We start from the raw sequence: 60,948 nt of genomic DNA, 5'->3' as shown, positions 1-60,948 counted from the left end.
TTTGTTGTATCTTGATTTTAGAATTTTTAAATATTTGTACTGGAAAACTAGATAAAATGCTGAGTAAGAAAATATTTTTTTTTTAGTGAATAATTAATATATATAATATATAAATAAAAATAATCACATTTTCTGTTGTGTGAAAATGTGTCCAAATCTACAAACAACCTTTTCAACAGACTCTCTTTTTTCCCAAATTGATTTTGAATTTTAATAATAAGGTCCTACATCTTTATCATTTGCCAGTATATTATATGCACATTGACCTCCCAGCTCTTTACACATCAGTAAAAACGCTCAAAGACAGTAAAGAGGCAATTGACGTTCAACTTCTAGATGATCATGTATTTTGCACCATATTGGCTGTATATTACAGCATTGTTCTTTTTGTTTTGTTTTAAGAGTGTTTATCTCCCTCCATTAGTATTAAGCACCACAGACGTCTTCCCTTTTCCTACCTCTGCCCCTGAGACAACAAATTATCATTACACATAGCAAAAAAAAAAAAAAAAAACTCTTTAGCACCACAGTGGGAAAACACAACAAACAAGACATCTCAACACTTATACACACAGCACACAATACTCTTGAGGTTGACCATCATAAATCCAGATATGAATGAGTTTACATCAAAAAAAGAAGCATCATTTAGTCAGTCTTCAGTGTAATGCTCATATGACGCCTCTCTCTCAACCCAACACAGTAATTCTCATTCATTACCACACACATATATGAAGCACTTGAGCAGTGTGGAGCAAAGGTTGATACGCTACCACCATGGAAACATGGATCACTGACAGGGAAACATACAAGGCTGCCCGCTAACAAGACAAGCAGCTTAAGTGAGCGGACTACTTTACATATTAATAAGCAGCTGGGCTCCATTTGAGTCATGCACATAAACTGCTTTGCGTTTTGAAAAGCTCGGGCCTTATTCAACATTGTTTATGTATGAGCGTACACTGATTAAAGATGAGTAACACTGCAAGTTTGATGTGACAGGGAATATTCGAGCGAGGAATTACAAACAGATCGGGGTGGTATTTTCTTGTCAAAACTAGTAAAGAGGTATAACTTCGCCTCAGTTGGCATCGCATTGCAGTCAAGGCAGGGAAATGGGTCTCAGAAATATTTACTCTTCAATGTCGAGGCAGATCCCTCAAGTGGCAAATTAATTTCGAATCATCGCTATCAAATGAGACAAACAAAAATGAGATCCGTGTCACAGGCTGTAAATTCAACATATATGCTTTGGGCTAAAACGCTCTGTGGCGCAGATGACAGACAAATGATGTATTGGGTTTTTTTTCAGCCGGAGCAGTTCTCGGAACTCTAGTGGGTCACGCCTCATAATTTAATCCACAGGTGAGTAGAGTGTAAAGATAGGCAGGAAACGAGATTTAAAAAAAAGACTTCCCTTTGATAAATGTGCTTAGTTCATCCTGGTTGGGGTCCTTGCGTTGCGTCCTTGGAACTGAGGGCTTTTGAAACCCATCAGATGCTCAAAAGTCATTTGAAAAACATGCCACAAAGCCACCGTTTGCATATTACGCAATAAATATCACTCCATTCTTTAGCTGGCAAGTCCTCCGCGTTAGCCGTTAAAACACACTGGTCCGACTTGGAATCCAAACTTCTGGTTGTTATTCCCAAAGTCTGATACTGCTACATCTATGAGCGGAAGGAGCTCTGATCGTGGAGAGTCAATCTGCAGCACGGTCCTCTCTTGACCCTTACGTGTCTGTGGGAAGAAAACGAAACGTTAGCTGAAAGAAGGCTCCTGGTTTTAAGCACATTCTCAAGTGTAGTTTTGCTCTGCAATGATTTGCTGAGTGTATCCCTGTGAGCTTCTGGATAATGCATTGGACTCCTGCTGAAAAGGCTTATTTGGGTGCTATTTTAGAATTAGCGTGTTCTGATTGTTTTTAGCTCCTCATTTTCTGCAGACGGAAGGCTAATTTGGTGATTCATTAAAACTCCAAAAAACTAAGTGTGGGTGTTTTTTTCTAAGGAAATGTTAGCCTAATACCTCCCATACAGACGAAATTACGGTTTACAAAACAAACACATGGTGACGGCATAACCCGGTTCATCAGAAAAGAGCTGTTTTAGATCAGTGCTTCATTTAAAATAACTGAAAATAACCACGGACACAGGTGTTTTGGCCCTTTTTCGATTTTTTTATCTTGATCAGTCGATTAGGACTGTGAATTTGAGCACAGATGCTTTTCATAAACTGTAGCTCATCAGCTGGGAAATATTTTAGCGTTTACTTTCACATGCCTCATTTCTCTTTAGAAATTGCACTATATTATACGTTCGAGGGGATTTATTCACCCAACTGTGGACAAACAGGTTGTCTGACAAACTAAAATACAGTTTATAACTAACCTACATATATTTCTACACTACAAACCACAAAATTAACAAACATTAGACCCGGCTGAATCGAACCAATGAGGGCAGTCGATCAGCGGGGAAGGTCTTTGCGCGTTACTGTCTTTCCTTTTACGCAACACAACAAGATTAAATGGAGCACTTTTTCCTCATATATATTCTATGCATCATTAAAAAATGAACGAATGTTTGATTATTCTTTTCAGCTCTTTAAGAATACTTTACCCGCTCAGATTTAGGAGACAATATCACTTAGAGGCCCTGCTCTCTCGCAGGTCTCCCGACGCAATCTCGCCAGGTCCGGTCATCAATCAGACGTAATATTGGTTATGCATCTAAGATTTGGCGTTATTCACATGTACACGATCAGAGACACTTTTGTATAACCCCCTTGGATGCCCCCTCAGAAGCTTAGTTCAATCGTTTACTTTAGTAAAGGTTTTTGGCCACCATTAAAAATGTCAGCAGATCAATTTACCACACTTATAATAGCTTTGGATTGGCCAAGCCCGTATACTTGTTTAAAGTAACATTAAATCAAAGATTAGAGGTGTTTAGACGTACCCAAATTTAGATTGATCAAACAGCATTCGCTATTACTAAACGGACTCTGTCTCTGCAACCAATTACACTTGAAATGATGCCAGATATTTTAGGCTTGCGGAAATAAATCCGACTTATTTCTCATATTTTAGAACTTCTTTTAGCTTTTCATTATGACTGGGAGAATAAGACCATCTTAGCAGGCGAACTGAGACACTTTAAATGAGACCAAACATATATAGTTACTAATTTTACACACATAACATTGCATATGTTTTCAGTGTATTTCTGGTGAGGAGGTGGGGGATGAAGGGAGAGATGGCGTGTGTGTGTGTGTGTGTGTGTGTCCGTGCGCGTGTGTGTGTGGGCTTGGTTTATTATGCATTGTGGGAACCGAATGTCCCCACAAGGATAGTAAAACCTGAGATCACCTCCATTGTGGGGACCAGCCAGCGGTCCCCATGAGGGGAATGGGTTAATAAACATACTAAATTATATATTTTTGAAAATGTAAAAATGCAGAATGTCTCCTGTGATGGTTGGGTTTAGGGATAGGGGCAGTGTAAGGGGATAGAATATACAGTTTGTACAGTATAAAAACCATTATGCCTATGGAATGTCCCCACAAGGATAGAAATGAAAGCTTGTGTGTGTGTGTGTGTGTGTGTGTGTGTGTGTGTGTTGCATATGCGAGATTCAGTTCAAGTGTTAATTCCCAAGAGAGCCTTTTGCTTCATCGAGGGGGCGCTCAGACGAACTGGCACCAGCCTTACATTATTATAATTGCATTATACACTAATAATCAACAGTTTGGGCTTGTGATAAATATAGTGCCTGCAAACTAATTAATCGCACATTTTTCTTTAATTAATAGCGATTAACTACACATAACATTACAGTTTTTAATATATATTTATATTGTAATCATTTTAAAGCCAGTATTATTTTAAATATTTGTTTAATGGCATCTTTTTTTAATAAAAGAAGGCCAGTATCATAGATACATATACTGCCCCCCCCCCCCCCCCCCCTTAATTTTAGCCATTAATTATAGCCATTCAGCATTTCAGTGTAATTGAAAGCTATACATTTTAATATTTATTAGGCTTTAGAAAATACAACAACTTTTAATTTAAGTGACCATAAAACAACCTTCACATAAACCCATTATAATAAATACCACATTGTGACCTTCAATATATCAGGGCTCAATTTGTTCTATTGGCCCAGTCAGACCGCTTCAGATTTGCCCTTACAAAATACACAATAGGTTATTGTTTTCGTTGTTTTTTACTTATGTAACCTTGTAAACAGTGCTTTAAGACTTCCAGGTAGGTCTAATAGGTAGGATATATACAGAAATGTAATACAATTATCAAACACTTCACAGTCTTCACTGCATGAAATATAAATTAAATATAGATTAATCCTTATTAAAGCGACAAAAGTTATTCGGTCTAGAGCAGTGAGGGATTTTCTATTTTTCTTTTGTTCTTTGATTATCGTTAATGACAACCAGCCGCTGTCACATTTGTAGGGTTGAAACTAATCAATGAAGTTGTAATTTTCTGATTGGTCAGTTTGAATGTCTCACTTTGGGTATAAGTCACATGGTCAAGGAAGGGATTAAAGGAGATTTAACTGTTGCTCTGGTCTCTTTTCTTCTCTCTAGTTTTAATTCGGTATTAACTTTGAAGTACTACCTATTGCATTACAACATCGTCATACTATAGCAACACTCTCCCAAATATTTAGCTTTGTGAGTGTATAATTAGCAGTAGGTGGTAATATAGAAGAAATGTGCAGTTTTCTACCATCTTGCTGATAACGTTTCTTTAGTCATTCGGCAATCCCCCAGCCTGAACCCTTGCAGGAAAACCACCCTCACACTTTAAGACATAAAGTGTCATGTGACAGGCACATAATGCGGATCGGACACATTTTCTCACAACTCTTTACATTCATTTAAGACTTCATTTAACTCATTTAAGACTGTGCTTGCGAGGATACGCAACATATGTTAACGCGTTAATTTTAAGAAACACAAATAAGAATAAAAAAAATTGTCCGGATTCTTTCATGAATTGAAAGTCCAAAAGAACAGCATTTATTTGGAATAAAAATCTTGTATAAAAGCAAGGATGCATTCATTTATTTTTTCTTTATAAAAATTAAGATAAAACCCTACTGACCCCAAACTTTTGAATGGTATCGTATATGTCCACATCATCAGAACTGCAGTGCTGCTCAATGTCATAAGTAAAAGCTTCTCGTGTGGGATAGTTTCATCAATAGAAATCCCCTCACCTGACAACCATCGTGCAGCGACGTGATAAAGGGCGATTTGGCTTGCGTCATCTCCTCGTCGTTGCTGCCGCGGAACCGCACGGCATGTTGATGGCTGTGACTCGTCGCGTCGTACCAGCCAATGGAGTTCTGGCAGCTGTAGGTGAAGGTCTGCGTAGCTGTGGCACTGAGGAGCTTCAGGAAGGTCAGTTGGACCACTGCCACTGGGTTTCCATCAGTGTCAATGTAAGAGAACTACAGAAGTGGGGAATCATGGGTAAGCAGCACTCAGCTTAATCAAAGGCAATTCTGTAGACACACTTATCGTGTGACATGCATACAAACTTGCACACCCATGATAGATGTTATTTCTAATGAAGGCAAGAGAGACTGACATCTGTCTGCCTAAATCTCTATAACAGGGTCAGATGTCACACCTTATGAATGAGCTGCAAGTGAAACAGGCCTGTTAGCTGTTAGTCTCAAGCATCATTTAATGAGTCGAGACGGATGGAGGTCGCTGGCGCGCACTCAAGAGAGTTTGGCCCGAGGCGTTTCAGATAGAGGCGCGTATAAGTTCCGTTATATCCTTTTTCTAGACCAGACATAACATTTATTTTGTATTTTCATCAAAGACACACATCCATTGAGTGATGTATCTCAGTTGATTGTTTGACAGTTTCGAAATTCTCTTTTAACATTGTTCGCCTTTAATTTGAGAAGCCTCCATAACACCTTGTCTATTTATTGCATTATTAGACAAGATAAACTTTTTGTTTATCGACAATAAAGAATGTGGAGGCAAAATGCTATATAAAAAGGTGTGTAGATCTAAACTTGGTGTGGCATACATGTTGACAGTCAGACAGTTAAAAGATGAGAGGAAAATATTTGATGAGAAAAGCACCTGTTTGCCCTTTCTGTACTGGCTGTACCAACTGCCCGCTTTTTCTTTGTTCCAGGCGGCCAGCTTCACCTGTATTGAGAGATGAGGAGACAGATCAGACGTGTTTTTCTTCAGAAGACTCCAGAAGGCCTGTTGAACTGAGACTGCAGGAAGACGTGTGTAGTGTACGTGAGTATGGTTCGAGAGTCACCGTTTCAAATCGTTTGTCAGGGTGCAGACAGGTCTCCCCATCCCTGGTGAAGTTGCAGAAAACCTTGATGGAGTCTCGATGACAGCCTTGGTTTGGGTCAATCCAATATTCACCTAAGAGGGGGTGGATTACAAGATCTCTTTAAATAGTTTTAAATACTCATTTGCTAGGAAGAAGAAAAGAGGGGTCAATTCAGTATACTGCCATGTTCACTGATTATTTGAAGTATTTGTATTTTTCAATTAAATGAACACACAAAGAGCACAAATCTAACTTTTTTATATGCAATGTAGAATCATTATAGATTTCACAATAATCAGTGCAATTTGCCAAGGTCTTGTGGTAAATTACAATTCCATTCCTGAAGTTGAACTGAAGTTGCATCAAAATGAAAATAAAGACATTCCTGTAGCCCAAACAGTAGAGCATGGTGCTAGCAACACCAAGGTCATTGGTTCGATTTCCGGAAAGTGCATGAACCGGTCACTTTGGATAAAAGCATCTACCAAATGCAACTAATTTTAACAAGAGTAAGGAATGTCATTTTGATATATCCAGATGTATGGTGTAGCATTTTAAAAAGCCGATTCAGGGTCATCAGTGGAGTGGAGTGATACTATGCAGTCCCAGTGAAGTATGTCAGACTGTGGTAGTCTGCTAATCTTCCACAACCCAAGCACTCAAAACTGGCCTGCAAGAATTGCACTGTGAAAATTCCATTCAGCTCAGGTTTTGAAATGTACCTTATTTGCATAATTCCTTTAGTGAACAGACAGCATGTGCAAATAAACCCAGATCAGCAGGCATTCTTAGTGAATTCCCTCCCTATGGATGTAATTAATTAACTACGGAGAAATGTGTAAAAAGTCTTCCTCACCATCTTTGTATTCTGGGTGACACAACATCAGCTCCTTGCATGTGCGGGCAGGACTCTCGAAGCTCCCGAGTGGTTTTCTCATGAGCTCCACCTCTGTTTTCATTGAGTTGAGTGAAGCGAACACCTCCTCCATGCCTTCTGGGTCATCCAGAGACTCGTCTGCCTGTAGGAAATCCTCCATGTTAAGCTGGACTACTTCCTCCTCCTCCTCAGTCTCTGCCCTGGCTCCGACTCCTTGTCGGTTTGAGTGTCTCCTTCGCTTTTTACGTCCCTCTCTGATTGGCAGAGGCTCGATCATGGTGGCTGGTGGGCCCTAGGGAAATAGAGTGATGGGAGACATGAGGAGACAGGATAAAAGACACAGACAGAAAAGTAAGGAGAAATCATGGTGGCTCACAGGTTGTCCAGGTGGGCCAGCATGTCCTGGATCTCCTCTTGCACCGATGGCTCCCTTTAGGGGGAGGGGGGGGAGAATAACAGAAACAGTTTAGTCAGGCATCCCTAAATTTGGCACCTTCCTCAAAGGCCACTGCCAACTTAGAGCTTCATATGGCGATCCGTTCAGAGGGATTATCCAAGTTGGAGCAGCAGGATACAACTGGCACTGCGAATGTATTTCACTCAGGTTTCATGACAGAAGCAAGAGCTCAGATCAGAACAAACAAATACCATATATACAGAGAGAGGGAGAGGCTAAAAAAATAAGATTGCAGTGAGAAAAATATATACTAACCTGGTCTCCTTTAGATCCTTTCTCACCTATTGAACCCTACCAGTGAGAAAGAAAGTGACAGTAATGAAAAAAGCAATATGATTTCACAAATCATCAGGTATCTTCAAAAGCAGTTCCACGCACAAATACATAAATAATAAGGGCTTATGAATACATATAGTGAGAAAAATGAATGCATCTGAAAAAGGCAACTTACAGACAACCCAGGAGGTCCAGGTGGCCCAGTTGGGCCAGTAGGGCCACCAACGCCCTATTATCAAGAGATCAAAATAATGTTTCCACTTAGACCATCATTAATTAATGCTATTCATGCTAACACTTGACAAACAATCTGAACACAAAATAAATATCAGTTCAAAATCCAATGCATCTTAACTTATAAGATACTGGCCATTCAAGTTAAAATTCAAAATCAGTTTTTATCGAACATTTCTCATGAAATAGTGAAATACTACTTTCTCAGGTTTCTTAGCAACTGCAGTTTCTGATTGGCTTGTTTGTGATGGAGAATTTTCGTGCATTATAATTGCCTACTCTACTTTATTTATACATAGACAACTAAGAAAACTGTATATACATACACTGTATAGGTAATACAGTTTATATATACATACACCGTCTCCTTTGGGGCCTTGTACTCCCTGATTTCCCGGCAGGCCTCGATCTCCTTTCTCTCCCATCTCTCCTGGAGGTCCAATCAGGCCAATCAGCCCACCATGACCCTAGACAGCACAAAGGACAGCAGAGCTATAATATACAACTTGTGCGCTGAGCCATTACAATTTCCACATGCCATAATTTTCCAAACACAAAGAATATTTCAGCATGACCACATTGCCGGGAAGTTATGCTTTGAGAGTTTTATGCTTGTCTTATCTGAGAGATGTAATTGTCGTTCAGTTGCATCCACAGCTCTCTTAGGCTGTATAGTTTACATCTTGCATAAAAAAGTGCACATCTAAGATGCAGTCAGGTATCACACCTTTATGATGCTCTCATACCTTATCTCCTTTAATGCCAGGATCTCCTTTCAGTCCTGGTAATCCCGATGGCCCCTATATAAAGTAAAGCCAGTCACAGAGTGCAATTTCATTGCGAGGCAGAGTTTACTGCAAGCCCAAAATCATTTGTCTTCTTTTCTTAGACCAGTATTTGATACAGTTGTAGATCAATATGGGAGAGAAAGAATTGGTGGAAACCCTACCATAGGTCCTGGGGGTCCTGTTTGCCCTGGGGGCCCGTTTAACCCTTGCTCCCCCTGGAGAAGAACCAGGCAGAGCGATACGTTCAAGATAGATTAAGCGGTCAGAGAGGTCAGTGATAAGCGTGGGTGAGTCACATGGTTAGATATCTGCTATCTATCTATCTATCTAAAAAAAAAAAGTGCTTAGACTCACAGCAGAGCCTGGAATCCCACGCAAACCCTCTGGACCAGAGTTTCCAGGGTGTCCCTGTGGTCCGACAGGCCCTGTCTTTCCTGTTGGTCCCTCTGCACCAGCAGAACCCTGACGAAGATAGCAATGTAAAACATGTATATGCTACATATGAGATTTTAAATGAAGGTTTATTATAAAAGACTTACCTTTGCCCCTTTTTTTCCCTGTTTCCCTTCTTTTCCCTCAGGACCTACATGTCCCTGTGTGGAAGGAGACTAGTGATTAGATAACACAGTATGGAAATCATACTGTACACAATTCACAGTGGCCAAACCCACCCTCCGTCCTGGTGGCCCTGGAGGGCCAGGCTCTCCTGAGGCTCCTTGGGGTCCCTGTTAAAAACAAATAATATTTATTTCAATCATTTTCACAAATGTATAATTTCATCAACATCACAAATTGCTTGAATACTCTACTTACAGCTTTACCAGGATCGCCATTATCCCCTTTAGCTCCTGGTCCACCATCAATACCCTATAACCAACAATTATTCAAATCACCATGTGTATTCACCATCAAAATGTGTCAGTCATGAAGCTTGAATTGATCCAGGTGTGTTCCACTTACATTAGCACCTGGCTCTCCAGAAGGTCCAGAGTCTCCAGGAAATCCAAGGGGACCCTATTGAGGGAAATGGATGATGTCAGAGTAAAATCTTCCTGACATTTTTAACTATGGGAGTAGTTACTCACTGGGTTTCCTTTGGGTCCATCTGATCCAGGTGTGCCTCTAAATCCCGGGGGCCCTGCAGCCCCAGAGGGGCCGGTATCACCCTTCTCACCCAGGTCACCTTTTTCTCCCTTGACATATAAGCAACAGGGAAGTTAGTGATACATGGGCGATGAAAGACTAATGAGAAAAAGAGGTAACATGAGGAAATTACTTACAGAGGGGCCAGTTTCACCCACATTTCCTGGATTCCCTGCTTCTCCATCCTCACCCTAGACAGAGCACAAAAGAGACAAACAAAGAGAATAAAGCAAAAAGAAAGTGATCATCCATCATACTTAGGCTTACATGTTTACGTAGTTACAGAGGCAGCACCCTCCAACAAATAAATACAACCTCCCCCATAAATCAGAAAAACACTTGTACATAAACACAGTAAGAGAGGTCTACCTTTTCTCCCACCACTCCTGGCTGGCCCACTCCGCCCGGCATGCCCTGAGGACCCTTGCCACACAGAACAAAACTGAGTCAGTTTCATACATAATGCATGCAAGAATGTCTCCTCTACTTGCAGACTGTTGACATTACAGTGATGAGATTACAGACTACCGAACACAGTCTCTGTGTATATGTAATCACATTTTATTAAGCTAAAACGCCATATTGTTCAGCTTCCTCCTGGCTAAGGCGTTTATGGCTGCAGTGGCTGAGTATGAATGTCTCAGATGAGTCTAAACTAAAGTGGCTGCCCTGGTCTCTGGAGTCTCTCTGCTGAGTGCCTTTAAGTGAGGTGAACACATGAAGCCAAATGGATGACCAGCACATGTATACTGACCACTTTCTTCATCTCTTATCCTGACTACCTGTGCATGTTCATATGATGGGAACAATCAGCCCCGTTGAACATCTCCTCTCATCTCCAGCTCTGAGAGAGTGCTGGCGTATGGGTCACTGCCGCGTCTCTCACTTTTCAATTATTAACACATGGGAGATGTTCAAAGGCGGCCATTAATAGAGGTAAATATAACTCTCTCTCAGGGATGATAGTCTAATATTCCTTAATCATTCATAGAGAAGTAAATATAACTCTTGCAGAAGGATCATATCCCACTTCTTGTTAATAATTTAACACTCAAAATCAGCAGAGGGTGGGCAGAAAGAGATATGGGGAGGATGAAAGGCTGAGGCAAGAGAAATGAGGTGTCGTATGTGACCCCATAACAGCCTAGGGGGTTTCATCTACGGCACGGCAGAGTGTTGATACAGAGGACGGATTCTTTGGAGTCGTGAAGCAAAGCCTCCTCATTATGTCTCAGCAGTACTGAGGTGTTTAACTACAAAACAACCCCTAATCAGTGCTGATATACTGCCCTGCACTTGAACCCTTCAGCACAGCAGGCTGATAGGCAGGAAGGGAAAACACAAAGACACTTACCTCTCCCCCAATGGCTCCCTGGGGGCCACGCGGACCATGTTGTCCTGGAGGGCCCTGATGAAAAGCAGAATGATTAAGCATGTTCTACACATCATTAGCTATGTACTCTCTCTTCTTCTCTTTTTCTCCAATCAGCACCTTTCTCTGTGTCAGATAGGTGTGTTTTTTTGTACATCTATGACATGGTGGTGACAGGCTATTACGGGCGGGCTGATTTCCTCTCTGTGTGCTGTGTCTGGATTTTAATAAGGACCATCTTACTTCTCCATTCTCTGGTTACACTGCATGAATTTTCAACTCCTGAAGCATACCTCTTAGTGCTGCAAAGGGCGGAACACGAGCCATTAATCAAACTGGCCAAAACCCATTGCTAGTGCGCCGCACGCAGTCTCCACCGAGAGACATTAGTGCTTCGCGAGGCATCCAGCTGGATAGGCTGCAGCGAGCATCAACACCAAGGCTGAGTGTGTAGTCTCAAAAATATACAACACCCCACACTCGAGAATCCATCACAGAGGCTTAACACAAACCGGTACAGAGAAAACGGGAAATTCGGTGGCTATGCTTTAGGGCCTGGAAATCCCATGATCCACGGCATTCGCTCATGGATGAGACGGTCCCAGTGAGGTCTTGTGGCTTTGTTTTTGCTCAGTTTTGATGCACTTCATCTAATCGTGCAAGTGTGTGGAACCGTTGAGAATCTTGTTTTGCATTCCTTCATGGTTGACGGAGCTGCGAGAAGACTGTCACAAAGGAGCGCGCTCATTAGACAGCCCAGGCTCACGGTAATCTGATTAGCAGCTGTCATGCTGCCTTCCACTTCAGAACCAGCATCACTCTCTCTCTTCTGTCACTCTCGGCGCATACGGCCCTGACACTTATACACTCACACGCATGAAATATGCCCCAGTCTCACATGGTTTCTTTAACAGTTTCCTCATCTTTCAGTGTTATACAGACTCCCATCTTACACACACACACACAAAATGCTGTACAGGTTTGAAACGATGGACTGACTAGTGTGATACGTGAGTGAATGATTATTTTTTCATGAATAAGTTTGTACCACAAATTATGTTTTTACATTTCATGTTTATGTAAGTAAATGTGTAAATGGAAGTTGTGCTTGCCTGGCATGCTAGGGTGTTATGTGTGGTTACCAAGCCATTTCCAATTGATATACTGTATATCTTTATGCAATATTGCTTCCTAGATTTAAGGGATTTTTTAGGGATGATCCATTTTCTCATCCGCCAGGTGAAAATGTGATTGCTTAGAACAGTGGTTTCCAAACCTGATCTTGGAGCCTCCCCAACAGTGCACATTAAGTCCCCTATTCAAACACCTGATTCAGATCATCAGCAGGATGTGTCAGACAAAGTAGATATTAAAATAGTGCATTGTTGGGGGACCCCTGGAACAGGTTTGGAAACCACTGTCTCAGCATGGTAACAGCACAGTGTCTTTGACAAGCGTTATTTTTTTTTAGGTATCATTCAGGTTTGGGACAACTTGCGTGCAGATAATTGAAAATGAAGGGACTTGTTTCCTTTAGAAAACTCTTTTCAGTTGGAGAATGTTTTCGAAATTATATTTATACATTTCAGTTTCTGAATTTGAACTGCAATTTGAGAAGTAGAATTAAAATTAATTGCAAAAATATATCAAATTAACTGCAGAAGTGTCTTACAAAAAGGCTTACAGTTTGGTTTTAATAGGCCTTACACACAGACCGGCTAACAAATGTTTAGATATATAGAAATGTGTACTTAACTTATATATATACTTCTTTATATTTAACAATTTTATGGACTAGGTTGGAAGAACACATCAACCCAGACTACAACCGGCTCAAATTCCAATTCAACTTCCTGTGGAGTATGCCAAATTATATTCAAATTCCAAATCATTAACCGATAGGTAAGCTATTCTTCAATTTTGCCCAAACCTCCTGCTTGCATTGTGTAGCATTTATTGGTATAAAGAAGACTAAAAAAAAATATTCTAGTGCCAAAGCATTCATATAAGGGTTAATGATATGCAAATCTTACCATAGATCCAACATGGCCACTTTCTCCCTTCTCTCCAGGGGGTCCTGGCATTCCCTAAATGAACAGATTCAGATTTAGAGCTGTACCGTGTCAGAATTAAGGTGGATTAACCCCCTCAATGTACTGTGAAAACTATGTCCCATCTGGATGAAGATGAACTAAGATTTTGCAAACACAGTGCATTCATGCATGCAGTCAATAGATAAGGACATCTGGAACTGACAGAATGCTCAATATGACATGCAACAACTCAGGGATGCAGGTTTAAAATGGCAGTCTCGTTACAAAAGTATCCAGCAAATCACGCAACCCTCTGTTATTGTTTTCTCATAGACCCAACTTTGATTTTGTTTGTTTTGTTTAACTTTTAGAGTCACAGTCTGGAAAAACAAATGTCAGTGGCATATTCTGTACCTGCAACCCTGTTGGTCCAGTCGTCCCTTTAAAACCACGTGGACCTTCATCTCCTTTTGGGCCGTACATTCCTTGCTGTCCCCGGGGCCCTGGCTCTCCATCCAGACCCTTAAAGAGACATCAGTGCTGTACTGTAAACACACACAGAATTCCAAGCAGTCTTTCACACATTGGGTCACACACACCACATTTATTACATACTGGTGAACCTGGCTGTCCAGCAGGTCCTTGGCTCCCGGGCGGCCCTGGGGGACCCTGTGAGATAAGATACAGAGATACAGTGTTACGAACCTCTAATGAAAGTTCATGTAATATTCATTGCTTATGACAAAATAAGGATAGATACTCACCCCTTCTCCTTTGTCTCCTTTGCTGCCTTTCTGCCCTGGTCCTCCTGTCTCCCCCTGAAAAACATACTCATGCCCATTAAATAACAACCAGTATGACATGCATGACATGCGCAACTGCTGAAAAGGTATTCAAAGCTGTACCTTATCTCCATCTTCTCCTGGTGGACCAGGTGACCCTGCAGGACCAGGTAATCCCACAGGCCCTTGTTCTCCATCTCTACCAGCAGGGCCAATTGGACCTTTCTCACCCTGAAGAGGAACAGAGGTAATTGGTAATTACTCTTGAAGCTAGCATTAAATCTTCTCATTTTACAGAATACAACATCCTGCTGACTCTCACCGGCTCGCCCTTCTCTCCCATTGGCCCAGCGGGACCGACACCTCCTGTACGACCAGGCTGACCAATGGCACCTGCAGCTCCAGAAGGTCCTCTCTCTCCTGTGGCACCCTGTGCAGACAGAGAAATGCAACATTTTAGTTAGGTGAACTATAATAAGGAAAATCAAGAGGAGGAGAATGGTGTATGCCAATTGGAAATCACTTACAATTGGTCCTGCGACACCAGGGGGTCCTTCTCCACCCTTCAGACCAGCAGTACCCTAATAAACCATGAATGCAAGAAAGGGAAGCTGAGAATCCACATGTCAAAAAATCATACAGCAACTGCTATCTGCGTATTTGTTCAAAGCCTGCTTTCATACTGGAACAGTTGTCAGTTATGTAAAGGCAGCAGCCATCACAGTGGGGATTCTGAGAAGATATTCGCTCAGATGCGCTGAGGTACGTTACCGGAGTGCCAGGTAAGCCTCTTTCTCCTCTGAATCCATGACGACCAGCAGGACCACTCTTCCCGGGCAGCCCTGCGGGGCCTGGATCTCCCTGGAGAACAGAGAACACAGAAAGATGGATCTGTGTTTCCACAACTCTCTCACTCATTAGGAGTCATCCATCATTCTTTATAGGCACAGAGTCATGCTGGGAGCTCTATTCATATTGAATGAGCAGAAACATATGGAGTGTAATGAGCAATGTAACTTATAACTAGATGAATGTGTTTGGTGTGTTTCATGATGATGATTCTAATGCTGATATCTGACCTTGGTTCCCTCTTTGCCTGCAGCTCCTGGCAGACCTTGCTCTCCAGGGGGTCCTGGGGCACCTGGGTGTCCCCTGTCACCAGTGGGGCCAGTCTCCCCAGTGTTTCCCTGGAATAAGAGATAAGTGAGACAGCTTTATTGGATCAGATCAAACATTCATAAATGTTGAATAGTTTCATGGAACTGAGAAAAAAAAGACCTTGTCATACACTCTGTGCAATGCAGCGCCAGGCAAGAGTTTTTTGCTAGTTTCAGCCCGACGCAGTTATCATTTTCACGTCCTGTGCCGCGTTGTTTAAATAGCAAATGCATTTGCACCCGAGTGAAAACGAGGGGTGTTCAGGCGCATTGTTGGTGCGTTGTTATTTTGAGGCAACTGACATAGACTGCATCATTAAAAAAAAAAAGATTAAATAAGCATGTTAATGTGTGCGTATAGGCGCGTACACTTTTTCTCGCCAATGGTCTGCTCGCACGCTTTAACCTCACGCATGAGCAGATATGTTTCCTCGCTAGAGAAGCATTACGTTTTTTTGCTTGCATATTTCGCCATGTAAATAGCGAATCCGCCATGGCGCGAGCGCAACTGGCTTTTAAAGGAAATGGGAGATGAGACTCTGATTAGTTCATTGCACATTACGCCTAAAACACACCCATTACTTATTAAGAGAATAGTGTCAATTGTTTTAGACCATGCACCGGGCGCGCCGACCATTTTTCCCGTCGTTAAACTAACAAAAGTGGATTTGGACACGCCCTAAGTGCACTTGCGCCGTACGCTTTAGACCTTGTGCTTAGATCGTTAAAATAGGGCCCCAAGCCAATATGATCAACTCACCTGTGGTCCAACCACTCCAGCAGGCCCGGAAGGACCCGTCTTTCCTTGAAATCCCTGTATGAAAAAAATATTATGTGAACATTCAAAAAAACTATTTCAGAAGCAAAACCGGCTGATCTTAGCCTGCAAAATTGCTTTTCCTATTGTTTATTTTTTTTAAAGTAATTACTAATCAGTGTATCTAGTTATGGGAATTCATATAGAAATGTAAGGTTAATCAGGCCCTACACTTGCACTGTGATGCCGCATAGACTGTAGTAGTTTGCAGTAGAGTCTGCACTAGCTCGGCATTAAGAGCACATAGTGGCTCTTACGAGCACTTGAGTCATTAAATAACAAAGGGGACACACTGTGGTCTCAGGGACTTTGCTAAAGTCCACAAGACCCATAAAGTGTCTTATTTTGTCATTTAGGGATTCAGAAGGGTGCTCACAAGTCACATCAAATGCGCCCTTTGGGACATGACCGTGGTTATCTTTCTTTGAAATGATTCTTTTTAAAATATAAACTGACTCACTGGCTCTCCTCGTTGACCTGGGTGACCTGGCAACCCGTCCTTTCCCGCAGGGCCCTGGAAAGAAAGAACAAAAAAATGTAAGAGATATTCTTTCATTCTCTCAAAGAGTTTTCTTTCTTTACTGGTCACATACATTTGGTCCCTTTGGCCCGGCCTCTCCATTGCGTCCTTGTGGTCCTTGAGGGCCCTAAAGCAGAGCGGAAGAAGCACTAGTATTCATTTATCTCCAGCAATGAAAAGAAATGTGAAATCTCACATTAGTCTGGTAGATTGACCGTGTAATATGAGGAGAATTGTAATAGATAACATACTCTCTCTCCTGTGGCACCCTGTTGGCCATCATGACCAGCGGAGCCCTGAGCATAAGACAAAGAAAGAGACATCATCTTTTTAAAAAGGGCTTCTATAGGATCATTATCTGTAAGAGGATGGATTTCTTACCTTGGCTCCTGGCTTCCCTGTCGGTCCTCTTGCTCCTCTTCCCCCACGTGCACCCTGCAAACAATAGGAACCAAACACGCAAATATGTGTATAAAGAATGCATGATTAAAATGATTGTTCAATCAATTATCATTGGCTGTTTCCTCGTTAATTCCTGCATGTGCTGAGGTGTCACATTTCATTAGCATGCTAAAGACTTACATCTGGACCTCTTTCGCCATCGGCACCGGCCTGTCCAGCAGGTCCCTGTAAAAAAGATTTATTTTAAAAAAGAGCACACACACATTAATGCAGCAGGGTGTGTGTTATCTCTCGGACAGTGTACAGTGAGGCCTCTCACCCTCTTTCCTTTCTCTCCTTCCACCCCGGCTGTTCCAAGAAAGCCCACTGATCCCTGTGGACCAATACGAAGGTTAATCAATTACCACATTCCATTCATTAATCAATCTCTACATTTAATTAACCACAAATTAACCTCTGAAGTCCAATTACCATAAATAAGCCAAATAATAATTGTAGCTTCAGATAAGCTATTAATAAAACACCCTCTAAATGGCCATTAATCATCCTCAGTAAAAAGGTAATATGGAAATATTAATATACCATGACTGAGACCTGCGGCTTTCAGAATTCAGTGTAAAAATCAGGTTATTGTAATTTCAATGATGATGCTTTACCTTGGACCCCTGCCTGCCGGGATATCCAGGCAATCCTGGAACTCCAAGTTTGCCCTGCACATGGAGTGAGGAGTCAGAAAATTAAAGACAATTATCAGAATATACACAATGCCCAATAGACTGCTGGTATAGAAGCAGCAATGACCTTTTCTCCAGCAATGCCCGCAGGTCCAGACTCTCCCAGGGGTCCTGACTGACCCTTCGGCCCCTCTGGTCCGTCTTCGCCACGATTTCCAGAACCCCCATTATCACCCTAAGCATGCACACAGACAAAGTTACTATTAAATCTACAAATAAAATCTATATCATGCCATCTATAAAAGTACATTGTTTACATTTTCTAAACAAGCTGTGAGTGGTCAAAACTCCACTGTTCTAGTTTCTATGCATTTGCTAAGGTGTTTTAAGGTGTTGATAAGGTTGCTGTGTGGTTGTTATAGTGTTTTGAGTGGTTAAAAGGTCTTTGCTTTTTAGCCCAAGTTAATACAGTCCAATTGTGTCTATGATATTCTATCCCTGGATATGGCTTGGGACACTACCTCAATTGGTTTTGTCTTTGGTTTTTGGAATAAATTGTGCGTTTGATGGCTTTAAAAATGAATAAAATAACTTTACTCAAGCTGCATGGTATTAAGTGTAATTTGCGCCCTTAGCAGAAATGTGTCGGACAACTTACACATTGCATTCTAATACTAGGGGGTGGGTGGTCGGTTAAAAAATAATAATAATTATGTTTGTCTTGGCAAGCACCACTAATTATGGCCTATTCAGACTGAATGGAAAGACTCACTCTGTCTCCTTTAATGCCCATTTCACCCTTGGCCCCTGGGAAACCATCTTCACCCTGTAGCGGACAAAAGGAATTCAATTAGACCGAACTACCTTCAAACTGCTCCACACACATGAAAACATTGACATACTCAGGAAGGCGGCAGAGAAAATCATGCATCAAGTGAAGCCACTATCAGTAAACACTGTGCCTTATCTCCACACTGATAACTGAACTTGTTGTCTTCTTTTCCCTTGGCTTTGTTATGAAAAAACAAGCAGATTTTTTTCTCTGTCTTACCTTCTCCCCCTTGCTACCCTTCAGACCCCTCACCCCATCTGCGCCCTGTTAAAAAAAAGGACAAAATGTATCAGTGTGTGCCGCAGGGATCTCTGCACAATCTCCAAGCCTCAGATAGGAAACGTTCACCTGAAAGACAGAATCTCAGAAATGATGTCTTGACATCAGTATATCAGCACTGACTGTTTAAAGTAATAAAATTCTCAGCTTGCAAAATGCTCGAGGTAAGACATACCGCTACAAATATAAACTCCGTTGTGACAGAACATAGATGCAGACGATAATAATCTGGATGACACCATCAAAATAGATTTATGCACTAGCAGGATAAACCCGTTATTTATTCTTTGACCACATGCTGAGGGCATCACGCACTTCCACACAAACAAGCCCAGACAGGTTTCGTTTTCCTCCTTGTTGCGTTTTCGACTGTCCATCACGAGTGCTTTGCACTGTCAAGGGTTTTCCGGAGAGAATTAAACTGATCTACCTGAGCCAGTTGTCTGCCATTCACCCAAAGTCGGACTGTCAATCAAAAGTCCGCCATCCTAGACCAAATGTCTTTGAGCGTCTTTGCACCCAACCGAACAACCTGCAATCTCAAAACTGCTCACCTTCACTCCACGGGGCCCGGGATATCCGATCGGCCCTTGTGCTCCTGATAAACCCTGAATAGAAGAAGAGACAGTATGTCAGTATAGTGTTCAGGCACTAACAATACCCTGTCATTAATCTACGATTGAACTATTGTAGCGCTTGTGTGCTGACGACAAACTCTAGAATGAATCCTCATTGCTAAAGTTGTAGCGAGAGGGTTCGTGGTGAAAATGAAACAATGAGCGCACAATGAGGATGGCTTGACTCCTTTTACTGCAATAGCGCACACATAAAAGAACGCTGTGATGTGACCGGTGATAATTTAGCTACTGCAGCTGGAGCGCCTGTGACAAAAGGCTTCAGACAGTGGGGGCCGAGAACTGGGCAGCGTTTTTTGTGCGGTGCCGCATTTAGACTCTTGGCTCTTTCCGTTTCCTCTTCAAATTGTCACCGCTTATTCAGGTCAGTGGAGCAGCAGTGTGTGTGTGTGATTGTAACCCACCTGGTGTCCCTTCTCCCCAGGGGGACCCTCTCTTCCAGGATGACCCTGCGATTTGAACAAGATAACCAGGTGTTAGCATGACAGCAGGCTGATTAGGGGACATCCTGTTTCTGTGAGAGAGCTAATGAGCCAACACAAAAGGCCAGGCCTGGACTAAGGACTCTGCATCATCGCTTTTTCAGCATGAAAATTATGCTGTGAAGATTTATTGAGAATGTTTGTGGTAGAGGGTGAAGTTTGGGAATATGTACATGACCGTATGCACCATAGCGCCCCCTGCTTGCTGGTAGGAATATATATACATATTTATTTTTATTTATAATCAAATGATTCAGTCGTATGATGGTTTTGGAGAACAGTACTTACTGGGGGACCATCAATCCCAGGAAGGCCCTGCATTCCAGCTTTGCCCTCAGGGCCCTGTTTAAAACACACACACACACACACACACACAATCAATATTGAATCCTCTGATCCAAACCACAAACCAAAACCTCTTTTATACCCAGCATGCTCAGCTTGTTAACTGCAATCAATATTCATAATGTGCTTAGGCACATTTGAGAGAAGATGCACCGTATGTGTGCACGATGTGTATGCGAAGTTTGGCTATTGATTATCTGTCTAGCTTCATATGGAAATCTGAATAAAAGCGCAAACACACACACACACAAAGATGCTCACTCATCCACACGCAGGGTCAAAGGGCAGTGCTTTAAAACTGAAATAATGCAAGACTTGGAGTTTACCTTCTCTCCTGGCAGACCTATAGGCCCCTGGGAACCAGGGAAGCCCTGAAAAAGAAGATTTTGTAAAAAAAATATTTTTGTTCAAAAGCAAAAGTGTGGGTTTTGTTCAAACCATATTTGGCTTCATTAGGCAGCACTGGAGTGAAGATGGATGTGTACCTGTATGCCTGGGTTTCCCTGTTGACCTAAAGGTCCAGGTTCGCCAGAGGGTCCCTGCAAAATGGGGGATTATTATAAAATAATCATTATTTTGTAAAGTTAGAACTTTACAATGATGCATTTAAGTCCTCCAGGGAAGTTCCTACTAAGTTTGCAAAACTAATCATGACTATTATGGTTAATATTGTCAAGATTGATTATTTCATGTTGGCCTAAATTTTCACTTTTTCACTTTCTGAAAAAGATTTGTAGCGCTAGTACCACAAAATCAAGGGCAAAGTATGTGCATTATTGGAGCTTTAACTATGTGTTTTATCACTATCTGGCTGCCACAGAGAATGATGGGAAATATAGTTTTGTTGTGCAAAGCTGTCGCCTCATAAACTGGCTAAATGAGTCGTATTTTCTGCCAGGCTTTATAGCCGATTTTAATTAACAGAACACAAAGTGCATACAAACTAAAATGAACAGTCAACATCCACAATGAAAATGTAAAGGAATAACTTGAGCTCTATGAAGGGTATCTGTGGCATGCTGTTGATTACCCCAGTTTGTAACCAATATCAATTAGCTTTTCTTATAATTCTTTAATGAACACGCCCCCAACTCTGAAAAAATCAGGGCTTTAAAAAAAATCCCATCTTCCCACCGGTAATTAAAACATTGTGGTGCAATTCATGTGCAATCATCTAGTAAATTCTATCATTCCAACATGACTTGAAGGCAGTATATGTCAGACGAATAGATGAAGGCTTGAGGTAACCTTGCTCTACAGTTCTCAAGGGCTCTGTTACCCTGTCTGCCAGTGCAACAGACCCTCCCCGGGTTATTTCACAATTGGTTTTATCTGACAACATCTGACATGTTGTTTCGGAGAACCGCACTAAACCTCCTGCTGCTCTTTTCTGGAATTTATTCATCTGCAGACATTGTGTAGTACATGCATAGAAAACTTCATAGCAGACCCACCAAGTTGCCCTTTGCCCCTTGAACACCATCGACGCCTTGAATTCCCTAAAAGTAAAACACAATGTTATGCTTCACAATCTTAAAAATACCACAGCGCCTCTATCCATGTTCTGCATGCAAAGTAGCCATTATGTAACTCTGATGGATAGTAGTTGTCGTACCTGCTGCCCATTTGGACCAGGTGGCCCTCTTGGCCCCACAAGTCCTCTTAGCCCCTGTAAAGAAAAACAATCAGAAACTCATCAGAAACTCCCATTAGCATCACCAAGGTTAAGTGCTGTAATGATCGAAGAGTTTCACTACAGATTAGTGTTGGTATATGCACAAGGCTGCTTCTGTACATCTGTTGAAGTTTGATGTGTATATATGCGTGTATAGATCCTCTTGCCTCTAGTATGTGCGTGTCTGTGTGTGTATGGCTGGCGTGTGTGTTTTGTTTTTGTCAGTCTTGGTCTTTGTACACCGGCCAAGCCACCTGTTCCAGAGCCACATCTGTGATCTCCAGGGAGGTGATTGATATGGAAATATAATCATGCAGGCCAGGATTTCATCTCTTCCCTTCACCAATCTCCCAGCTCATCTATCTCCATCCCCACATTTATCTCCACAGCATCTCTCTCTGTACCGAGCTGTAATAGTGCTCAAGTCCCTTACTGCCCTGGGTGATCCATTTAAACAGCCGGCGCCCCAGTGGATCACAGCTCACCTGCCGAGACTTAAATGGTGCTTGAGCCACCGTTAATCAGACTGAGCCAAGCAGGGACACGGAGCTGCCCACTGGATGTCAGAGGCGTTGTATGTGTTTACTGTATGTGCATGTGTGTCTGTCCATGGTTTGGGTTGCGTCACTCACTGGTTCTCCTGGTTGCCCTCTTGGTCCAACAGGCCCATCCGAACCCTGTAATAGGAAGTTTGGCAATATAATATTTTTCATTGTGGTAAAAAAAAAAAAAACTAAGATTCAGCCTTAAGTCTTTAAGGAAGGATGTCAGAAGGGTTATGTATGCAAAAATATTCCCCTTTTTGAAAGCTGTGATCAATGTGAATCGCTGCTGCATACATTTTTCAACTTTGCATAATGAGAACATCCCACACAGTGCACAGCTTGTATCTTTCATGCGATTTGCGAGTACACACCTGGGGCAGTGCAGGCGATCTTTAAACGGATTATTAGCAATCTGATAAAAGACTCATTTAGGGTGTTGCACAAAGCTCCGAAAAAACGGATAGAAGAAAAGGCGAATCTGTATTACCTTGTGACCGGGCTCTCCGTGTGGACCTTGGGGTCCAGGTTTCCCCCTGTCTCCCTGAGGAATGTTCACATGAGAGTCACATTTGTGATATTGCACACAATATGAAGTCTAAAATGGATCTGAGGATCTATTAAAAGTGAAGCGGAGTGTTTAGACACATCTAAGAGCCACTCTTGACTGAGCAGTAAACAGACTGTGTGATTTGATTAAGCAATTTGGTGTTCTCTACGCACTCTATGTCCTTTGTTCCCTGGAAGACCAGGCAGTCCATCAAAGCCCCTGTCACCCTGCAAAAAAGACAAAGATCCATAAGAAAGATCGACAAAACAGCCGGCGTTTCAAACACAAACGTCCACCAGCACACTTCATTAACTGAACAGAACTCATGTCCTTTCACAATGTCATGTGCTTTGCTTCGAACACACAAACGCACAGACGCAAGCAGTGACTATGGGCCAGAGGTGTGTGTGGCATGTGGCAGGGTTTGACAGGCTGCCTCAGAGGAACCTTCCCATCTGCTGCGATTCTCATCCCGCATCCGGTGCTGAGACTCGGAGAGCTGCGGGAGTACCTCACACTTCCTCATCAAACAAACTGCTGTTGTGCTAAATAGCTCTGCGTGATTTATTTACTGACGGGTCTTGCAGCTGGACAGGGCTGAATGCTTGCTATTGTCAGCACAGACAATAAAACACAGCTCTCAATAGCGAACGGTTCCATCAGTGGCCGAAACTATTAGGGTCAAATTAAAGTTTCCGGTGTTCCCAGTTAGCTCTGGCAGCTGAATCTACAACTTGAGCAAATCCATTCACACATTAACTAACCAAACACAAAAACTGGATATTTGTAGAGGTTTCCCATGCAAACTCACCGACATATAGAGTGCTGGGGGAATGAGTCCTAAAACCCGTAAATTAGCATTTTTGCACTCCTAGTTCCATTGTCCTAGAATCAATGGCTTTGTTAATGGGTTTATGGTTAAATTCCTGAAATAAGGTTTGCGGTGAACACAAGCTCAACTTCATTTTATTACTACAACATAAAATACCAGTGGTAGATGAAGTACAGACATTTTTGCTTAAGTAAAAGTACAGATAACCTATTAAAATATTACTCCAGTAAAAGTATTAAGGGTTCCTTTTTCATTTTACTTGAGTAAAGTGCTTGATTTGAACTCTTTCCCCACCATTGACAGGAATTTTACAGCTTTCCCTGCTTTCACTGTTATACGTTAGGGGGAGAACCAGGTCCTGACAGGATTCGCATTAGTAACTTACTTTTCGTACCATCAGTCACGCGCGTGCCCAAGCTCAGAGGATCTCCTGTTCTTGGTTAATTTTAAGTCAGACTTGTGAATTCAGTGAATTATTAACTGGAAATGAGCTCTAACCAAATCAATGAATCAGTAAGTAGTTGACTCAAGAACAGATGCAATCACATTGGTCCAATTCACAAATGAATCGTGGAGTGCGATTTGCAATCTGATATAGCAAATTCATTGGAAAGAATCAGCTCGTTCACAAATCGAATACTGATATCACGCCTCAAAGGAGGTGTCAATTTCTTCATTTAAAAAATAAACGAGGTGCAACATGTTTTTATGCAATGTAGTTCTATCATGACAAGTCTTAGAGTGTTTGGCATGGTAATTGATATGACAATGTTGATATATTTGGTCTTGACAGAATAGATCTGCTATGCTGTTGCTACTGCAGAGCAATTACAGGACTTGCTACTGCCAATACATAAACGACTCGGTGCTGCAGAGCAAGTAAGACATGCTGCTGCTGTACAATATAGCATGCATGAATTAGCTGTAGCAGATCTACACAGGTGGAGCTGGGGAAGGAGGAGGGTTTCTGAAAGTGCGCTGTAGTGCCAAGACAAATGCTAACCAATTATTTGAAGGTTGAGCAGCGAGCTCATTGGCTACTGATAAAGCAGGAACCAATCAGCTGCTCCCTATAGAAAAGGATGTGATTGCAGGAAGGTTGACTTTAGGACCTATCAGCCTGCGCCGATGTACAGAACAATGTAATGGAGTAAAAACTACGATATCATGCTTCGGTGGGCCTATATAGTTAAGGCGAGACACGGCAGGCAAAAACATTTTACTGGTCAATTTTGAGATTTGTCTTTAATAACATGTCTTCTTTCAGACTTGTGTTGAAAAAAAAGTCTGAAATACACATTTAGGTCTTTATTTAACTACACTTTGTCCCAAAAAGTCGGAGTGTTCCTTTAAGGATATTGACAGTATATTCTGATTTACAGGATAACAAAAGTAGATATCCATAAATCCCTCTGTAATTTTTTCCCATCTAATATGTGAACACAATGAAAAAATATTTTTTAACCTGGCTTTATCCAATACTCAGATTTAGTTTTTTTTTATATATATGTGCAAATTAGCACATATTTAATTATATATTGCCTAATTTGCATATTAAAACATTAAATGACAGAAAACTTGTAATATTCTTAAAGAAAACTTCTTTAATGTAGGTAATAAACTGGGAAAGTTTCATGGTGATATCTGCTAGTTAAACATTTGACCTTATTCACCACTGTAAATTACATCAGTAATACCTCACTCATAATTTTTCCAGCTTCTATGTGTCTTGAAAAAGGCGATTGCTAATAAGTGGCTAAATGGGGTTGGGGATAAAGGTAAACTCATCAACTCACTAGTCCACTTTTACAGCCTAATTGTGTTTATACTCACGCTCTTGCAAACTATCCTAACCCAAAACTTGTGGATTTGAAATAAAGATTTAAAGGGTTTGTGTAGTTTGTTTATAGCCTAACATTCCTTCAGGCTGTTGTACAGCATATTGGGCTTCAAACTTCATAAAAGTTGTGTTCATTTGTGAAGATTGTCATGATGAACAAAACGTCTAAGAGTCATTAATATCCGTTGGTCCAGAGCTTATTTTCATCAGAAAAGCCAATGGAAAAATGGGTTTGTCAAGGGAACCAGGGTGAGGCTAACTTCCTGATTAGCCTACAAATATATACGTCATCACTGTGTTCTAACTATCATAGGTTAAATTCAAAAGTTAGTATTATTGTGCATGGTCTGTCCTAATGGAACTATATGGTGAATAACCTTTGCTCCTGTCTCTCCAGGAGCCCCTCGACCTCCATCCGCTCCTGACCGGCCCTGCAAGGTGAAACACAGAATACCACTTCGTCATCATATTCTATGCACCACTTTGCACTGCTTATGCAATATTCATGAACCAAAAAACACAGCACATCAATATAGAAACTGTTATCGCCCAATTCATATTCATGATGAGTTTAATTAAATGGATCACACTTGAACTCTGATCACTCTTCCATTGATTTTTTTACACGGTGTGCGAGACGGTGTCTTACCGTCTTCCCAGGTTTTCCATTAAGACCAGCATGACCTGGCAACCCTCGTGGCCCCTTAAACAAGAGAAATAAGAAACAGACATAGAGATGGAGATGGTGAGTCCAAGGATTTTAAAGGCTACTGAATGTAAAAAGGAAATATGAAAGGAAATGTCCTCACCGCAGGCCCATACTCTCCACTGTCCCCTTTCAGTCCACTGGGACCTGGAAGACCCTGGAACAAACATACATTTTCAAAGACAGAAAGTATCCACTGAACCCCAAACCCCCCAAAAAAACAATCAAAATGTGTGCTAAAAAAAAAAAAGTCTGAAAAGAAATGAGAAAGATTTCTTACCACTGGACCTGGCCTCCCTGTGAGACCTAGTGGACCAGGAGGACCCTTCAATGACAGCTAGAAGCAAATAACAAATACAAACAGACAGGGAAAAGTTTCACATTTCTCAGACAGTTCAGAGTCAGACAGACCAAGGTATAAAGCATTATATGAAGCACATTTTTAAGGTAACCAAACTGGTCTCTAGATATGGACTTTATCCTTCAGAGCAAGTTTACAAAATTCTTCCACCCATTTTTTCTTCTGCAGGGAAAACTATTATACGTCTGATTGTTAAGGAAATTATTCATATCTGTATCACAAATGTTGACAGTATGCTACAAAGTTCAATATTTTTGGGGTTAGGTTTGTTCAAATCCATAAACCTAAAAATGAACATCAGCAAAAGTAATGATTGTGTTAGCAAACATCATTGACTATATAGTACTGATAAATGAGTACCGGGGCACATGTAAGTGCCAAAGACAGTTTGGATTTGGGTGTCTTACTTTGGTCTGTTGTAAGATGGCTTGAGCCTGCGCCTCTTGAGCAGATATGACAGGTCCCTTCTGAGAGTCTCCTCCATACTGGAACTGAGGGGAAGAGATTACTGACTAAATATTTCATACACAATAAGCAAGTTACTATTAAAGATATATTTGAACATGTTTAGAACACAAACTTGGAAATGTACTGAATGTTAATGGCACTGATTATATCACAGCTCCACCATGTGGTCAAAATATGCTATTGAGGCTCAGGCATCATGTTATGTGATGTAAAATTTTAATTATATTCCTCTAGCAAACAACTCGTACTAATGTGATGCAAGTGGTGTAAATGCATTACTAAAGGAATGATCTCATCTTACGGGTAACATGAGCAAAGTGCCTGGAGGACCGGGTATCCCATCAGCACCAGGCAGCCCTGGACGTCCCTCCGGACCCTTGTGTGAGCAGAGACAATTAGCTCAGTTCATTGATGAAGCATTTCTGTACAAAACAATTGCATGAGCAACAGCATTCTTCAGTTATTCCCTATACTTGTTTCCTGAATGCAATATAACACCTATTGATTTTTCTTGTTTTACGTGATTCCTGTATCAAAGCGTACGGTGCACATTTGCCTGGTGTAAAAAATTTAAGAGCTCAGCTAAACAAAGCTGTCAGTCACCAGTCCTTTCCTAACAACACAACTCTTCAACCTTCAAAAGAAAAGATAATACCTCCGGCTGGAATATTTTCTTTTGTCTTTCAGCTTCGGAAATGTTATTAGACCTCTATAGACGCGCAAGGCCAAAAAGAGCTTACATCTGCAGTGAACGGGCTTTCTCAGCCTAGTCTGATGTTTTTGCTAAAACTCAACTCTTGTGAAGCTGACACCCAAGAGAAGTTGATTCACAACCGACCAGAGGCGCTAAACTGAGCGGAGACAAAAGAATAATCTATCTTCATCCCCACTGCCAGAGGAAAATGATGAATTTTAGGCTCTTTAGTGCAGTTGGAAGTCTTCTGTCTCTCTCACCCTGGTAAGGGATCGTGTGTAAAGAGTGAGTCATTCACAAGAACAGACACACTGTCCAGAGCAAATTAGGTCAAACTATCAGATGAGTCATGGGTTCCTGATGCCTAAGGTCTCCAGAGGTTGGTGGTCCCTTCGAGCGGCTCTGAGTCATCTGTGAGGTTTGTTCCATCAACACACGAGTCCAGTCATCTCCCCCGGTCCCCCTTGGATGTGTTCTGCGTGTCCTCAGCTCCAGGTTCATGCCGGGTCTTGTGGGTCAGGTGATTATGAGGACACTCACCATATCACCTGGGTCTCCGCTGGGTCCTGGGGGGCCTGTGATGCCAGCAATTCCTGGAAGACCCTAGGGAAAAACAGAATAAACAAATGTTTTTTAATGAAAAATTCCCAGACACCACTTCAAGACCACATGAAATCACTTGAAGACTGTAAAGGTGTTTTATAATAAATTTGCTAATTATTTAAGTAGTATTTTGACTTACTGGTAATCCTGGTGGGCCAGGGGGTCCTTCAAAAAATCTGCCCTAGTTAGTATAAAACACAAGGAGATTAGAATAGATGGCCAGTGAATGTTTGTAAGTTAGTATGTTTAACTTCACACTCCAGCACTCACTGGTTCAACAACACCTTGCTCTCCCTTCTGTCCTTTCTCAAATCGCCCATCCTGAGAGAGGAAGAACAGGTGAAGGATGAGATCTTGCTTACAAGTGGTAATGAGATTACAGTTGTTACAATTCATTTTAGTAGTCAATACCAAAGTCTGTGTGATTTCATGATTCTTGATACCAATTTTCATACCAAACTAAAAACGAACTAATGGAACATGGACATTTATTTAAAAGCTAAATATTAATATAAATATTATAAAATGGAATTAAAATAATGACATTTAGCTTTCGGTATTTCAAGTATTTAAAGGAGTAGTTCACCCAAAAAATAATTTACTCACCCCCAAGCCATCCTAGGTGTATATGACCTTCTTCTTTCAACCGAACTATATTAACTGAGTTATATTAAAAAAAATATCCTGGCTCTTCCCAAATTTGAAATGGCATTGAATAGAGCCCGAGATTTTGAAGCTCAAAAAAGCACATCCATCCATCATAAAAGTAATCCATATGATTCCAGGGGGTTAATAAATGCCTTCTGAAGTGAAGTGATGCGTTTTTGTAAGACAAATATAAATTTAAAACTTTATAAACTATAAACACTGGCTTTCGACAATAGCCGTATATGCGATTGTGTTTGGCTGACAGAAGAAAGTCATATACACCAGTGATGCGCGGGTCAATGTATAAACAACCCGCACCCGACCGACGTTTTCAACTAACCCGCCCGCAACTCGGACTGCAAAAAAAAAGAAAGAAAATATTGTACCCGACCCGCTTCCTGACCCGCGTTTTTTTTAAAGTAGCTAGTAAATGCTCATCGTAGTCATTGGGCCATAGACGGAGGAACTAGGGGTGCGCATTTTTCTGAATGCTGTATGATATCGCCTAGTTTTTGTAATAAAGGCTTGATTTATTCATTTATTTCGTTTCATTTTCTTAACAATTAAGATGCTGCATGTTATCAGAGTACACAGTCTAATCGAAGTGTGTGTCTCTCCCCTGACTTTCCCAACAAAAACCCCGCCCCCTCTCAGCAAATACATAAAACTGACATTACTGAGCTATATGCGTTTAAAAGTAGCCTATTAAAATGGTACAATGGCATTGCTCAATTCAACGTGTTGGGAAATCGGGCATTTTGTCCCGCGTCAGCTTTTATTCAAAAGTTAATACCGCGCTCAACATTCAAAAAGTAAATAAGGATTTCCCACTGTCATCTCTGACTGAGCTCGTGCGTCATCCTCGCGCAGTTATTCAGCCAATAAAGTGTAGACCTATGAATTTCATAGAACATTGTGTCTAGTACAATATAAATTCCAAAGGTTTAATTGGCATCTTTATTTCAAACGACCCGACCGACCGCGACCCGAATATCATTAAAAATATTTTTGGATGACTCGTAACCGCGGGTAACCACGGGTGACCGCAGGCACCCGCTCACTTTGGATCAACCCGCGCATCACTGATATACACCTATGATGGCTTGAGGGGGAGTAAATTATAGGATATTTTTTTATTTTGGGGTGAACTGTTCCTTTAAGAGTATGCATTTTAGTATTTCTCAATTAGCTAATCATTATTTTTGCAGACTGCATTATTTTGAAATAAATCTGATACTGTATAAAGACTAATATTACTGCATTTTTGTACCACAATACCACAACTTTACATCCCTAGTTGGGATAAAGAGGAAATCCATATTTGCCTGTGTGTTGACAGTTAATTTATTACAGAGGTACAAAACTGTACCTCTCCATCCCATGTGCCTGGCTTCTCCCTCGCCGCGGGGTCAAATCGGTCCTCATAAATCTCATATTCCTCATATTCCTGCTCGAAACTGTCCGAGCCGTTTTTAAACTCATCAAACTCCATGATCTATGAAAGAACAAAACATAGCAACAGCATACAGTCAAGGTTATCACCTCAAACCTGCTTGCAAAGCCCGTAAACAGAAACCAGAGCACATACCTCATAGTCCGTGATATTAGGGCCAACTGTCACTGTGGAAACCAAGAGCTCATTGTGCTCATCGCCGTAAAGGTCATCACTAAACTCCTCAACCTCTGGTGTTTTAATCGGCCTCTCCTCCTGCACACGACACAGCAGAATCAGAAGTGGCACAGCCATGGCAACCGCAACCATGGAGATACCGAGCAAAGTCAGTCATTTCCACTCTACATTAGTTTGGCTCCACTGGGCATCTGAGCTTTAGAGACATCAAGGCCCGAAATATAGTCTATACAAGTACATAATGCGCAATGAGTTACATTTTCAGCATTACCACAAGGGGGCGCTATTTTGAGAGCGTTACAATACATTTCAGGTCAAGCCGCCCTTCAAGGAAGCTAGTGTAACGGATGAGCAACAGTATAATGAAAATCTTGCTTGGAGTTACAGCATTAAAGAGTAACAGATGTTTGAATGTAACTCTATCGCCCCCTTGAGAACTGAGATTTGTTTGTAATGCAAGAATGCATACGCAGCATGTGCATGTGAACTTGAGTTGCGTTTGCATACTTGTATATGTTTCTGGTCTAACTGTGCTCCACATCTCCACTGTTGACTAATTAAAATGTTAGCGCAATTCACAGGTGCAGGTTATAGAAACGTTCTGGTTTCAAAGCATAAATACTGCTGAGCTGGTGAGTGTGGGGTAGGAGGTTTTAATAACAAAGGGGGATGTCAGCACGAAAGCCGTGTGTTCTGGTGGCAGCCATAACAGCATGAAAAGGAGGGTGAGCAAACTTGGCACACTGATACTGGCATCTGAGTTTTACCTCAGCAGAAGCTTGATTCATACAGTAAAAACTACATCTATCAAAGCTGTCAACGGGAAATGTATCAAAAAGACGCATGAAAATGGATTTCTGTCAGACACAGTCCTATTTTTCATTCTGTCTTGGAGCACATCTTTCAGTTTCAATCTGTATAAAGCGTGCCAAGTCAAGAAATACAAGTACACTCTAAGTGTAACTCTATGCCAAAACCTGAGTAATATATGCATCATGTCTCGCATTCAACTTGTGACGCGCATCAAAGTGTCACAGTTGAAATGAGCCGTAATTCATATGCATTTTGAGTCGACACATCTCACTAAAGCTGCGAACTATGACTACAATGAAGTTCTGTTATGAGCACAACATCTGGGAAGATGAGTATCAGTGCAGTTATTGGGGAGGTTAGAATGATGGAGGCTGGTTAGTACAATGGATGACTAGTGGTTAAAATGTGCGAGGGAGAGTCAGTGATTGGTCAGGAGAACGATAGGGATGGGAGGAGGAGGAAGTATGGGCAACTACACTGGCACTTAATGTTCTACCTCCACCTCCATCTTTGGGGATTCAGAAAATGCAGGTGCCGGCACAGACTGGTCCTCAAGATCTGTTGCTGGTGGCAATACAGACTGGTCCTCAAGATCTGTCACAGTAATGGGTCTGGTGTGTTCGTCCTGATAGGTGTCGGGTTCATGAGTGGGCATGTCGGGTATGGAGTCCATCAGATCGACTGTTATTGTTGGAGATTGCACTGGTGTCTTGGGATGCTCGGTCGCAGGTGGATCCGGCTGCTCTGTTGCAGCTGCTGAAGCTCCTCGATGAGCCAAATACTCCGGCAGCTTCGAAGAAACCTCAAGGAAACCTTCTTCAAGAGCTTCGGCCTCCTTTCTCTTCTTACGAGATTCTTTTTTGCCTTTCTTATCTTTCTTTTTTTTGTTCTTTTTGCCTTTGCGGTCCTTTTTGGGGCGTTTCTTTGGTTCCGCAGGCTCGTCTCCCTGCATGATGTCATCAAGGTTATAGATGGGATTGACCTTCTATAGATGGGGCAAGAGGTCAGAGGTTGGGGATAGATGAGCAGAATTAAAATTGTTCAAGACATTCTGACAGTAGGACAATGCAGACACGTATACCACTGGCAATCTCTGTACAATTTCATCTAAAATGAAGGTGTCTGACTGATTCCACTAGACAATGTGTATTATTCTCATTGCAAATTAGGTCAAAGTTCAACTTGTTCTCAATTCAGACATGCGCTACATTATCAGCCCACAATTCAAGGGGTCAGAGTTGAGCTGCTTACAGGCTATTATGAGAGGCTCTGACTGAATGGGCTTGATGAGGCCTGTCGGGGGGAGATTATATGAATAATGTGAGGACCAAAGCAAGGTGTTGAGATGCCAAGTCGGCAGGATAGAATCGGATCTGTGTAAGCTCTGGTAATAGGTCAGTAATGTGAGCAATGCTGATGAATCCCGCCATTAGTCCCTGGTCTCTCAGCTGTTGTGGGAACTGAAAGCCAACTGGCTCTGCCTTTGAACGGCTGCCGATAGGCACTTTCCCTGGAGCCAACTTGGAGAAAGACATACGCAGACATTTACATTCAGCACACTCGCACAAAACTGGGCGTGGGAGTTGTGAGGAGAAATGAATGTACGATGACCTTAAGCGTTCCTCCCAGAAGGCCGCAGAGAAATGCTAACCCACTGACATGATTACTCGCTGGGCTGACTCACCCGCACGTGCACGTTCACAACAAACACAAATCATCGAAATCGAAAAAACATGTTCGCAATGTCCACAAAAAATATCACATTGTGAAAACAAGCGTGGGGGAGTCTAAGAAGTAACTGTTGATTTAAAAGATATACTGTGGTGCTGTTCACATGTGTTCTTGCATCTTGTAGATAGATATATGTTAGCACTCTCATTCATCTCAATAATAGTTGCTAGGCTGGCGCAGAACCACAATAATTATGCGATTTGAAATCTGCCATCTTTAATCAGGAGAAAACAGAACTTTTTGAGGCAATCCCCTGAGCCTTCAATTCCATCATGTCACTGGGGCCATAGGAAAATGTCATGACAACACTCAGGCCCGGATTACATCTGGTATTAAGATGCGTTTTGGTCGGTTCAGAAGTGGATGATGCAAAATACAGGTAAAAACGGTGTCTAAAGCGTTTTGAGCTTGTCCACTTTTGACCACTTTCAGAGATAGTCAAAAACGCATTCGACCGGATTGCTTTCGTAGTGTAAATGCTGATCTGGTTGAATGTGTTTGACCAGACACAAAAGACCGTCTACTCTTCTCCTATTGACCTAATGCGTACAGGAAGCGCGCTAGCCAGACGGGATTTAAACTTTGTCGCCTGGAGACCCAAGTTTGGTTTGAAGATGAAAACGTGCAAAGCACAATGTTCTCTCACACGATCCTTCAGAAATCATTCTAATATGATGATTTGATGCTCGTGAAACATTTCTGATTATTTGCAGTTACAGTTTTTCTTTTTATGTATATATTTTTGTGGAAACAACCAAGATTCTTTAATTAAAAATTCAAAAGCATTTATTTGAAATATAAATATTTTATAACATTATAAATGTCTCTAATGTTTCTTTTGCATACTTGCTGAAATTTTATTTATTTATTTATTCATGAAATAAATATTTCTGGCCCCAAACTTTAGAACAGGAGTCTGTATATTAGTATAATATTGTATTATTTAATCAGATTATATTTGAAAGTCCATCAATTGAGAATGAGTTTTTAAAATGTTAGCATTGAGCTAAAGGCCCCCATTATTATTATTATCTAGTCATCGTTTTGTTATTATTTGAAAAACTAATTAATTTTTTTTTAAAATCTGTTCTGCAGTTATACATTTAAACACAAAAATATCTCTATTAAATTGGTTGTACTAAAAAAAAAAGGTCCCTAGAGCTAACAGTGCACTAGTGCATCTGAACTAGGCGACAAGCATTTTAATTAATATGCATGCCTGTGCTGTTTATTGGCTGGCTTAGATGAGTGCGCTGGGAGCCGAGCCCAGAAACCAGAACAGTAAAAAGTGCAAACAGATAAATGTAAATGTGGAATTGAGAAGCCAAGGCAGCTCAACCACTCAAAGGAAGTTTTGACAGGGCTCTTCCAAAGAGAGGAAGACATTTTTGGCCAAGCTGGAACAAATTATGTCTTCATAAAATGCGGCAATTCTGTGGAAAACTGTGAGGCTGGTTGATTGGAGAAACAAGTGTCTCTTCCTCTATTTCCACATGATACTTAAATGCTAAAACATGAGGAGTCTGTAGGATAGTAAAGGCGGGAACAAGTTATGTCATATAGAAAATAAGGCTTTTTTGACTACATGAGGAGCCACACTCACAGAGGAATCACTAACCGCATCAGGGTCCAGGCTCTGGGTTCTGTAGGGCAAAGGGCTGTCGCAATCGGGAATGTAATCTTGGCAGTAGTCAGCCGCAGCCTGAGGATCATCCACGAGCAGGAGCTGCTGGATCTCGCCCTGTAACACACACACATACCACTCTCATTGATGGGGTAATATTCACATGTACTGGTGTAATTCTGGTGATCAAAGAGAAATCAAATTTAACACTGTATAACCGGAGAACATGCTGATGTAAAGCAGAAAACTAATTTAAGATGAAAAACAACTTGTGTAACACTGATGAAATAAGGGTAAAACTTGTTGAACGTATTTTATTTGCATATATCATTACATTTTGGAAGTGCATTGCATACAAGAGTTTATGCAACAGGAAGAACAACCTTTCTTCATTTAAAAACAAATATCTTCTCACACTTTTTCGATTTCCCTCTTGGACTCCTTTTAGTTATCAATTTATGAACAACAGGCCCAGTCTTCTATAATGCAGTGGTGTAGTCCTAACTCCTAATAAAGAAAGTTGTTTACTATTATCCAAGCCACACACAGAAAAGGAAGCCCTGCACATGACATGCGGACAATAAAAATGTATCTTGTTTTAGTAAATAATTAATGGCCACGATGTAAGAATTTGATCCCACACACAATTTATTAATTAATTTACTCATTTTAGTTAATTGTGTCCACATTGAACTAATTTGTTCCCTCATTTTGATTGAACTAAAACAAGGGAATGAATCCTTACAACTTGGTCATGATTAGTAAATCAAGGCAACAAATTATTATATAGTGCACACGATAAAAAGGAAAGAATTAGTAAAATGTGCTGACGTATTTGTAAATCGTTGGAAAATGTTCAACGACTTCAACGAAACTCGATTTGAGTTTTAAAAGTTAAATTTTTAGGCTGGTGTCTCACAGCAGTCTAACAATGCTCATCAGTAGCTATGTTTCCTTCCACCTTTTTTGGGATATCGTATAAAAAAAACACTGAATGGAAACGCCAAGATGCACATCAATTCTAAAAAAGCACAAAAACGTATGCGCCCAATTGAGGCAGATTTTTTACCCAATAAGACGACTTGCGCATGAACTATGATGGAAACACATTTACCGAATAAATCCCTCAATGCATAAAAAAAATCTCATGTGACTTTGCCTCAACAGAGGATGTGATTGGATAAATGGACTAACGAGGACCGATTTCATAACATCTCAAATGTTTGTCTGACCATTCTGAAATGCCTGATCAGAATGATTTGGTTTAATTTCCTCAAAGAAGCATCTCACATGATTGCGTTTCCAAACACCAGCATCTGAATGCAAGATAACATGACATGATAGGGGGAAAAAGAGCCAAACTTCCATTTTTAAAGCAGATGTTTTACACCAATTTCCCAAGAAGTCACGATTTTATTCTCTTGAAACGCTGCTTTATTCATGAATGTTTTGTGCGATATTCCAATTGTACACATATATAAAATACACAACTTTAGATGAAAACTGTCAAAATACAAATTCGCAACTTTGGATGGATACTGTCAAAATGTTTGAGATGGCCAATCAAATTTAAAGAGTGCTCCAGTTTTAATGGGGAAAAGGTGCAAGATAAGATGTTAGTAGCTAAATATTTAATATTTGTTTTAAAATAGAAATGACCAACAGTAAAACCCAGTGCTGCAAAATATTATTTGTCAAAATTTTCAATTATAAATTGAACAGCCACTATCATTTACACAATTTATGTAATGTAATCCGTAATTGAATGTGACTAGACAATAAACACTAAAGGCCCTATTTTAACTATCTAAGCGCACGGTCTAAAGCGTACGGCGCAAGTGCACTTAGGGCGTGTCCGAATCCACTTTTGCTATAGTTTTGCGACAGGAAAAACGGTCAGCGTGCCCGGCGCATGGTCTAAAAGGTTTGTCATTATTCACTTAATAAGTAATGGGTGTGTTTTGGGAGTAACGTGAAATAAACCAACCAGAGTCTCATCTCCCATTACCTTTAAAAGCCAGTTGTGCACGCGCCATGGCGGATTCACTATTCACTTACATGACGGAATTTACAAACTGAACGCTTCTCCAGAGCGCAAACTGATCTGCTTGTGCGCAAGGTTAAAGCGTGCAAGCAGACCAACTACAGAACAAGCCGGATTACACTATATCTTTATGTACACAATATTAATCTTTTATATTGTAATACTTTTATATTTAATATTTGGCATTTTTGTGTGCTGCTGCGTTGTGGACCCGCCTATAGACACACATTACTAACGCACTCTTTAAATAACAAAACAAATATTGTGCCATTGACTTTAGCCCAGGTTTCAGTTGGCGCAGTCTATATCTGTTGCCTCAAAATAGCAACGCGCCAACAATGCGCATGAACACACCTCGTTTTCAGACCAGCACGCCCATGGGCGCACAAATGTGTGCAAATGCATTTGCTATTTAAACAACATTGCGCAGGACTTGGAAATGATAACTGCGTCGGACTGAAACTAGCACAAACACCGGGTGTATGATAGGGCCCTAACAGAGACATGTTTTGCCACATTAGTCATGGAGTTTCAGTGCATGTTCAAACTTATTAACTTACTGGTATTCCTCTGAATGTTATATAAACACCAAGAGAGTAATTTAGGCAAACCATATACCGTATGAACCCAAACAAACTGCACAATGAATTAAATGCCCAACCATTATCAAATTCTGGAGATAAAAATTAAAACTACAGAATTTACCCTTATACTGTACATATACTATTTGCAAATGGTTCAAATACATAATTTAACAACGAATTCTAATTTCTCCTAAACCATCCTAAATCCTTTAATTCCTTAATATAAAAATGACCACCTTGCTGCAACATGCATCTTTCTCCAATGACAGCCATTCAAAAAGTAGCCGTGTATTCTGACAGAATAAAATAATTTGCAAGTTATTGTATCGTATGTTGTTTTGTATTAAATTCAACTCTGAAATCTGATTGGATGAACAGTTACAGTATATGTAATTAACAAAATATATGTTACATATACCACACACACATTCGCACAGGCACCAGTGTGTGTGTTGTGATAAACACATTTAAAATGTTTGGAAAAAATTCAATTCCATAGTGAATTCTTAACTGAAAATATCTTTAAGACCTATTTCTTTTCTTTTTTTTATCAAAATGCAATACCATAGGAGAGAACGCCCCCTACTGAAAGAAACCCATAATTTAACTAAATTGTTTAGACTTTCTGAACAGCCTAATGTTCAGACATTAGCACAGAACTTTATGATATCCACAATAAAGAGATCTTTCATCAAAAGGCCAATGGAGAATCTGTGACTCATCGCTGGGGTCCTGCCAGAACATCAGTGGGTGGAAGAACAAGAAGTTAAAAACTGGCAATACCCAAGATACCACATAAACTCACTCGGCAGTAGAGTACAGCCAGACCACGGCATTTCTCACATCAATCTGACATATGCTGGATCTTAAAAGAAAAATAAATCAGTATACCTAGCCAACTAATTAAACTCCACTGATCGCACCAGTTTATCTGTCAGCTGAAATTAAGGTCTCCTTATAAGACATGCTTGACAACTCAAGGACTCAACAAGCCTGTTAACACATTTCTGCATGTTTTCAAAACAACCATTTATGATCACTGAACCATTTTGCTTGTTCTGTGTGTGTGTGTTCTAGTTTAGTTCTCCAATACTTCCCCAGGACTTGAGTAATTTGTAAAAATCTGGAAGCAATAGGCGCATTAGCCCTGACCACAGTCCCCAGGCTCCTGAGCAGCTCTCCCACGCTGAGAGATTTGGACCGGAACATGAGCCCTCTGGATTCCCCTTGAATCCAGGGCCTGGGAACTGGCCTCAGATCAGGTTAAACTTACACATCCCCCAGTACCAGCCTCACCCAGATATCCCTGACCCCATGACCCAGATGCAGCTCTATTGGACCCCGAGAAAGATAAACGATGAGAATTAGTCATCATTTATCACAGTGGTTCAGCACAACAAGGAAGGATTAGAGGTTACACTTTATTTTAAAGTGTCCCTGTTACAGTGTAATTATACATTTAATTTATGAGAAATAATAATGAACTAAATGTACTTATACTATAGGGTTAGGGTGAGGAGTAGAGTTTGGTATAGGGTTAGTTGCATGTAACTATGCATCATTTATACTACAGTAACGTGTAACAAGGACACTGTAAAATTGTGTTACTGGATTAGATTCGACTGCTCTGTTCTTTAAGAGCACAAGAGGTGGTAGAGACTCTTAGTCATGGCACAAACAGAGATGTTAAGCAGCAAAGGTGACTGACTGTCTGGCTTTGCTGCCCAGTCAGTCAGTCAGTCAATGACTTGCACATATTTTTATGAAAACTGGCTTCAGACCAGCTTCTAAGTCATCATCACATCTGGTTAGCTTTAGGGTTAACATGAAGATCTCATGATGACTAAAGGGTTTTTCCTGGTAGAATCTGAATCAACACATTGGAAAACATTTACTTAACAAAGCTTTACTATTCACATTTAAAGGGTTAGTTCACCCAAACATTTTAATTCTGACACACCCCTTATAATAATGACACAAAAGCGCCATAAACATATAATGTATATTTTTTTAATGAATAATCTCTATTACTTGTGACCTATATTCTGAACTGATAGCTTTGGGTGAACAACAGAACCAAATTTAAGTCCATATACAGTACAATGTTTATCTTTCGCTGTTAACCAGTAGCTTCAACCAGATCAATGAACTGAATTTGTGAACCAGAACTTGGTTGAATAAGTTAGACAGGTACTGAGAACTGGGTCGACGAAAAGATCTGACTTAAAAAAAAAAAATGAATCTGACATTGTTAGTTTTCCCCTCCATTTGGCCTAAAACATCCAGTTTTAAATGTTGACTACAGACAATGAGGTTTTTCAGATTTTCCGTCGCAGCGTTCTCTCCATATTTTCAATTCTTTGCAGCCTTTAGTTGCTGCCTACAACATGCTGGATTCTTCACTGGAAACCGAAAGTAACTTGTTTACTCTTTGAAATCTTGCACTTGCATAATGGTGTCACAAGTAGACACCGTTATGATTAAACGAAGACGTATTTCCTACTAAAGCAAGGCGGCATTTGACTCTGGTCAAGCGTATCCATAGCGGACTGGCGAGAGTGGCCTTGGACGACAATATGCCTAGTGCATTATGGGTGTTTTTGGGTGCAAATTTTCCTATCTATTTGGCCTTTTTTTAGACGGGTAGCACCTATTTAAATTTTTTCTTCTACTGTATAGCCAGACTAGTTTTTATTAAAAGCCCATTTTGACAGCAGAGTCAAACACCATTTAAAGTTGTGCTGATGCTGGGATAAACCAAAAAATATAAGACCCCAATGTTAGCAGCCCAGACAACTGCCTCTGATCGACTCAATTCCAAACTATTCAATAAAACATAAAACAAACAGACTGCCACTGCGTATTCCATTAAAGCAAAGCAGAGGAATAAACATGAATTTTGGATGAACTTAAATTATACTGATCTGAGAGTTCCTGTCAACTCTCAAGAGAAATATCTTGTTTGCTGTTTGTTTCGGTCACATGGGGAGTACGATGAGCATATACTGCAGCATTTATAAAGGCGTTGATGAGAGGGGGGTTGAAGGAATAGGAAAATAGAGTAAAGAGTGAGAAAGAAAGAGTGTGGATAAGCACAAGAAAGCCTGTTACTATAGCTGTTCAATCTCACAAAATTTGTCCAGAACATCTCTGGGTCATATTTCACCTCAGCCCCAGTATAAATCATATTTGAATTAGAAAAAATATATTGTAAAAAAAAGAATAATAAGTAAACAAATAAATACATATATTTTGCATTGTAAAGTATTTTACATCATTGTAGAATTTGTTGTAATGCCTTTAACTTAATTTTATTAAATTCAATTATCTTTTTATATTAATAAGAATGCAATGAATCATCATTTATAATAAGAATTGCAAACATTATAAAAGTAAAACATTCAGATGCATTATGGTTATCAGTTGGGGTGGTTTAAATAAAAGTAATGTCACAAAATATAGTTTATTCTCCTCAAAAGTTGGCTTTATTTTCTATGTGCTGAATTTAAAAAAAATGTTTTAAACATTTCTTTGGATTTCAGTGTACAATGACCCAGACATTTCTTTTGTGAGATACATTTAATCTAAATGACTGTTACTTAAAAGTATACATGTACTGTATGTACATCATATGAAGTTTGGACATTTTGGATTAAGTTTTAGGCAAGACACTATACAGGCTACAAGGCACTTTGGGCTTTTTTTGCTTCCTAGTCTTAATTTAGATTTGTGGAAATAAAATATCCAAATCATACAATTTAAGTGTTTATTTCACTTTTTTTATTTGTGTCAGTAGATTTAAATAGTAAGGCCAGGTTTTCAAAATCAAAGTTTCTCCTGCACTGAGCCAGAAATCTGCATTTCAGTAGCACTTTATACATCAACATTTACAGTTATATTCCTATCTATATTCTGGAGGTTTTTGCAGAGGCGTTTGTTCATATATCATTCACCTGATTTCTAGAACATTTTATTTTCTAAAACATGATTATTGAGTTGTTGTTGTTGATGACAGTATTTCAGACATCCCACCATTATAACAGAATATTATATGATATGATATGATATGATATATGATATGATATGATATATGATATTATTAATCAAAGTGGTAGTTGAGTAGACTGTCAATGGAGGGACAGAAATATCCCAGATATAATTTAAAATATCTTAATTTGTGTTTCGAAGATGACCGAAGGTTTTGCAAGTTTAGAATGACATGAGGGTGATAAACTATTCCTTTAACTTGCCCGACCCCGGCTATTTGTGTGCATGTGAAAACATTTACATGTCCTTGAATTCCAAAAACCAGGATGTCTAATGGTTCGTACCTCAAAAACTTCCTCATCCAGTAACCGTGTCCCGAAAACAACAATTCCGTCAGTGCTGACCACAGGGTTGTCTCCGCGCATTAATTCCAGCGTCTGCACCTTCTTACAGTCCAGGTAGAGAGTTACAGATTTGCCCTCCACGCTGAAGGCTATCCGATGCCATCTGAGAAGAGACGACAGCAGGGTTAATCGGTGTCAACAACAGCAGAGCTTTATCACAGTGCTAACCCAGGGAAATGATATTCACTGATCTTCCAGGAGCATGGCTATTAGAGGTGGATTATGGGTCGTGTAAATGTGAAACAACACTCAATATATATTGGCACACTGACACTGCGGTACCATCGCCACATCAAGAGCCATGTTGAAACATTTATTTTGTTTGCAAGAGCCACTTTTAAAGAGCCCTCTTTCTCTAACATATGTTGAAATATGTCTACTAGTAATAATTTATTATTGAATGTAAGGCATGACTCATAGTATAGTGTGAAGAAGACTTAATGAATTCCAACATTATTTGACAACAAAACAGTTAACTTTCTTCTGTTTACACCTGGTATTAACATCCATCTCATCTGATCTGATTAAAGTGCACTAAATACAGTCCAAAACGTTGTGCTATCAAATCACTCAAACCATATTCAAAGGTAGTCAGAAAAAGATGAACATGTTGTATTTGTAATATAAATAAAAACTAAATACATTCTGACACATCACTGACAAAAAGAATGACAGTTTGCTCACCGATCACGCAATTAATATCCGGTGTAATCTGCAATTTACCTCGGCAGATTACATATAATCTGACCACCTGAGATGAATGTTAATACCAGATGTTAAATAAGGTCTTTGAATGTTTTGTACCCACTCAATCCCCATTTCATTTACACATTTGCATGTGTGAAATTCAATCTAAGTAAGATAGAGTGCAGAAGCTTAATAAATCTGATTTAGTTCATGAATGCATGCTCACGGTTTTACTGTGAACATTTCCACATAGTACATTCTGCTCCACAGAAATGTGATCTTGTAATCGTTAACCACAATTTGATAACCTTCTCTTTCTATAGAGTTATTTTCCTTTTCTGCTGACTAAGGCCGCATGGGCTACTGTATAATGTTTACCAATAGCCCATATATTATTATTATTGGTATTAGCTATTCAGGCATTATTTTGGCATTATAACACTCAGTATAAAAAAAATCAAGTCCAACATTTATCCTGTTTCACTATGAAATAGAGTACAAAAAAGAAGTAAAAAAAGGTAATTGTTCATCGTTTTTCAAAGAAAGAAAACTTCAGGGCACTCCAATGCTTCTAAGACTGCATGAAAGCACTCACTTCCCATCAGCCAGATTGATTTTCTTAAAAATGGGGTAGAGATCTGGAGCCGGCTGGCCTCTGTGGTCTTCATAGAGGAATACGGGCGATCGGCCCATCTCCAGCCCCAGCTGTTGGACTCCCTGCTCATCATACAAAGACAGTAGGAAGAACTGAGTGTTCTTCTTAGCCTTCACCGTGGTCATCAGAGAGAAGTTCTCAGGGAAAGCAGAATCTATTAAATAAAACAGCAAAGCAGTGTCCACATATAACACAAATTACCCGTCAGAAAAGAAAACAATGGCCTCAAATGTTTGAGAAAGCACATTTCAAAAAGTCCATACCTGGAAAGAATTGTTTAGTTGGGGCGCTGAGTTGAATCTTTTTGTTTATTCTGTAAGCCATGTCTGTTTCTGATGTGTCCTTTCTCTCTGTGCACAGACCAGCCTCTACTGACACTCCCTCCATGTCTTCAGACAGCTCCAGTACCCGTAATACATCCATCAGATTAGCTGTACACAAATGAGAGAAAATGAAAACATAAAGTTTCATTTCTAGGCCACCACTACCCTTGTGAAAAAGAAGTATGCTTTAGTATACTTTGGCCTGGTTTTACAGACAGGGCTTAGATTAAAGCCAGGATTAGGCCTTAGTTCATTTAGGACATTTAGTAGATTTTATAAACGTGCATCAGAAAAAATAACATTACTGGTGTTCATCTTGAGACAAAACAATGGTATTGACATATTTGAATATTAAAGTTGCTTTAAAACAGCTCAAACATGCATTTTAAAAGTATATCTCTGCAAAGGTATTTCCAACTTCTTTTTACTTCAAATCGAAGAACGGAAAAAAACTTTGCCGTGAGTTTATCGGAGCCTTGAGTCACGTTCAGTCTCTTGCACGTTACGTGTTCTGTGCACACAAGAGCGAGCACGAGCAATAAGTTGCTGGCTGCAGTTAGCCACAGGTGTCACTAATAACAATGGTTTCTCAATTCTACATATAGCCCCTTTACAAAGTCAGGGCCAGATTTACTAAACAGGGCAAATTAGCGTGAGAGCGCAATTCCAAAAAAGTGGAAAGTTCTGCACGTGATCTACTGACTCACAAATTAAAGAACACAGGCACAGCAGGATCATTTCCATAATGACCAACGCAATCTACCAAGAGAAGCGCAAAATAGCATCTGGATCTGGTCTGTATATAAAATCAGTTTTTGGTTGGTAAATAGGCTAATGGTGCAAATAACAGTAATTTGACTAGCGCACACCTAAGTAAATCACCTAGCATGATTCACTTAAATACTCTCCTCCCATAAATTAAGTGTCTGAAAGGGAAACTCCCAAATACATATTTAATAAGGTCAGCTGCAAAAATAACTATAAATAACTATGTTCACGCCTTTTCAGAGCTAATTGTTCACTGTGTGTCATTAGTAAAACCTGACACTAGTTTCTTAACTCCAAAAGAGGGTTTGCGCTGGTTTGTAAATGTGGTTCTATAACTTTTAATTTTAATAACTTTTAATATTACAAAGTGTATTTTTAAAACTGTACTTTAAGGGTGTTAAGAAACACAGTGTACTCTAAAGTGGCCTTTTATGTCAATAATATAAAATTATCTGCAAGTACAGGTTTTTTTTAAATACATTTTGTACAGTTTTTTCCAACTGCTTACACACAAAATCTTTTCATGTCACACAATTTTTTAAACCTCTCACTCAAAGTGCAAAACTACACACCAAATCTCCAAAACCATAAGCTATTTCTCAGCCTTTGACTCAGTCTTCAATTGCATTAAACACTTTTTCCAAAACACTACACACAATTTTCTACCTAAAACACACAAAAAAATCTAACAGCAAGTGACTTGATTTCCTTTTCTAAACACAACCAATCAAAATGCTACACTTATTCACCAGGTCACACACACATACACACACACACACACACACACACACACTCCTCACATGTGCAAAAACGAATTGCTTTACTGATCACTAATAAATCACTGCTTTACTGTAGTATAGGCCTATAAATAGGTCAACGGTCAGATTACCTATTTTGAACAATGGATATACCAACAAACGGACAGAGACCCCACACACACACAATTGTGTTCTTTACTGTGTTCTAAAGAATATACTTTTGGTTTACATGTGTTTATGGTTTTGTTGTATGCTACTGTATACAACAGTAATGTTTGGCATAATAAATATTTTCTGTTTCTACATTGCATTGGTGTTTACAGTGTACTTGTTACCCCTCTCAGCAGATTACTGTCACTGTAGAACATTGTATTGAAATGTAGATATAAGCCTATGAAAGACCAAAGAGCTTTAGATTTAGAACAACAGTGTTTACATGGTATATCCAAAAATGTACTATTATGAAAGAAGTGTTTGTCATTTGATGCAAATGCTTCATTCTGACATGATGTGTTTATGGCATTTTGAATGCAGTGTTACATTTTGAAGGTGATGTGAGGCATTTTGCATTTTGTGTGTGCAGTTTTGGCAATTGTGTGTAGAGTTTTGAAAAAAGGTGACAGTTTTGAAAACATGTGAAAGCAGTTGGAGAAAACTGTAAGATTTGAAGCACAATACAAGTCAACTCTATTTATATAGCGCTTTATTCAATACAGTGATAAAAGGAAAATTATGTATTTTTGTTCAGCTGAAGTCAGTACAGTGTGTGTGTGTGTGTGTGTGTGTGTGTGTGTGTGTGTGTGTGTGTGTGTGTGTGTGTGTGTGTGTGTGTGTGTGTGTGTGTGTGTGTGTGTGTGTGTGTGTGTGTGTGTGTGTGTGTGTGTGTGTGTGTAAAGAATACTATAGGAACACTGCAAGGAATCTGAAGCAAAGGACTAGAGCCTGATGGCCCTGCAGCTGTATTATTCACTTAGCCAAATCCCCTATGGGCCACAGCAAGAACGAACAACAAGCTGAGAGTTTGGCTGCCGTAAGTTTGCTAATTTGCAGCCAGCTCAAAGTGCGCCGATCTACTTGGAAGCTTCAAGATACAGTCACGTTCAAATCAAGGGCCACAGCTGGATATCGATGGGGTGTCATTATGGGATAGAGTTATGACCGTCTAGCCCGAGATAGTTAAACACACACCTGACAGCTGACACCTGCCAGCACCTCTTTCAAAAAAAAGTATACATGTACTTATTTCCACTGTCCAATGTTTACGATCAATTGAATCGCATTCACAGGAAAGTTATACGACATACATTTTGCCATTTATAAATAACTGCTGTTGATGTTTTTCTGATATTTTACTGAGGTTTGCCTAACCACAACCCTTGGCATGTGTGTCAGATACAACACGGACCCTAAATTTAAATTGCCCTCCTGTTTCCATGGCCCTCCTTTCTCTCCTCTGTTAATTAAACATGTGGGAAGAGTTTATCCATGCCAACCAACTGCCTGCCTGAAAAAAAACTACTGCATTTTATGGCATTACTTATTTGTTTAGCAGATGCCTTTATACTGGGTTGGCTCAAAGCATGGCAACAGACTTGTAAAAAGGCAGTGCCGAAACACAAACACAATGGAAAACATCAGGTACTCATTTTCAAACAGGGCTGTGTCAATTCATCTTCCATTTATTACATTACAAAGACCTTGCAAATAAACAGTTTTTGGCTCAATGCCCATTGTCTCTCAAACACCTATAAAAGTGCCACCCAACTTAAGTTCACCAGTCTGAGGTGAAATGTATTTGAGAGTGATATGGATGATTTGGAAAAATACAACCAATTGAGGGGGCTGATGTTTTTTTTTTTTCCTTTCTATAAACTATTCCTATGCTCTCTTTTAAATACACATGTCCACATACATTTGTAGACACATACACACAAGCGCATGCAGAAACAGGTCAGTAAGTCACTGGTGTTTATATGTCTGAGCAGCCATGTAATCTGCGTCAAAATAGACCCAATTATCACAGGACTCGGCCTAGCAAGCATCAGACATCTTGACTCGACATCTCAGTCACATCTGTCCCAAAACCATAATTCTGACTAGTTTAATCCAAAACCAGTCAATTGTGAAGTCTAACAAAACAAGGAAATGACCCTGACAAACCCTGTGAAATACATATACACAAATGTATAAATCCTGTTGTTTACCATATTTTTGATTAAATAAACACAGCCTTGATAAGTATAAGATTATTTTTTTAAACATGAATAAATCTGACTGACCCCAAATCTTTGAACAGTGTGTGTGTGTGTGTGTGTGTGTGTGTGTGTGTGTGTGTGTGTGTGTGTGTGTGTGTGTGTGTGTGTGTGTGTGTGTTGTCCTGGTAAACCCTACATTATAAAGACAAAATGTCCCCACAAAGATGCCAATATATTAAATCATTGAGAAAAAAATGTGGTCCCCATTAGTTAAATTCATACAATGTGATGTTTTTTGAAAATTTAAAAATGCAGAAAGTTTTCTGAGATGGGTAGGTTTAGGGTTAGATGATTGATAGAATATACAGTTTACCCACTTAAACCACGTGCTCAACATGTCATTTTGTTTACCAAACGCTGAGACTGAAATTCTAGAGGGAATGGTTAAAACACAGCACTGTTAAATCTCTGCCCTCTGACCTCAGAGAAATCTACATGACAGTAATAACAGTGGCTCATTGGTTTGAGAACAGCAGAAATGGCTCCTCTGAGTGAGAATCATTCAACACATTCCCAAGATTCTCACCAACTCATGGTGAACGTGTTCATGAATGCTCTCAAAACAAAGCATCCCAGACACACACACCGCCATGTTACTTCTTAAGGAAATAAAACTGAATGGTGCATCAACATTTAGGACATTAAACCAATAACATCTCAAACTAACTCAAATATTCTGTGAAGTAAGAATAGCAATGTTTGAGATATTGCATGGGAAACCAGACTATTGTGTCTACAAATATCCTTAAATGGGTACAAAGTCATTGTGTTTACAAGGGCATCAGTAGGAAATGAAACTCACATGCCCAAAATAAACCCTGGTTAACAAATCTTCTACAAAATAGACTGAGATCTCCTGAGGTCTAGGAATGTTCCTCCCCCATCATCACGAAGGGGCCTGGGGCAGGTGGCTGGACGCCATGTTGGATATCCGGAGCCGGTCCAGAAGTAACATGCTGATGCTCTGAATGTCCGCCAAGAGCCAAACCTGAGCCAAATCACATTCATCAGAGGTTATGAAACCCATGGCGGTGCTACCTGTCTGTTGTATTCACCTGTACGCTTCAGCCAAGTGCTGCTCTCACAGATCTACCTGTAGCTATGTCACCTACACCTGACTGGGTGCGGCCGTCTGGCACGTATGAAAATGCTTCATCTGCTGCGTTTATACAGTAGACTGCTTTCCAGCATCACCTCAAATAACTGCTGAACGAGTTCAAGATTTATGCGAGTTGAACACAAAACTGCAGCAACTGCAAATTACTTTGAATGCTTGATGATTGAACCTGCTCAGCCCACAAACACATTTATCTGTGTATCTAGCACTAAAAGGGATAGTTCACCCAAAAATGTAAATTCTGTCATCATTTACTCACCCTCATAACAATCCAATCCTCTATGACTTTTTTATCTTCTGTGGAACAAAAGAAAGAATGCTCCATTGACGTCCATAGTAGGAAAAACATACCATGGAAGTCAATGGGGTCCGTCAACTGTGTGGTTTCCGACATTCTTTTAAATATCTTCTTCTGTGTTCAACAGAAGAAAGAAACTAATACAGGTTTGGAACAACACGAGGGTGAGTAAATGATGACATAATTTTAATTTTAAAGTAATGTATTTTAAATGTTCATCAACAAATGTATGATTACAAATGCATTTACAATACATGGTATACAAGTTTCAAAAGAAATTATATTAAAATATATTTTAGTTTATCATGAATACTTGTCAATGCTTTAACCATTTTCAAAAGACATTTTGAATTACATATAAAGATGTACTTGAGTCCTACTCAAGTGGGTCAAAAATTTAAGTTCAGCCAGTTGCATTTAATCTAAATTTAAACTATAATACATTTCATTGCCATGTTTCTACAAACATTATATTATTTATATTACATTAAGTATATTCTATTGAAGTATATTCTTTACATTATAAGTAAAGTATTTATGCTAAAGTGCACTTTGTTTTCACAAGGGTATGCCATTACAGTTTTTTCCAACTGCTTACACACGTTTTCAAAACTATGTCTCCTTTTTTCAAAACTCTACAGACAATTCCCAAAACTTCACACACAAAATGTAAATTGCCTCACATCTCCTTCAAAATGTAATACTGCATTCAAAATGCCATAAACACAAGTCAGAATGAAGCATTTGCATCAAATGGCAAACACTTCTTTCATAATAGTACATTTTTGGATATATCATGCAAACACTGTAGTTGTAAATCTAAAGCTCTTTAGTCTTTCATAGGCTTACATCTACATTTCAATGTATAACGTTCTACAGTGAAAGTAATCTGCTGAGAGGGGTAACAAGTACACTGTAAACCTTATGAATTATCTACACTGAAAACACCAATGCAATGTAGAAACAGAAAATACTTAACATTACTGTTGTTTACAGTAGCATACAACAAAACCATAAACATATGTAAACCAAAAAAATATTCTAGAATACAGTAAAGAACACAATTGTTGTGTGTGTGGGGTCCTGGGGGGTCCCAGGAATCCATTGTTCAAAACAGGTAATCTGACCTGTGACCTACTGTATTCATAGGCCTACTGTGTACTACAGTAAAGCAGTGATTGTGTGATCAGCAATTACTGTAGTGTTTGCACATGTGAGGAGTGTGTGTGTGACCTGGTGAATAAGTATAGCATTTTGTTTAGTTGAATTTTGGAAAAGGAAAGCAAGTCACTTCCCATTAGATTTTTGTGTTTTAGGTCGAGAATTGTGTGTAGTGTTTTATGCAATTGAAACCAAAAGTGTTTTATGCTATTGAAAACTGAGTCAAAGGCTGAGAAATAGCTTATGGTTTTGGAAATTTGGTGTGTAGGTTTGCATTTTGAGTGAGAGGTTTCAAAAATCGTGTGACATGAAAAGATTTTGTGTGTAAGCAGTTGGTAAAAACTGTAATGGATAGTTGTCACATGGTTGCTAATACAATAATACAATCCTACTGTATATCAGTGGGTACAATAACAATTGCAGAGAAAAGTAACATTACGATGTCCAGAAATCAATTTCAATAGTACAGTACATTGAGTTTAATTTATCAACACAGAAGTCACGTTTAACGTGATAGTTTCATCCTTACAATAATAAAATATATTGTCAGTCCCAAGATTCTTCACATCAGTGCATAAATAGATTGGCAATACATTTGTGTGTGCCCTAATGGTCTGCTGGTAGTGATTTTGTTAAGCATATCAGAAGTCTATTTTTTTTTCTCTCATTAAAACCAGAGACGTTCATCACTGATTGCATATCAAGAGTAAGGACATGTTTGTGTGCAATTTGTTTTGTGATTTAATTTGAACCAATAGAGGGTCTCTGCAATGACGTCAAGCAATAGATTGAAGCACTCGTCTGGCACAAGATAGCACAGTTGCCGAATACCCAGCTTGATTTAAGAAACAACACATTCCAACGCCAGAACATTTCTTTTTTAACAATCAAACAAACAAAACGAATACTCTGACAGTCGATGCTTCTTTTGTATTAGGTGCATCCGCAATGCCGCGAGGTGGTGTGGACAATATCGACCCTGGCATAAAGTGGTGGGGACGTCCCACCCATCCCACCCACAAATTATGCCTACGTCAGTCAGTGTTTATCCTCCCACATTGATTCAAGACCACAGGAATATTTATCACACTGTGACAATGAGTCCACAAAGTTTAACTTGATATGAAACACTATTGTAATTTTACATAAAGCGGAGCCGGACAGATTTCTGTATGAGTCTAAATCTGTGACAAACAACATTCATCACCCTTTTGAGGTTGGATATAATTGAATTACTGGTCCTGACCCCTGACCTCAAGAGGCCTGGAGGCTGGAGCCAAACCCTATAGACAGCAGGAGCATTGAAGCGAGGAGAGATGGAACAAAACAGCTCAGAAACGCCCCAAAGGCCCTCGAGAAACGCCGTCCCAGCCCACCACCCCTCAGCCACGGTCACACACTTTAACACTCTTTCCACATTAGACAAACAAACAAAAACCCGGTTCAAATCTCAAATTTCCTTCTGTGTGGTGTTGGGTCCTATTTCACATCGTTTGTCTTTCAACAGACTGTGTTGTTTGTTCATACTTCTCCAAGAAAGCGTAGGATGGTGGTTTAATGCGTGGAAATAATCAACTGATATCTCCCCAATGGACTAACGCTAAAAGAAACAGATGGACAAACTGCTCAACCAAAACGTTTGTGAGATTGGAGCATAAACGTGATTGAGATTTGAGTCCGGGTCTGTTTCATGTTATCGCTAATGTTTGGAAGTCGTTCAGACTGGTGGCTGGATGCTGTTAGGAAAAACCTGGAACCTCCCCCACCACAGCAGCGAACTCTTCCCCTTTTGGAGTCACGCTCCACTAAACCCACAGTTTGGACGGAACGAGATTGTTTAATACCGTTTCATTTTGCGCAACATGCAACCAGATCCCCAGCTGAAAATAAAAGAACCCTTGCCGAATCTTCTATTTCTCTATGTGTTGAATGTTTGATGGTAGTGGGAACAGCATGTGGGTTTAGAGACGGCGCTGTGGAGCACTGTGGGATACTGTATCCAACACACTTAGAGTCTGGGAACTGCTGAGTGGATGACACTATTGTGCCAGGGAGCTGAGCATCATTACACATCAGTCTCACATTCCTTTGACTGTAAAGTTGGTTCTGTGATATTTGCTCACTGCGAGACTTCCAGCCGGGCTCACTGTACGTGGGACCACAAAAGAAACACCTGCATCTCTACAGAATATCCCGGACTGAACATTGCCACCCCAGTTTACACATTAAAACTCACAAACCCTCCTAGTCTAAGATAACCAAGCGCACTGGCACATCAGACAAAGCTTTCCATTAGGCAGTTACTGAACAGTTGTAAGTAAAGCCGTTGTTTAGCGGATATTTGAGGGCAAAATCCAGTTTCCACAAGATCGGATGTACAAAAGATTTCCCCACGGCACGCAGATGAAGTAACTGGTTCAACTTGGTCATATGGATTCATCACTCTGACTAACAGAAAAATGCTTTGCAATGCACTACTAAAAATGCACTACATACAGTATAATCACATTTAATATAAAATAATGCATTTGGCATGCTCGCCTCAAGTTCGGAATTTCCAGCAAAGAAGAATACAGCAGTTTATAAAGGATAGAGATTCATAGCACAGTCAAAATAACAGGACATATTACTCATGATCATCCTTTAATATGATTGGTTAAATTTTGTGCAAAACAGCATCCCCACCTACTCCCTCTGTTAATGGCAAAGCAAATTTAGATATCAAAATCATCCGAATCGTCAAAACTATGGGGTACTGTATGTCATGAGGCTATTCAATTTGGATAACTAGCCATTGTCTCAAAGTTTCCTCTATTTCGACACACCAACCTTGATACATTTTGTTCTCAATTGTTAAATGTTAGGCCTGTAAGGTACTTTTTTTTTTTTAGTTATGGTTAGTTTTTTTAAAAAATTCCATCACAACCACCTGTGTGCACATATACTATAAATGGAGTATGCTTTGAAACGCTATACGGACAACTGTGCGTGTAAAGTATATTTTGGGCTTGACTCAACCTACTGTATGGTGTGATTTCAGGTTTGACAAACAGTCTTCAACAAGAATTTCTTTTCAAACTCCCTTTGGTGACCCTAGATGTGCTGAAATCTTTGCTTATCTAACTGATCTTTGATAAGCAAATGACATGAAACTTTTCTTGTTTATTATGATGTATATCTGAGTGAAATGGCTTCTCAAACAAGAAAAAAAATGTATGCTGGGACTTGATTTTGTCCATAGGGAATTGATTGGATGGTTGTTGTTTGCTATTGCTGTGATCTCGTGAGTGATTTTACAATTGAAGCTCGTATATTTAAGTTCAGTAATTTCTCTTTAATTACAATGGTAATTTTCATTGCCATTAAAGTGAAATAACTGAACATAAACATACAAGCTTGATAAAAAATGATAATTGTAGAAGAACATTTCAGATGGCACTTAGAGACTTTTGCATCTGAAGTCTTCAATTGTTGTCAGATTATTTTTATTTTTTTTATCTTTCCCCATTCAAGAATACAGGAGCTGCATGACTAGAAAGAGTTGCCTAGGGTAGTTATGAATATGGCCACAAAGTTAACTGAAATGGGAACTTTGTTGGAAAACAGCAGGAGTGGATATGAGTATCATGATGTACATAAGGACATCACTCCTCTTAAAGGATCATAAGATGCCTTTGATGCAAAATGCAGTATATGGCCATATAGGAAAGAACATGGAGCTCTGCTTCTGTGAGCCAGATGTTTGTATTGTTATTGGATGGATGACACATTTTGCACAGCAGCACCATTGGCCCAAGTTCATCAGCAGCAGGGAGGCATGTCTGTTTAGAGAAAGAAAGGGCTCTTTTGAATGGAAACTCCCATACTCATTGGCCTCTTGTCTTTAAATATTCTCATCCATACTGTTTCATGTATTTGTTTGTTCAGTGGGATCAAAAGGAACATGCATGGCTGCTCTACTCCAGGAGTTCCCAAACAGGCCGTGTGAAAGGTGAGGATCGGGGGCGGCAGAGCGGGAGGCACGAGCAGGCATATGGTAACACATGATAGCCATAAAGAGAAGATGCAAAATCGGAAATAGTCCTCTTAGAACTCAAGGCCTTTGAAGAAGATGGGACAGATAGATTGGATAGAAATATGGGGAGGAAGAGAGAAAGAAGAATCACAAACTGAAAAATTGCCTTTGTTCTCCATGTCAGACATGACAACAAACTGTGGCTCTAAAGTCCTAAGGTTAAACACATGCAACTCACACCAGACTTTCTCTGGGTGATCAGGCAAATACCCGACAGCTGACTCAACTAACCACATCCTGCTCCGTCATTTCACGATCCACTGTTGCACCAGACAGGAGTGAGACAACTACAACTGTGCATCTCGCATCTCCTTACATCTCTGAAAATGCCTTTCATCCCGAGATAAAGTCGGACTTATCTGACCTGATCAACAATTATAAGGAATATTAATTTTAAAGGCAATTTGTTCCAGAAACGTTTTTTGTGTATTGCATTTTTCGTTTCATGCTTTGAGACATGAGGTAGTTTAGAGGAACACTCCACCGTTTTTGGAAATAGGGCTTATTCACCGTCTTTCCTACATTTAGATAGGTGGGCAAATGCATTTTTGTCTTAGTGCATGCATTGTTTTAGTTTGGCAGGGTCGCCGCTAGCTTAGCTTAGCATAATGAATGGAATCCTTTGTTGCCAGCTAGCATGTCCCGAGTAAAAGTGATTTAAAAAAAAAACGAATTACTTCTTGAGGCCTGCGTATTCACAACGAGTACAAATAACGATGCAGATTAATACAAGGCGATTTCCTAGACAGATTAAGACTAGGCGATTTCCTAGGCAGATATTGACTTGGGACTATATTAGGGTGATGCACAGGCGAAGCACTGCTACTTGGGCGCAGAGATATGTGCTCGCCTGTGCATCACCCTAATATAGTCCCAAGTCAATATCTGTCTAGGAAATCGCCTAGTCTAATCTGCATCGCTATTTGTACTCGTTGTGAATACGCAGGCCACAAGAAGTCATTAGGTTTTTTTGGGGGGTTTTTTTATCACTTTTACTCAGGACATGCTCGCTGGCAACAAAGGATTCCATTTGTTATGCTAAGCTACAGTAGCAGCGACCCTGCCAAACTAAAACAATGCATGCACTGAGACAAAAATGCATTTGCCCACCTATCTAAATGAAGGAAAGACAGTGAATAAGCCCTATTTCAAAAAACGCCGTCTCTCGTGACGCTTTTATTTTGCTCCCTGCTGTGTGTGTTCATGTGTTTTGAAGGAGGCGTGGCTTTGGAGACGCTCTGAAGGGAGGGTGGGATCTTATGCTTTCAAAGCGTTTCCAAATATTGCCTACCCTGCCTTTAAGGGATATTGATTGCAATTAAAAAATCTGCCCATTTATCTATATCTTCAAGCAGCACTCAAGCTGTATGAACTGCACAAGTTTGTGTAAAACCTGATGATCTTGTTCTCCAGCATGATTTGAGGAGATCAAGAACATCTTGAGTTTCAATGAAAGCAAGAACATCAGACTGTCTGTACAAAAAAGTCACATGATCAAATATCACTACATTTAATAGAAATTTTGAATCTTTTTTTTTTTTGTTCGTAATGTTTCTTTGTTCAATTTTTTTAAATGTAAAACTTTATTTGCAGGCTTCATGTTTATGCATACAGGTTGCACCACCCCTCACTTAAAGATACATGTGAGTGTCAGTAACAGCACTGCACCACATTTAGAAAAGGCAGTGATTATATGCTCTATACTGTATGTAATCACTATAAACATGACCTTTGACCCACACCAAATATAATAGCAGCATGTATTGTGTAATATTTTGATGCTTGTCAAACACATAAGAAACCACCAAAACATTGCAATTATGATGTTTGATGATATTTTTTTCTGCATAATGAATACATCAATATAATAGAATAAGTTACCACACAATACAAAACCATTTTTCAATTGCTCACATCTTACGCAGCCTGGTTTGGAGTTATGGTGTTGACATATATACTACATTTGTACAATAGCACAGTTGGCCAAACGCCCAACAGGAATTTTAATCTACTGGAGTAGGTCAGTAAGCACTCATTCACCTGTGTCTCAAGCCAACGTTAAACTGTTTCACAGCAAACCGACATGGGTCACGAGTAAACTCAAACATGACGTGACAGACTGCTGGAGAATTCCCTTCCTTGACTATTCCAACTATGTAACTACACCTGATTAATGATATTACCCTAATAGAGCATTCTAAAGGGATGTAAACGCTAATATCTGGTTTAATAGAAACAGGACAGTGTTGTGAATTGTTACACCATCAGTTTGACCTATTAGATGGGTCACATGCACATGACCACTACCTTCCTAAGGTGACAGTAGAATTAAGTATTTGTACATAGTGATGGATGTTGAATGACAGAATCATCTGAATCAGCAAGTTTGTGAGTTTAATTTGATATATAGCTAACCAAAATCAGTTTTAAAAAAAAAATATGGAAATGTCACACCTGATCAGACTTCCCAGTGTACTACTTCTGGACACACAAAGATTATGCAGACAGTGTAGTTGATGTGAGACTTAGTAACGAATTCAAAAATTGTTAGGGAAAAAAAATTGTGTTAGGGTTATTTACGGTCATGAAAGTTTTTTTTTTTTTTTTTTTTGATTGCCACAAAAATCCAAACATTCCAAAAAAAAAAAAGATTTAATTTTAATTTTATTGTAATTTTAAGATTTTTTTCAAAAACATATTATTGGAAAGCGTAATTATTATTATTTATTATAATTATAATATATTATAATTATAATATATTATAATTATTATTTACTGAAGCCTATTCTGCAATTTAATACGGTAGGCTACTTAAGACAGCTGCAAGGCACCGAATAAATCACGCAAAAAATTATATGCAGTCTAAACTATGAGTAAGTGGAGTAGTAGGTTGGAAATCAGCTTCTTTTGGGAAATTTAAAGCGCATTAGCGGCTGTCAGTCATCCTGAAAACTCAATGAACAAGTTCAAACCGGCGGGACAATGAATATTCAACATTTACCTCAAGCTTCCCGGCCACAAGCTCGTTATAAAATGATTAAAGGGGAAAAAAAATCTAAGCGATGCGCGCAAATTCACACGATAACACATTCTGCACAACTTTTCTAAAACATGCTATTGACTCCGGATCTGTAACAAGTGCACAGGAGATTCGTATGCCATGTCCCAAGGTTTAAACGTATTATTAAAAGGCTAAATGAAAACTATTGCTTTAAGTTTTTTTTTAATTTTACCTGTTTGGGTCGTTGTGGTACACAGAGAGAGAAGTAGTACAATCGCGCAGACCGCAGTGTCCTTCAGCCCCCTCATGTTCAGGACCCGTTACCTCCACTCACGCGCTTTATCAACACCAGGAGATTACGACTGAGAAAGCCCACAAGCCATATGCGAAGAGAGAAAGAGAGAGACAAGTGCTCCGGTCTGTAGTTGCACAAGATGGAGAGGCTTTTTTCTCTCTCTCTGAGTATCCTCCTCTCCTCCAAGACCGCTAAGCTCTGTCCCTCTCATTCAGTTTCTGCCTCCTCTCTCACTCCTTTCCAAACTCTCTCCCACGTCCCCTCCTCTCCCTCCAATGATCCGTTTATCTCCAGACTCCGATGTTTAACGGTGCCCCCGTAGGACACGTGTCAGAAATTAGATTAGATATGACGTTGCTTGTGTTTTTATACCATAATACATCCTAATGTAGTAATACAGTAAAGTTTTAAAATAACAGAAAAAAAATCTTAAACTATAACCTAAACTGATTCATCGGTCCATGTCTGGTCTTACTGAGTAGTTTTAGAGAGGTTTTGGACCCTTTTCTGATGGTCAAACCATATTTAAAAGGCTAAAACCAGCAAACCAGCTTAGGCTGGGTTAATGTTTTTGTTTGTTTTTCCCAGCAGTGAATAAACACCTATTTTACTCAGAAATTCAAAAGAATAAATAAGATTAATACACAACAGAAAAAAGGAAAAAAAAAGCAACAAAAGAAATTGTACTACACTGCCAGCAGGAAATTGTACACAGTCTATGGCCGTCTGTCAGAAGCTATTATAGCTATAAAGTTTTAAATATAATTTTTTTCTTACAAAAAAAACATCACTTCGCTTCAGAAGGACTTTGTTACCACCCTGGAGCTGTATGGATATTTTTTTATGATGGATGAATGCATTTTTTTGGGCTTCAAAATCTCACCCCCCATTCACTATTATAAAGCTTAGAAGAGACATGATATTTTGAAAATATAACTCTGAGTGTGTTCGTCTGAAAGAAGATACACCTTGGATGGTTTGAGGGTGCAAATCATAGTAGCCTATTTTTTTTATTATTTTTTTTTGGGGGGGGGGGTGAACTTTAAGGGGGGTGATCCCTTTAAGGCAATCGGTTTGCATGCTTTTTTTAAGTAAGACTGAGTACTTGAATTTAACCCATAGGTGTGACCAAGCCTTGAACTTCATTTAGTAATACAAGAAAGAGAACTTGAACACCTTTGGTCAGTTAATGAAGCGTAGTGGGACCAGTGGAATGGTTATCTGCTGATCTCTGTCATCTCAGTAACAATGCACCCCCAGCAACTACTGAAACAAGATCATGACGCCATGATGCCTCACAAGGTGGCCCCCGGCCCCCTCCAAAAGGGCACTAGTATTTATCCTGACATATCATTAGATTACATAGTAGCCTAGTGTTTGATTAGGCTACATGTCCATTATTCAATTCTCCTCAACATATCAAAATTCCACACAGATCATGTCTGTGAAACAAATAATTCATGTGCCTTTTTTTTTTTTTTTGCATGTCAAGGCTGAGAAAAGGGAAAAATCCCAATGGGGCCTTCCTTCTTTGACACAATATATCCTTTTTTATATATTTGCAGGGCCGCTGAAGCACTTCGGCCAAAAATTCTGCTGCGGCTTTGGTTTGGACTCGCAGACTGACAAGCCTTTACGAGATAGATTCCTCTAATTGACAATAATTAATGCAGCTGACATCACCATAACCCAGGCTATATGACAGACCTTTGTGGATGAGCCAGCACTCAAAGTTTGAAGAGGAAAACAAGAAAGTAGAAAAAGCGATGCTCTTCATCTGACAGCTTTCCTCCTTGGGAGAAAAACACAGAAAACAAGCGTGGGACACTAAAACATAACAAGCTCTCTTTTCTTTATTCTCTCTCAGTTGTGTCCTGCAGCCCCATCACTGCATGGCCTTGTACATATTTGTCTTTTCACAGGAAATCAGGTCATTTTTCATAAACAATCCGTAATAATCAGAGAGAGACACATGAAAAGTGACCTGATATAATTAATGTGCCTTTTTTTTTTTTTTTTTTTTGCATGTCAATGCTGAGTATTACTACTTAATAATTACTGTTTGCCCTATATAATATTTAAAAAATGATATATTGTGTCAAAGAAGGAAGGCCCCATTGGGATTTTTCCCTTTTCTCAGCCTTGACATGGATAGTAAACCCTTGAAATTTGTCCCAACCTTGAAATAGTAAACTAATGGATTAATCTTAATTTTCTGTAATTTATGTACAGTTACTTCTGAGGTAATGCATTAAATATAAACTATAGAACAATACTATATAAAACAATAGATATAACATCAAAATACTAAAATGTATCATTTCAATGTAACCTTCTCCCTTTAAATACTTTGGTCAGTTCAAGATTAATTTATGCAATTTTATATTGTTTATTTGAAAGAATTAAAAGAGCAGTTCCATGTCTATCCTTGTATTGTTCAAATGGTCGATGTTGATACGGGTAATAAGTAATGCAATACTTTTTAGAGAGAGTAATTACAGTAATCTAATTACACAGTTGAATATCTAATTAGTAGTAATTGATACATTTTTTAAGTGAACCTAGCCAACAACACTGACATACATCAACAATGTGTGCCTTCTGATTGGTCCAGGCCCAGGGAGCCTACAAAATGTAAAGCCTGCATGCAATACAAAAATCCTAATGTTCAGTGAAAAGGGGCCTTTCTCAGATTCATTAAAAAAATCTAGTCGAAGTGATGATCAGCCCTGTGTGAAGATAAACATGGGGCGGTTTTGGGAAGAGCACAAAGGGAACAAAAGACATAAGAGTCACTGAGATATTCAGATATCTTTACAGATCCCAACTGATCCTTTGCGTAAACTCTATACCCTCACACACACTTTCACCTCAGTTTAGTCAGGCTCTCATAAGTTAGACCTGCATTCCTTGTGGTTTTAGCAGATAGTTACTAAGAATGAAGTTGGACGTTTAAGCAGAAAGTGAGAAATTCCAAATTCTCGCAGTGAGTTTCAGTCAGACGGATTCAGATGGATGATTCGAGATGGATACTCTCAAACAAAATATCCGTCACCGAAGTATCAAGTCATTTCAAACTGATGCACATCCCCCCTGAGATGTTTTGCACTAAGTGGATGCAATCTGGAATGGAATTTCCAAAAAAGTATGCATCTTAACTTCCACGATTACTGCAAAAAGGGGTTGTCTAAGTGACAGAAAGCACATATTCATGTCTAAATTTGGTCTGTCCAATCAAGTCATAGATAATTTGTCTATCATCATCAATACTCTCATGTTGCTCAAAGGTCATACAGTATGTCTATTTAAATATGTGTAATTACTCATTAGTAATGATAAAGTTACAATTTAGTTTAAAAAAATTAACTTC

At 39.7% G+C, this 60,948-nt stretch overlaps 1 protein-coding gene across 3 annotated transcripts; it reads right to left on the bottom strand.

Annotated features, from left to right (window-relative positions):
• Nucleotides 1-205: 205 nt before the first annotated feature.
• Nucleotides 206-57,859, bottom strand: col5a3a (collagen, type V, alpha 3a). Of its 3 annotated transcripts, none has more exons than XM_079632567.1 (67): nt 57,516-57,859; nt 43,791-43,958; nt 43,468-43,681; nt 42,126-42,288; nt 35,161-35,283; nt 32,308-32,796; nt 30,957-31,076; nt 30,738-30,863; nt 28,991-29,041; nt 28,860-28,901; nt 28,658-28,720; nt 27,725-27,799; nt 27,363-27,446; nt 26,875-26,931; nt 26,698-26,751; nt 26,538-26,591; nt 26,266-26,319; nt 23,390-23,443; nt 23,157-23,210; nt 22,757-22,801; nt 22,065-22,118; nt 21,904-21,948; nt 20,935-20,988; nt 20,776-20,820; nt 20,393-20,446; nt 20,027-20,071; nt 19,542-19,595; nt 18,928-18,972; nt 18,649-18,702; nt 18,004-18,111; nt 17,859-17,912; nt 17,522-17,575; nt 17,383-17,427; nt 17,182-17,235; nt 17,052-17,096; nt 16,874-16,927; nt 16,741-16,794; nt 16,224-16,277; nt 15,386-15,493; nt 15,078-15,167; nt 14,834-14,887; nt 14,629-14,736; nt 14,430-14,537; nt 14,289-14,342; nt 14,140-14,193; nt 13,939-14,046; nt 13,525-13,578; nt 11,474-11,527; nt 10,489-10,542; nt 10,257-10,310; nt 10,062-10,169; nt 9,937-9,990; nt 9,790-9,843; nt 9,648-9,701; nt 9,516-9,569; nt 9,331-9,438; nt 9,138-9,191; nt 8,935-8,988; nt 8,548-8,655; nt 8,130-8,183; nt 7,934-7,969; nt 7,598-7,651; nt 7,201-7,513; nt 6,324-6,436; nt 6,134-6,202; nt 5,248-5,481; nt 206-1,741 (listed from the first exon to the last, which is right to left on the bottom strand). In XM_079632567.1, the coding sequence occupies exons 1-67, from the start codon at nt 57,589-57,591 to the stop codon at nt 1,595-1,597; spliced, it is 5,706 nt and encodes a 1,901-aa protein (XP_079488693.1). In that variant the 5' UTR covers nt 57,592-57,859; the 3' UTR covers nt 206-1,594. The 3 variants fall into 3 exon arrangements, with proteins under 3 accessions (XP_079488693.1, XP_079488692.1, XP_079488694.1); XM_079632566.1 differs by having other exon boundaries at nt 35,146-35,283; nt 57,516-57,855; XM_079632568.1 differs by lacking the exon at nt 32,308-32,796 and having other exon boundaries at nt 57,516-57,783.
• Between the last annotated feature and the right edge of the window lie 3,089 nt (nt 57,860-60,948).

This window comes from Phoxinus phoxinus (assembly GCF_949152265.1).
Source record: "Phoxinus phoxinus genome assembly, chromosome: 1".
NCBI lineage: Eukaryota > Metazoa > Chordata > Actinopteri > Cypriniformes > Leuciscidae > Phoxinus > Phoxinus phoxinus.
Note: the sequence above shows the minus strand (reverse complement) of the source record. Positions and strands in the feature narration are given on the sequence as shown.

Excerpts from the sequence above, each read along its gene's own strand:
- col5a3a (XM_079632566.1), bottom strand. The coding sequence starts at position 57,591 with ATGAGGGGGCTGAAGGACACTGCGGTCTGCGCGATTGTACTACTTCTC. Across the intron at positions 31,077-32,307 it reads CCCCAAAGATGGAGGTGGAG|GAGGAGAGGCCGATTAAAAC; the intron begins GTAGAACATTAA and ends TGTCGTGTGCAG. Across the intron at positions 17,576-17,858 it reads CCGGCAGGCAGGGGTCCAAG|GGATCAGTGGGCTTTCTTGG; the intron begins GTAAAGCATCAT and ends ATTGGTCCACAG.